This window comes from Sinohyriopsis cumingii, chromosome 13 (assembly GCF_028554795.1).
Source record: "Sinohyriopsis cumingii isolate HCF-2022 chromosome 13, ASM2855479v2, whole genome shotgun sequence".
NCBI classification, from domain to species: Eukaryota; Metazoa; Mollusca; class Bivalvia; order Unionida; family Unionidae; genus Sinohyriopsis; species Sinohyriopsis cumingii.
The window spans coordinates 54,179,804-54,240,751 of NC_142973.1; the positions used below are offsets into that span (position 1 = coordinate 54,179,804).

General features: G+C 35.5%; 1 protein-coding gene across 1 annotated transcript; it reads right to left on the reverse strand.

The window, feature by feature from the left end:
- Window positions 1–16,458: 16,458 nt before the first annotated feature.
- On the reverse strand, window positions 16,459–55,263 carry LOC149785583 (uncharacterized). Its single transcript, XM_089979377.1, has 4 exons — window positions 54,947–55,263; window positions 27,500–27,638; window positions 22,639–22,776; window positions 16,459–18,637 (listed from the first exon to the last, which is right to left on the reverse strand). The coding sequence occupies exons 1-4, from the start codon at window positions 55,062–55,064 to the stop codon at window positions 18,505–18,507; spliced, it is 528 nt and encodes a 175-aa protein (XP_089835503.1). The 5' UTR covers window positions 55,065–55,263; the 3' UTR covers window positions 16,459–18,504.
- Between the last annotated feature and the right edge of the window lie 5,685 nt (window positions 55,264–60,948).

A 60,948-nucleotide genomic window follows, 5' to 3' on the forward strand; every position in this document is an offset into this window, starting at 1 on the left:
GTAGGCACGATTGGTGACAATGAGAATTTAACACGGCGAATACAGGACCTGCACATCTGGGACAATGGGACTTTAACATGGGAATATTGGGCCTGTATAGGGACAAAAATATTGGGTTTGTATAGGAACAATAGGAATGGAACAGGTGAGGTGACGTCACGGTGCTGAGTATTGGTAACAATGTAGCTAGGGGATGACCTGAATCGGACAAAACAGCGGGAAAAAATATAGAACACTTGGCGGCAACGGGACTGACGGGACATATACATATATAACACATACAACACATATACATAGATTGATGTACATGAAACACATATATGGCAAAGAGAATAAATACCTTTTCGAGGCATATGAGTGGCCCAGAAAAGAGCCTTTGGTTTTATGTTAACATCATTCCGTTAACACAGAGTGCATCGCATAGGTCTTCTTCTTTTCCTCACACTTCTTCTGACTTCTGGACCGTAGATGAGGATTCTCTTTAGACAGCCTTGACTCTCCACATAGATTTTTCTTTTTTAACGCTCATATCGGTGATCCTGATAATTGTCCATGATGATTTCACATACATGGATAAGTCCGTATTGAACAACATAGACGATACGAGAGTAGATGATTCAACGTTTGTGCACATCTAGTGATGAGAACAGGTGAGGGGAATGCAGTGAATCGCTGTTATTTATAGTGGAAGAGCGGATCGAAACGGATTGAGTTTTTCTTTTAACCAATCCTAACGTGTTACAAAATTCAGTCACAGTGCGGAGTCTGTCTTCCAATCCGAAGAGAGCTGTTACATTCCCTACATAGATGAGCTAGCCTCTGTGCACAGTGAATCGATGCGACAGAATTTTTAAATATGACGGAAACTTAGAAGACGATGACTTGAGTGGATCGGCTGTGGAAACGAGAAGCGAAGGCATAGTAGCGGATACCAAAGTCAACACAGTTATAATTCCAGAAGATACTGATTTTAATTGGGATTTAGTAAATTCTCTTTCTTATTCGCAAGACTTAGTTCCGGTACCTTCGCTACCTTCTCCTTCCTTACCACACGTTGATGATTTTAAACAGAGAAACGAAGATAAATTGGAGAAATATTTTCAGCAGCAGAAAGAAGCAGAACAATATTTTCTCCTTCAACTGCAACAACACGAAGAAGAGACAAGAAGGAAAGGACAGGAAGAAGAAGAAGCAGTGAAGAAACATGGTCAAAGAGATAAGAAGGAATTTGAAAGTCAAACGGTGATGGTACTCTTAGATGTTTTAACAGAGTAAAGGAGTCTGAAACAAATGTATCCGACTTGTTTTATTACGACCCAAGAGAAAAAGACCTTCCCGAGCCAAACAACTCAACCATGTTACTATGCCTGAAATACCACCCATAGTGATTTCTACCAAATTATCAACAGGAGCCAGTCCAGAAGTAGATATTGGCCGTGGTAAAGCCTTAAGGCAATTAAAGCGGGTTACTTCCGGTTCCTGAGTTCATTTTTTAATAAAAATAAAACAAAAACCACTTAAAAGAACTTTCCAGGGTTACCCGTCTCTCTCGAAAAGAGAGATCAGCCAGTTTGCCAAAATCAATTATAACTCAAAATCCCTTTTTTTTGCCTATGATGTCGTTGTGTGAGTGATTGCGAGAGTGTAGGTTCTTATTCTAAAACGTCAAAACCAAGAAACACATTTTCTGTCTGGTCTTATCTGGTACAAATTGTACAATCCAAATCACAAAACAACACTTAATAACGTTCATATACTTCTTCTGTTTCTTTGTTAACTCTCGCTCATTTTCATATCGTCTTCTTTTTTATTCTTCTTTGTTTCTCTTTCTGGACGTGTTTGGGATCTTCCTTTTTGGACGGAACCTCTTCTTTTTCCTGTTCTGATTCCCTCTCTTCCTCATGTTCATGTTGTTGTTTGGAGCATTATGAAGACCAATGTCCTTTCTCTTGACAATGATAACAGGTATCTTGGCTTTTGTCTCTTCTGACACATATCTTGTTTTTCTGACAGTCTGGACACTCCGTAGCCCAATGTCCTTTCTTCTTACAGATATAGCAAGCATCTTGACTTTATCTCGAAAGGAGGAGGATTAGTCCGTACGCTTGTCTGAATAAAACTTTCGAATGACACCTCGCAAAGCTCTAATCAGAAGTTCAATCTGTGTGGGCTCTTCCATCGTTCTGGTCGGGTTGAAAGTGAAATAAATAATGGAAGGGAAGACACTGAACCTTTATATATGGCAGACAATGGTCTTACATGGATAAAGGTACTCAATGCGTTTAAAATGTAGTCATTTAACTTTTTGCAGTCATTATGAAACGATCGCATCATGTCGTGGAGAAAAGAGAAGAATGTAAGAGACAAAAACGTGATTTATCAAATCCACAGTAGCTGAAGTCTTAGCTCAAATTCATGCCAGCAATTTTGAAGCTGACACGAGTGAGGCAGAATCCAGACCAAGAGAGCCTACACCTAACCAAAGTTCACCACTATTAACCACTGAAAAGTACTACTACATTCGAGAGACGGAAAAGCGCTCCTCAAATTGTTTTTAGAACCACGGCCTACACGTCCACGATGAAGTTTAAAGATTTCAAGTCCGACGTTACCGCTGACGAAAGCAGAAGAGTTCATCACCGATGTATGGGATTCTTCGTTAACCACACTGAAACGACAATATGAAGCCAAAGATGACGATCACCTGAGACTTTCCATTCATCATGACAATTTAAATTTAGTTTGATCGAGTTTAACATCCCAGCAGAATCGACACCGTTCAAAGTCATCGACAAGATTGAACACGTTCAACAATCCAAGGACAAGTTTCACATCACCGACGTAAAAGCGACACTGTTCATGATCTACGTGTCTCTTCCCGAAGGGACGGGACGCAAAAGGTGTTATTGGTGGACGACCTTGTCTTGTCGGAATTAACAACCCTCAAGAAATGATGTGTTTAGCCCGTGCCATCGTGGTGGTACGAACGTATGCCGACAAGAACGACACGTTAGAATGTGTGTGTTGATTGTGACTTACACCCTCATTGGACAGATGTACGTGACTGCAAAAATTGGGGTTTAGAGGCTTGGACCAAAGAAGTGCCCAATTATGCCCAAGAGTTGTGATCCTCAATTCAAACGTCCAGTGAAAAAAGTAACTTTTAAATCTATGTTAGTCACAATATCAGAAGAACAGAACCAGATACCGAGGACAACCACTCCCTTTAGGACAGGACTGTCATGGATATTTCCGAAAGACCTTTCTGGGAGGACTCCTTTGTGACTGTACAAAATGAGGAGACTCCAAGAACATTATACACTGTCCCTAGGACACCTTTGTTACCCAAAAACATGTTGTACAGAGACTTATTTGTATTCCACTTTGATCGATTTTGATATGTATTTTACCGCTATACTGAACCCTTTGGATTTTATGTATTTTTGTCTTTCGTGTTGTTCCATTTTAAAATATCAATAAACTTGCCTGATAAAAGTATAAAGATCCTGTCTTGTCTCTCTTTGTGTCAAAAGTGACATTTCCTGCACTATGGCTACCGATGCTGTCTCTTCTCCCTCTTCTTCCTCTTTTAACGTCATCGACGAACACTTAGATCGTGCTAGATGGGAGGCCTTGTATCTTCGCCATCCCGATAGCATTCTAATTGCTGGACACACCAGTTCAGGCAAAACCGAAGTTGTGAAACGTGTGATAGAACATAAATATCATTTCATCGATTTTCCACCTCAACGGATCGTGTGGTGTTACGGAGTGTGGCAATCGGCGTACAGTCTCTTACGGTAATCAAGGTCATTCCATCATGTTTGTTAAAGGCATCCCTGGCGAAGACGACGGGGTCGTGTCTTACCTAGTGAAACTCATCGGGTCATTTTCGACGATATGTTAGGAGAAGACAAAAAAGAAATTAAACTTTGGTTTACGCGCAAAGGGCATGATTGTAATGTCAGTGTCATTTACATCACTCAAAATTTGTTTTAACAAAGAAGAGCACATATCACCATTAGTCTCAATGCTCATTACGTGGTCTTCTGTTAAAACCCCTGAGATAAATCTCAAGTGCAAGCCTTAGCCAAAGAGTTACGAACACCTTCGCTTACTCATGTGTACGGCGATGCCACTCAAACCCCACATGCCTATTTACTCGTCGATTTTAACCCCTCTCCGATTATTTGCGATTTCGTACCCATCTGTTTCACGAATGGTGTCAATACGGAGGGCCTGTCGTGTACACGTCCAAGTTGTCGACTTAACAAGAAAATCTGTAAAACCCCTCGGTCACTTTAAGTCTGTCTCACAAAGCGTCACCATGACGTCCCTTCAGTCTCATCGTCCCGTCCAACTGATTCGGGCCTTGTAAGGCATCAGTCGGGAAAAAAATCCACAAATACGTTCTCGTGTCTTAGAAGCCAGTCTCAAAGAAGTATTATTATAGTTTACGGCGAGAGCACGTCAATTACGGCAAGGCATCATTCACATTCCACATCAAAACAAACGCTTTTCTGACGGAAACAAAGTAGCCTTTACGCAACTGGATGATCTCTGTCCGCATCGATATTCACGCCAAAAAGCAAATTATGTTGAAACCTGGAGGTAGCTTCCACCCGTAAGAGAGACACTTCAGCCAGGAGGCAACCTTACATTCGCAAAGTACGACCTGCAGTACGACGGTGACTGCGTCTCCAGTATCCTCAGGTTCTTAAACTTCTCCGTTGTTGGTGATGCCTGCCAAACCCAATTTGGCACCCGTTCTTCCTCATTGGATGAAACAATAGAAACCCACGTCTCCAAGAATTTATTCAGCGGTGACACCCTCCTCCTCTTTAACTGCAGTGGCAGCTGCTCACAATGTACCTGCCCCAAAAGTAAAAAACCGGGCATGTTACAGAGTTTACTGAATTAGTCCAAGCAAGAACTCTCCCGATTTAGTCCGTTGCCTACCCTTTCGCGACGTGTGATCCCTGTCATCAAGTTGATACGACGTAAAGACAATCAGTGGCGAACCATTCCGGTATTAAACAGACCTGAGATAAAGGATGGGGATTAGTGTTTTTGCGCTCCTAAACCCTCCAAAGATATCCTTACACCCCACATAGCTCCCGTCAACAATTTCATGCATTCCTTGTTCAGCTAAGTGGATTTGTACTTTAATAACAAACTGGTCAGCAGCTGCATGGATACTTACCCTTAATGAGCGTATCTGGAAAATATATTGACCTAGGGAATGAAGCCAAAAACACCCATCTGGATGTTTGCATGGTATGGAAACCTGACACAGCGGGCAAGTTTGATGATGTGGCCGATAAATACAGCACCGATAAGGGATTTGACGCACGTCAAAAGAAAATTTCTGGAAGCCGACGTTTAGAACTGATGGACCGCTTGCGTTCGGACATGTGGTTACAAGAGAAATATTTGCAAAACGGCGTGGATGTTTGCCTGAGACTAAGTATAAGCAGTACCACTTTCCATTCAATGTCTGGTGCTCCCGTTTCTAAAACCTAGATCGAGGAAGCCAGACTCTACGTACGACGCGTGGAAGTCTTACCTAAAGTGGGAAACGACAAAAGTCTCACTTTGAGCAGAACGACCGCCAAGTATCCGATACGACGCGTAGATCTGAAAACCTTCACCATTGCCACTGGACTCCGATCCAAGATCGAAGTTCATCTATTCTAAAGACAGTTACCCAAGCAATTAATCATTGGTATCGTGAGCAATGAAGCCTTCAACCGTGGTCCCAATCTAAATCCTTTCGAGTTTCCGTTCTACGAAATGTCCAAGATGGAAGGCAGTCACGATGGCAAGACCACGTGTACCAGACCCTTTGAACCTGACTTTAGTGTCAGGATGAATTACTTGAGGTCGTACTTATCCTTTTAACGAAGCCACCGGACAGTTATGAGGGAATGTGAAGACTTGTTCCCTTCTCCTATGCCACACTCGTGGATGCTTTGGGCTCCTTATTTCATTTTCAGTTTTCCGTCTGGGTGATAACGGCTCTTGGTACTGGTGGAAGTGGATGATGTGGCTGTTGTGGCTGTGGCTGTAGCTGACGTGGTTGTGGTTGTGTGGGGGTGTTGCTATGTCATGTGGAGGTGTACGGACCATCTGCTTCACCTTGACCCCATATATATAACTCGGTGAATCCGCCGGCTAGACTAATATACACTCATATTTAATTTTTAAATATCTTCAGATAAAGAACCTTCAGACCTGTAAACCCTTTTATGAAATACTTTTAGACTGCTGACATTCGAACCAATGAACACCTTTTTGTCAAAAACTTTCAGACGAACAAACAATCTCTCAGAGAAATGAACCTTGGGAATGTTGAGTAGTTACAAAATATTTTTTTTTTAACTGGTAAAGAATTATCATAAATTCAGCCCACGATATCCTTGTCACAAGCCATTAGTTGTGATATTCGTTTGTTTAAAAATGTGATTTCCTTGGAACTCAACTACTATAACTTCAATGAGTATATCCGAATCTGTAACATCTACGTGGCTTTTAGTTTTGGAATAACGTGGCATTGGGTAGGCTTTTCTCTGACATTAATGACACTGCTTAAGTTTAGCATTTCATTTATGACTAGACCCCAGCAAACTGAATGATTAAAGTCTTTACTTAAAGGAAATCAGGATGTGGAAGATGTTATAATTATCGATATTAACATTTATTCAGGCACGGATAATAATCAGTGACATTAAAAGTTTTTTTTTTTAAAACACAAATATAATTTTACATACACATGAAACTTTTATAAGCAGGAAAAATAGTAATGTAGCTGAGTGCTAAGGTAAGCTGTGTGACAACATAAAGGTGTATTAACACGAAATTGTATGTTTACACCCCATAACTATCCCATCTTTGCTTTTCTTTAAGGAAATTGTAGGGCATATAAGACACATATTGAAAATGCACATGACAAATGCATACACTTTGATTACACACATACATAGCATTAATATAAAACCCTAAAAGTTTATAAAAGTATTTAAGGATTTTTGTTTTCATGTAGTTGGTAGCATAGTGACGGGTTGAGTTCACTAATGTATTAGTGCGAGTGCCTTCCCTTAAAAACACCAACAGCATGTAACTGTTTTCATATAATTTGAAAACCTGAAATGTTTTAATCACTAAAGAAGAAAAGTTAATATAATAGTTACAACTGACACTGTATGTCAATTTTTTTAGCATACATTTGTTCTAACAATCTATTTTGAGCTTCGTCTACTTCAAACTAAGGCTGATTATAGGTAATCGTTTATACCAAAGAAATGAGTAAAAATAGGATGACTAAAAAGCTATTTTAAAACAAGTTATATTTACCACATGGCAAGTTTCTGAAGACCCCTTCGCAGCTGCCATATAAAAAGGAACATTTTATTACTGTTTTCTTGCCATATGTGGAATAAATATTCTGGTCCTGTAAATTATGCAATATGATGACCAAATTTAGTGTCAACAATTACAGGGATTGCTAATTTATATTCTAGAGTACGTCTCATTTAAAGTGGCGAAAATTTACGTGGCCTTAATATTCATTAAATGATTTTACTAAAGTCCAAGATGGATACTGCCAGTCCAAGGCGAACATTGTGAAAACGGAAACATAAAGTACTAAAACAAGTCACGTGTCAATATGCCATGTTATGGTCTCAATCTGCAGAGCGCAAGCGCAACGTGTTAATTATGAGGTGTGTCTTAATAACCGACAGGTAAGTAAAGTGTGTGTGTCTGTGTGTGTCTGCAGTGTGGCAGTTTATAGTGATGTCTAGCACTGGGGCATCATGCCGCAGAGAAGTAGCATGATGTCCCACCCAGTCACATTATCCTGACGGCAGGCCGACCAGTCGTAACACTAACCTCTTAACGCTGAGCCCCAAATGAGGCAGCTGTTAATACCATTTTTATAAGTCTTTGATATGACCTCCCGCATCCGAGGCGGACACTCTAACCACTAGGCCATCGGAGCGGTCCGCCAAGTGAAGAGAAAGCCTATGACCGATACATTAGAGAAATAAATATAAAATTCTGCTGTGCAAAAGATGACTTGCCAATGAATGTTGTTGATAGATAGATACATAGATAGATAGATAGATAGATAGATAGATAGATAGATAGATAGATAGATAGATAGATAGATAGATAGATAGACAGATAGGTAGATTATTATGTATATTTGATTTGATTATATCTGATTAAATATATTTTTTATTTCAATTTAATCGTTTGTCAGTTTCATCTTTTTTTCATTACATGCTATTGTAATATAAATTTATTCGCTGGAGATGATACTTTTTCCAGAAAATATTTTGACCTTGACTGTTCGTTTTATAAACACCAGGTGTTGATCTAAATCCTGACCTTGATGCAAAATTCGTAGCAACGACTTAAATAAGTTCTATTTTTATTTTAAAATGATTGGTTGTTGTCGAGGTCATGATGGGACTACCTGTTTAAGATGTAAACACTGTTTTTTATTTCTTAGAATAAAAGGATTGGTTTTCGTGAGGGCCACACTGGGTGTACGTGATCTTTAACAAGTATCTAATTTCTACGAGCTTCTAGAACAAGATAAAGTGACCCACATTTTGCATTTTAGAAGACGATATAACCTTTGTTGTGGAGAGATTTTCTCAGAAGTTGGGCTGGTACACTGGACGCTGTATGTTGTGCTGTTTGGAGTTATTTCAAATTACTTGGATTGGAGTTATTTCAAACTATTTGGATTCAAAAGCATTAATTCTTTTTTTCCTGAAAATACGTGTGCTCATGTGAAACTGTTGAATAAGGACAGTTTTTATAAATATTTATTCAAATTTCCAAAACCGGAGTGATAATTCTTATTTCTACAAGGAACTGTAGACTTCAACACTACAGGGTATAGCATACGTCATCGTCTTCCATCTTGGATTCTTCGTTATGACTCTTCGTCTTCCATCTTGGATTCTTCGTTATGACTCTAACTTGAAATCAGTAGAACATTTTGTTATTAGGACTACTCACATTTCATTCTTGCATTATTCTTGCATTATTCTTGGATTATGTTTGGATTTTATTCTTAAAACCGTATGTTCATATTGTTTTCTCATTTTTACAGAATTTTCCCAGGAAAATAGATTATTATATTTTTTAAAGCGTGTTGTTTTCAATCTTTCTTGTATTAGCATTTATTCGAGCCTAAACACGTAACATGAAAAGATAGATAGATAGATAGACGCACTCTTTGATGACATGCCAACTGCATGACAGGAAATGTCAAGTCTTGGGTGTGTATTAAAACATGTTATCATGTGTCATTTCGTGAGAAGTGTCTGAACTATGGAGCAGACATTTGAAAGATATTACCAGACGACTAATTTGAAATTAAAATTAACTTTAAAATGAGATGTTTAGCGGTATGAGAAACATTTATTTTAGTAATATGCAAATGGTTGAAAGATAAAGCGTTCTAATATTATTGTTTTAGTTTGATTAAACTTCTAATTTGTATTTCAGTAGGCAGTCCGCTGGAGTTTCTACGTCTTCAGTCTATGAGCAATTGCACTAACTTCAGCATGCACTTATGCTGAGTATATAGTCTCTAGTCTATTAGCAATTACACTAATTTCAGTACTGCACTAAGGTTGTGTATATAGTCTCTAGTCTAAGAGCAATTACACTAACTTGCTCTTAGGTTGAGTATGTAGTCTCTAATCTAAGAGCAATTACACTAACTTCAGTATTGCACTTAGGTTGAGTATATAGTCTCTAGTCTAAGAGCAATTACACTAATTTCAGTATGCACTTAGGTTGAGTATATAGACTTTAGTTTAAGAGTACATTTTACTGTAAAGACCTCCAGTCCACTGCATTTCCCTTTCTAGGATTGTAGGATACAATCACTTCAGTCAGCCATATTCTCTCATTTCTTTTTTACTAGCAGTTCTTTCATGCCAATATGTGTTCTTATTGCCAACAATGAAACAGTCAGACACGTAAAATGTTCCTTTTTTCTTCTTCTGTAAGTAATATGAAACATTTGAATTCGTTCATTTCATTTATAATGCCAAGTTACCAGAACAGTCATCTTTGTTATGACTATCACTATTATGAAGTCAAACATTATTTAATGAAGTCAGCGAGTTGATAACAAGCAACTATTCTCTCGATAGGCACATAAAATGCTTCCCCTTTTCAGCCTTAAGAGTTTCCCATATTAAGCTGTCACCTAGCCAGTTTTCATTACAGTCTTCAGAAAAAGGATATACTGCTACTTTACTAATAAGACCATTAATAATAATAATCATATTATTATTATTATTATTATTATTATTATTATTATTGTATAACATGATAAATCCTTTTAAATAAAGAAATTTTTACAAATATGGCATTGAAGTGTGGCATTCTGTAGTGAATTTGTTAGAAATTGAAATGTTACCTCTAATAGTTTTAAATATTTATTCAAATCATTTTGACTATTCTTAAAAAGCTATATAGTCATCCTAAGATGTATGTTTCTGGTAATGTAGGTTCTATATCATGGCAGATTATCAATATCTGCAATGTAGAAAACAGTCAAATCCATGAGTATCATTTTGTTGGGGGCGGCGTAAACAAATTAGCAACGTGTCTGTTAGATTGAACTCCTGGTGGGGTACTAGAAAGTCAAGCTCTCGAAAACGATTAACCGTAAGGACATTTTACTTTCGGAAACATTCTAGCTGTCGAGCGCTCGTTTTTATGGCAGGAGAGCAGAGGGATGGGGCAATGAAAATTATCATACAACTTCCCTCGAACTGCCAATATGGCCACCACAGTACAAATCTTAAAAGTTTTCTTATCTCTACTCCTAAATGGATGGTCGCACTGAAATGGAGTTTTGAATAAACCCACTTCTTATGATACGTACATGTATAAGGTTCCTGTTAAAAATGGTTCCCATTTAACTTCTAGCAAGAACCATTTTGGCCATTTCAGTAATGTAATGGCATTTTCAATGAAAGACGCCAAAGACATGTGGAGGGACCTAATGAAACAATACAAATCTGACCGATTAATTTTAAAGTCTCGTTAGAACAAATGGTCTTATTGACAAGGGTTGTCACAAAAATATTTATGAGATATAGTTAGTCATATATGAACATTACGCCAATTTGACCGCCAAAATGACCGCCATCTTAAAATATTATTATTGCTACTCCCGCTGAACAGATGATACAATAAAAAAAAATTTTCACTAAAAGACTTTCTGAGACTTTCTTAGACATCCTGTTGGTACGAAAGAAAATGATGCCAGTCTGAAGATCAACACAACATTCATTACAGAATTAAAGATGTTTTCATCGGTTTTACTGGCATCTAGACTGTCATGTTACCATGGAGCCTTTATAACAATGCAGGACGATATTTTCTTTCTCTACGTTGATACCGGATTTATCGCATCATGTGGTATCAAACGCTTGACATTTTACCACTTTCAAAGCCAGGAGTTAAATTATATATTTTGTGTACCACAAGACTAAACATAACCTGTATTTATGCAATAAAAGCACATTAATTTCTATTATATATCGAAGTTGGTCCTGAATGGAATGTTAGTACATTAAACTAATTTTTCATCTCACCACCCTTTTCGCAGCTTCATCTCCCTTTCGGCTGTATGTACTATAGTCTAATCAAAACACTATCAGGGATTTAAGAGATCGTTAGATTTGGGGTGATCTATCTGCTTTTTATACTCCACTGGCTAGCAGTTCGATCCAGAATCAAATGCAAAATATGTCCAATATGCTACATTTCGTTGACTGGCTCTGGCTGATCATGTATAGCCCATTTGAATACTCACGCTCCTCTTACGACACTCGTATTCTTATTGATCTCAGTGTTAAAACGAAGTCATACGAAGTCATACGGACAACGTTCTTTCTTTGCTCCTGATCCAGGCTACATGGAACAAATTGCACATTGATCTTCTACACAAGGACTAATGTGATTTCATGTAAGAGTGCTGTTAAAACTCGCCTGTTTCGACCACAAGAACAGACTTAAAGACTTTATAATATTTGCTTCCTTAGTTATTGTCATTGTGGTTTTGTTTTGTAATTTCAAGGTGTTTAATTTTATAATAATGTCGTTGTATTTGTTTTATGTGTTCTCTAATACTGTTTGGAACTTAAAGCTTCTAAGGAATAGGCGCTGTACTAAATCCGCACTGTAATTATTATTTTTTCTGTTACATTTTTGGATTGCATTAATTTACCTGAAAATTGATCGGTATAGATCAAAAGTATCACTATCACGGTAACTTGATCTTGATTGCTAACCCAGGTCTTGTTGTCATCATCAGTTCGAATCATGACTCAAGGCCGGGCGTCTTATGATGATCAGGATTGGTTCTCATGCTGACAATTCGACCTGATTTAACAATCACGGTAACTTGATCTTGATTGCTAACCCAGGTCTTGTTGTCATCATCAGTTCGAATCATGACTCAAGGCCGGGCGTCTTATGATGATCAGGATTGGTTCTCATGCTGACAATTCGACCTGATTTGACAATCACGGTAACTTGATCTTGATTGCTAACCCAGGTCTTGTTGTCATCATCAGTTCGAATCATGACTCAAGGCCGGGCGTCTTATGACGATCAGGATTGGTTCTCATGCTGACAATTCGACCTGATTTAACAATCACGGTAACTTGATCTTGATTGCTAACCCAGGTCTTGTTGTCATCATCAGTTCGATGACAATTCGACCTGATTTAACAATCGCGACTGCATTACTGTTATAATAACCAATATTTATTACTCTGACAAGATTATTTTAAAGTCCCAAATCAAGGTCCAGTGGAAAATCATCTCGTGGATATTAAAATCAATTTTATGTTGTGAAATGTCTGCTAAAAATATCCTTCCATGCGTGTTAGGATTGTTTTCTTGGATTTACAAAACAGGAAATTAATGATAAGATTTAAGACTGAGAGCAAGGATCAAATATCCTATTTTTCTTTACATATTCACTAAATACATTTAATAAATGATATATGCATCAATTTGTCTTCCTTGTGTGGTTTTCTGGAGCCAGTGTAAATTATTGTGCGTCAACGTCAATACGAATGAAAATCTTATAAAACTCTAAAAGCAAGAAAGAAAATAATATTTCTTGTACTTTTTATTGCAAATGAATGAAAAGTGTAAGCAGAAACATGATAGTTATTCAAATTTATTATACATACATACGTCAGAATTGTATAAATTCCTTTGTTATTTATGAAACACATGTACACGGGTTCTGGTTTTTATGTACAACTATGCCCGATGATGATTTATTTATATTGTACAATATTTCGAAAAGGTGAGTTCGGTTCATCCTATGCTGCACGTGCGAAGTGCTTTCGATTGGAAAAACCGATATCCATGAAGCGCACAGATGATGATGGGCTACATCATCTGTGTATAAATACTTCACCGTAGACGAAAACGTTACACTGGAAAGTCTTGTCTGTGAGCAGTCTACTTAAGGACTTGCAAATATTCAGCTTTAGAGGTATGGGAATCATTTATAAATTTGTTATGTATATGATAGTTCATAACTATTGCACTACAACGTTTATTTTTGTATATTTTCTATGTTGCTCCGGCTTGCGTAGTATAATGCAAATATGTTATATTCTTGTATGTGACTTAACAGGAGATCTATATTAACAATAACGTTGCACTTATTAAGAAAAGTTTAGTACCTTAGGATTATTATCAGACACAGGTAGGTTCACTTCTGAACCTATTTATTGCTTTGTGATGTTGTGCCGATAATGTAATTTGTATAGCTTACCGTACATAACGTCATTATGTGTTATCGTATATGCCCGTGTCATTCCTAGTAAACGGTGTTAGATTAATGTTTCAGCTGATAAGAGTTGACGGGGTAGCAGCTGCAAAGTTGACCAAAGAGTTGACGATAGCAGCTGTAAAGCTAACGATAGCAGCCATAGAGTTGCCGATGTAGCGGACGACAGAACTAGTTGAACAGCAGGCGTCTAGATGATTGAACAGTGTTTTTCTGGCTGAGTAGCAGGTGATCGTAAGTTCATTACCGATTGTTGGGCGCTGATTGCCTTATTGATCAAGTGCTTGAATGGTGGTCGGTGATCACCTATAATGCTGACTGCTTGATTAATCAGTGTGACTGATAACCAAGTATTTTAATGACGGATTGTTTTGTGTAACTTCATACATACTGAGTTTGTTATACCCAGTGTTTTGGGACTGTAAAGATATAATGTCCCATTTTTACAGCATTTTACTATTTGATTTAAGTACATCATTTTTCACTATTTAACTAAAACACATCATTCTCTTCGTCGTGTCAAATTACTGTGAATCAGTAACCTTTGTCCTTGTACTATGTAAGATCGCTTACTTGCATTCACATTTGTTGCATTATTAGGCTATTACAGATTGTTTTAATTTGTCCTATGATCGTATCATATACACGCACGTATCAATCATAATTCTTTTTTTTTCTTCATTTGAGTCATTCATCAATAAACAATATATTTGTATCAACCATCATTAGTGTTTCGTTACAAATCCGACCGAAACCTGGTTATCTTGTTACACTGTTGTTGTACTATGTATGCAATTCCAGTTTTGATAATAATGAAATATGAATCAATGACTTACTTTTATATCTATGTATGAGGTTCTGTATATGCTTCAGTAAATTTGTAATTATAAACACCTCAATAAGTAATCTTTTTTATTTGGTGGAGATCTGTAGTTAGAGACGCTAATGCTGACAGCTATTTACCAATCTTTTAATTTCGTTCATATTTATGCTCTTCGGAATAGTCATGTGACGTACTTTTGGCCAATCATTGCTTGTCAGGAACGCCAGTGACCAGTGACACAAAGTGAGGGTTAATATGCAATTCAATTATCATTACTTGTTCATTTACCCTCAATCAGTAGCAATTATATAATCATTTTGTGAAACATTAAAGCCTTTTAAATCATAACCAAGACTGCCAGACATGGATAAAAAGTAACAAGTACCAATGAACGCTAACAACACTGAAAATACATTGACTAGCATAAAAATGAAGAATACAGTTTTAGATGTTCAGAGCATACTCATGCTAGTAGAAATGTGAACTTGACAAATTTATTGTGCGGAACCGGTAATGTGATCTTTCATTGGCCATCTTGTCTGCAGATCTATTTGGTAATGTCAGCCGTTGAAGTCACCGATATTAGTGCCGTTAAAATGATTTGGACGGGAATTTAAGTTTGATGAACATATTTCTGGGTGTGACAAGTTCATAAAAGCAAGATCGAACTTGATGACAGTGCAGTTGTTACCACATGACCGGTGATCGCACTTGAAACATAACATGAACGATTTCAAACAAAAGTTCAAGGTAAGTCGCTATCTAATCGTACTGAAATGTTCAAACACACTATTTCAACAGTATGTATACATTCATCGACATAATATGTCTAATTTATGACATGAGACAAATCACTCTACCCACATTTGACAAGCTTTAGACAACCAGATCTATTACAACATATTATTACATCATTATTACATCAAGGTAAGTCGCTATCTAATCGTACTGAAATGTTCAAACACACTATTTCAACAGTATGTATACATTCATCGACATAATATGTCTAATTTATGACATGAGACAAATCACTCTACCCACATTTGACAAGCTTTAGACAACCAGATCTATTACAACATATTATTACATCATTATTTATCTAATATTTTTTCACCTCTTCGGCATTTAATAGTTCCTTTTAATCAAATGTAAGTGTCAACATTGGTGTCCAGATACCAGAAGTGAAAAGTTGTTGAGAAATATGTGCTATGTAAAGAATAGCCATCATTTCATTCAGGTAAAACATTAAGCTTAAATTCACACAGAACTGAACGCGTTTTGTTATTTGGTACATCCTCTTTTGTTTTTGGCACATCATGTATTGACGCCATTTATCTACTACTTTGTTTGTGTTATGCGGTCCATAATTTGTCAAAAATCTGTAGTGAACTTTGAGACTGAATAAATAGGAATCCTCTCTTATCAAAGACGTGTTGCGCTTATAATTAAGTAAATTTAACTCTTCAAGATGTTGTTGACTGATGCAACACCGAGAAAGGAAAGAAAAGATAATTGTTCCAAAAGCAGAAACCAATGATGAAGCAAACATCTATCATTGTATTCCTACCAGGGTTAATTACCTCGATATATCCCTACGCGTGCATGAAGACAGAAAGACAATTAGTCCTCGAGTAACATCCACATGGGATTTAAACCTATTTGTCTTAGGCTCTGGTTGCATGTAATCATAATAGCTAAATTTAAGGTTTGTCCTTCTTTTCACTTCATGACAAAGAGCAAGAAAATAACTAAAGCTAGGAATAATGTAGCTTGAAAATTAAATTGTATTATTTTATTGAAGCAGTTGCTACATCTGAGCATTTAATATCGATTAAGTCTTGAAAAAATAGTTTGGAGATATCCATGACGGTTTTGTGAACAAGCTAGAAGCTGTATTGGTTTATGTAAACAAGCTAGAAGATGTATAGTTTGGTCATATCCGTGACGGTTTGTGTAAGCAGATGTATAATTAGGCATATCCATAAGGTTGTATGTATACCAACTACAAGCTGTGTAATTTGGCCATATCCAAGACGGTTTATGAAAGCAGGCTACAAGATATATAATTAGACCATATCCATCACGGTTGACGTAAACAGACTACAATATGTATAATTAAGTCATATAAATGATTTCAGGTAAAGACATTAATCACTTGAGTGAGAATCATGCTTATTTAGCTGAAAAAAAAAGGCCCGTTATTTTACCAAAAGGAAAGGTATTTCAATCTTTTTGTAGCATAGAAAGAAATCCTGCTCAACCTTCACAAAACGTAATTATGCACCCCTCTCAATAAAAAGGGTTTTACATGGGAATTCGGCACTGCCTTAAAGATGCAATAAACTGACAACGAACAGTGCAAAACTAGTTTCTAACAAGCATGAGCACTATCGACTCTAAATTTGTCGTATTCAAAGACAAATACAAAACAAGGACAAGACAAACAGAAAAAACACAAAAGCGCTTAGGTTACAAATTTTACATGACTAGTTCTATAACAATAAGAGCTTGAAAGATTTTTGGTTTCAATGTTCTAAAACGGCGAATTCAGTAAGATTCGTTTTCTTTCCTGGTTTCGGAACTCCAATTCGGATTGTAAGCAATTGCAATAAATGTTACATCACTGAACGTGTAGCCACGGGAAGAGAAGTGTTCTGCAACTGGACTTAAGTACAGCTTCTTTGTGATCCAATCAGATCTGTGAAGATTGTTCCTATTGTGTAACTTTTATTTTTTTCCTACATACTGAAGGCGATAGATCTTTACATGTGAACGTTCCATGTTTTGCTAGTCTCTGTGCTAGAAAATGTTTTGATACTTATCATATGTTGACAAATTTTGCATCTTTTATCGCCACAGGGGCCAGATTCACTTACTGAATTCACCGCCGTACAAGATCGAAACCAAGCGGTCTAAACCAAGCCGACTAAAAAAAGAAGTCGTGTACCGATACAATCATCATCTTTTTGCAGCTGGTACATTTTCATTTAAATAATTCTTTCAGTTTACTTACTAGTATCCAATAGCCTACAATTACAACTAAAACAATGAAATATCCGGGAGATATTCCGCACATTTACATTATAAAACAGATGGCGTTATGGCTCATCGATTTCTAGGTCAGTGTAAAATATGTTTCAGCATCAGCATCAAGTTGAAGCCAAACAGTTGAAATATCAAAACTTTCAAGAGCGTGTATTCCTGTAGAAATAGTCAGGTAAGATTTTTGTAACCTTAATATTTTTTGTGTTTTATGTTTGTTTTGTCTGTATTTTGTATTTTTTGTTTGAAAAAGACAAATTTAGAGTCGAAAGCTCTTAGGCTAGTTTTGCACTGTTCATTGTCAGTTTATAGCATTATCTTAATCAATTTCTGACATTCGTGAACCCTTGCTAGATACAGTGGTCTTGAAGGACTGTTATTCGCCATATTATTATTATTATTATTATTATTATTATTATTATATTACTCAGATTTGAAAGAGTGTTGACGTTTTAAAAACAAGGACAACGTTTATATATGCGAATTTTACAAATAGTTGTTCCTGTTGCTTTTGTCCCGAGTTTAGTAATTCACTTAATTTGCCATACATGTGTTTGTGTCGTTGTAGTCTTGGCGCACCCATTCGTTGTCGCTTTACTGAAGAACGTCTCCTTGAGAATGAAAAGTAACATTTATTTGTTCACATCGGCATTACTTCTGACTCTATGCTTAGACATAGCGGTATGAAGAATACAAGAAGTTCTACGGAATTTAAAGTTGCATGAATCAAATGAGTAAAGCATATTCCAATTCACCACTTTCATTTCTCCCATGCCGTACTCTAGTATTTGGGTGGCGGAAACTGGTGGTAGGGTGAGGATCGATAAAGGGAAGCAGACCAAGGAATGTCTTCATGCGGCATGACGTCATGCTTCTCAGTAAGAGATGTCAGGTCATTCTCGTATTGTATCCTTCTGTTTGAAATCAAAGAAAGAGATTTAAAAAACAAAAATCAAAATATTGTAGTAATCAATCGGTTTGTCATCGAAACTTACAGAGAACAAAACGCAAAAAGGGTAAATGAAAAATTAAATAGACAGACACACCGATAAAGGACTGAAACAATTATTAAATAAATCAGTACGTTAAAACAGGCGACCATAAGACGTTATGACAGTAACATAAGACATACGGAATCGGGGACATATTTGCCCAAAACTGAAGGAAAGAACACTCTCATGGGGAATCGGTCTCGTCTACAGAAAGACCATTATCTGCTTCTTCTCTCGTACTTTCCTATTATCCTCAACAGCTTTCTAATGCCATACTAGTAATTTCCTACTATCCCTTACATCCTTCTAATCCCGTATTAGTAAATAAAATAATTTCGAAACATTTAGTCCTAATTTATGGTAATCACACTGCCATCTTGTCACGCACCGTAGGCTTACGCAGTTCTGTTGGATTGTCTTGGGTCTTGCCTTTAATTGCAGAATGCCTGACCCTTTAATTTCTTTGAAAAGTAAATCGATTCAGTATTCCCTAACTCTTTCTCTCTCTCTCAGCCGAATTGGCAGCATTTAATACAAATTAAAGCCACTTTTAGCTGTCTTTCACTTTGGGACTAGGTTCCCAACACTACCGCACAGACCGCCACTGAACTGTGCTATGGTGGTAAAATCTAACAGTCGCGAAGAATGTTCTCCGCGAATAACACAGGCACATTTTGTTTCACGCGCAGAGCTTGCCACTTCAGACATGAGACCGTAGATATACAACTCATTACGGTAGAATTGATACGCACTACCTTTTATGACCTTCTAACTTGACGATATTGGCAAAATACAGAGAATTTCGAAAGACAAAGCAATGTTTAGTTTTTATGTTTGATGAGCAAGAGTTAAAAAAAAAAATCAGAAGCAACCAGGGCGACCCCACGATTTCCCACATGTTAGGCGTTGTCGTTCGTGTATGTGTGTGCGTGCAATTTTCGGTTCGGCTTACTGTTGACTTTTAAAAGAGTGTGTGTTTGCAGGAATGTACGGTCTTTTAACCAATCTTGCATACAATATACGGATGCCCGAGTAAAAATGGTTAGACTCGTGTGAGCTGTGGTTCTCTCTTGTACGGGTGACAGCTTGCATCTACGTCGGTGAGTGTGGTAATTTTGTTTTACAAAAACTAATAGTTAAATATAGTGATATGAAACATTAAATATGGAGAAAGTGAAATACTCTGAGACAAAATATTGTAACGGGCAAATCAAATATCCCATGGCTAAGATGCTAACAAATACTTCTAGTGAGTTATATTCCCAACGATGATTTGACAAAAAAATTGTTATTAAGACAATATTAAGACAATATTCATGAGCTTTAGAGTGCTAAATGTAACTCAATAAACATAGACATTGTGTAATGAAACATATTCACCAACCCGAGCATTATGTCCATGATCATGATAATACAAAAATACTGCATATTGCTGTAATAAATAAGCAAGACCAGTTAAAATATAACTATGTACCTGATAAAATCTGCGACAGAGAAGAGTATTCGGATCCCCTGGAAATAATGACTCATTAGTTGGGACGTGTTGAATAACACACAGCTCAGTTTAACGAAAATATCTTTTCGCGCGCCTCTCTTAATCTCAAAGAGGGAATAACATTTGTTAAACTGGGGTGTGTCCAACTGTGGTCAAACTTAAAACCATCAGCATAAAAAAATCTATATTTTTTACTGATGAACGCGCTGCTCGAAACTATAGTTTATGTTTGTGTTGGCACGGCGATGGTGTATTGCATGTTCTGGAGTTAGCCCGGTTAACTTCATATATAAGTTCCTTTTAATTGTATAATTATTTCCGTGGCCTGATTGGTTAGAGTACTAAGACGTGATATTGATGCAGATAGTTTTGGTTCTGTCATTCTCTCAGCTAAATTGTTTATCCTTATTAATTAAGGAGACTGTTAAGCTCAAGTTGGCTATACACGATATGAAAGTAAAATTAGACGTTAACCGTCAATCTTAATAACATGTTGGCAAGCATAATTCTTTGAGAGGTAGTAAAGTCTGAAATATCGAGTGAGCCTTCTCAGATGTTATCTGGCACCCTAGAGGTTCATTTGGAGTTGCAAGTTCTCACCGCCGTAATTGACATTAACTAGAACACACGTCAGTTGACCCAACGAAAATACGTGCAACACTTTGAAACAGCAGCGTGCCTAACATAAAAGAAATATCCTCTCAGGATAATTTGAACTAGACGATTGTCTTATTAGTGATAATTATTAATTCATAAACTATATAAAACATGAATGTGAACAGTATCTCGAGATTTGCAAATCAGTAGGCATAAACTTCACCGAGAACTGGACGCCAGAAACTAGCGCGAAACATTTGATGAAATTCAACAGTGGCATGATGATGGTCGTTACTCATTGCCGTCTGAATACGAATTTGTCAAGGAACTGCAGCAATGCATGACTGAGTCCCACGTGCACATGAAAGATTTATTGAAACTCACTCGCGTGGTTGAACCTTTCAGATGTGCAGCAGCGAAATGACGAGCTCAGCAACTGAACAAGTTAGTCAAGGTTGAATTGGTCAAAACTGCATTCAAAATGGAACGCTATCATCAAAAAGCACCACTTATGCTTGGGTTAAATAATTTACTTATCTCGTCGACCTTAAACGGAATGAGACGATGACGATGATTCTTTGGCAAACAATGCTATCTTTGAGAACAAAAAATGCGTAACTGATTTTATTTTGACACATGCGTGTCACAGACACGTGTTTTTTGTCAATTTTATAGCGACGTTACCTTTTTTTACTGCGATAATGTATCGGTTATCTTGGTCTGATTTTGGATCTCGTTAAAGTTGTCGAAGACCGAATACAGTTTTGTGATCACTGACAAACTGCTTTCGTATCCTTGTGTGCATCCTAGTAGACAATATCTTACCAGTGGCATTAATATCACCCACACAGGTGCAGACAGTACTGATAGCAACTCCGACAGGGAACACGCATTCGTCATCGATTGGCAATCCCAGTGACATCAAGTCCAACCGCAGCGGTGGGGCTATCCTACATTCAACATCGATACTACCATTGGCGCGTTTGTATCCATGCATCAGACAATTCTGGGACTGGCACGATACAACGATAATTGATCTCGCCTTGTGGGTCCGTTAATCATGTTCGCCACAGAAAACCTTCTTAATTCCGGTCACCTTTCGAAAAACCCATTTTGTCCAATTTTTCGGTCGGAATATAGGCTGCTTTTCTTGTAAAATATGTTGGCACTATTCACTTTGACCACTTAATACGATGATCTATGATCCAAACGTGGATACGATATTGTTAATCTTTGTGAAATGTGAACTGATACTGCATATTAGAGACAACAGTTGCCAGATTTCAGCGCTGACTCAACTGCACTCGCACTGACGTTCACGATGACGTTTAATACGAGAATGTGGGTCACTGGTGACCCAGTCTTGTCAGTGCCTGGTATTTTCTCATTTCTTGGTAAATCTGTGCGTTGGTACGATTAAATCCTGGTTGTGAACCAACATAACTGCAAGTTCGGTTTTACCAAATCTATCCACCGCCATTTAAATAACAAAGTCTATATCGCGCAAGTAGATTGTGGCCCGATGGCACTTATGACATTACCGCGAGACAGATCTTTTTTTTCCTCCACTTTCCAACAAAGATATAAAAATAATAGGATATACATGTGAAAATAAAGGAATTAAAATAATACGAAGAATCTTTCATCAATAAGTTTCTACAGTTCACTCTATTTATGTAGCATGTAGGAAACTATGAAATAGAGAAGAGAGAAATTTGTGTCTCTAGTGAGAGAAAAAAATGTTCTATTTCTTTGTCGACATTAAGTAAAGTATGCAATACTTGGGAATCGAATAGACGTCTCATTTGTCATTCTCATTCTTAACTCTCACCTGCAGCGTTGGCAACATCGCTCAGAGAGGGGTCTGTCATCTGAGCAGCAGTTAATATCCTTGAAGAAGTAGACCATGATACAGGCGATAATAATGATAGCGACTGCCACACACCCCCAAAGGGTCAACTGTTCCGTGCTGAAATGGGGAATATCCATATAGCTTCAAATTTTTTAAATTTTAAAGAATTCATGGAAATTCTGAAGAAATATTTTCATGTTTGTACAAGGCATACCGCTTCAGAATTAATCTTCCCTCATCTCGGCTTGAATATTCAAGTCTACGTTATACGAAAAACGTAGGGATACGCATGGGTTAAAATTGTAGACATGAAAATATTAGTTGAGTTTAAAAATATTTTTTTCATAAATTTGTAATTGAAAATTACAAGAGGTACAATATAGAAGGTACAGGATTATAATACACCTCTCCTTTTATGATAAATGTTTTTACAATAAATATGAATATGAATATATGGCGGAAGATAAAAGGTTTTAATAAAAAAGCTAAATTTAAATTGTTAAGTGAAACGATATGAAAATATTGGTTCATGGCATATGAAATAATACAAATAATCAAATTACCTATTGTTTCATTACGTGTATGATTCTTTAATTATCTACTTTGCATTATATACGTACGTAATGATATAACTAGCTATTGTTTCATTATATGTAATAAAATATTTAGATAGTCTTTTATCATATATGTAACTAACTATTCTGTCATTATATTTATAATAATTTAATGACATAGTTTGTCATATATATATATATATATATATATATATATATATATATATATATATATATATATATATATATATATATATATAATGACAAACTATGTCATTAAATTAGTATAAATATAATGACAGAATAATTAGTTATATATATATATATATATATATATATATATATATATATATATATATATATATATATATATATATATATATGATTAGCTAGTATTTAATTATATATGCAATAATATCACTAGCTATTGTTTCATTATACCTATAATAATATAATTAGACAGTGTTTGATTATATACGTAATAAAATAATTAGTCTCATTATATGTAAGAATATAAATAGCTATTGTCTCATTATATATAAGAATGTAAGTGTGTCTGTGGTTTGGATTTTTAACGTAGCTTTAACAACTGTTCAGTCATATCGCTATGATGTCTGCAGTGTGACAGTTTATAGTGATGTCTAGCACTGGGGCATCATGAGGCAGACATGTAGCATGGTGTCCCACCCAGTCACATTATCCTGACACCAGGCCGACCAATCCTAACACTAACCTCATAATGCTGAGCGCCTAACGAGGCAGCTGTTAGTACCATTTTTATAAGTCTTTGGTATGACTCAGTCGGGGATCGAACATATGACCCCCCGCATCCGAGGCCGACGCTCTAACCACTAGGCCACCGAAGCGCTCAAGAATGTAAGTAGTTGTTGTTTAATTTTGTATGTAATACATCTAATTAGCAATTGTTTCATTATCTATGTAATATAAACATGTTTCTCTTGAACAATTGCGAACTGTTAATGTAATGACTGCAACTATTATCAGCTGTTAATGTAATGCCTGCAAGTAGTGTCATTTGTTAATGTAATGCCTCCAAATACGTTACTGATACCTAAACTGCGTTTGACAATTTAAAAATGCAGTAGAAATATAAATCGAGAAGGAATATTGGAATGTAGAAAAACATCTCCTATCGAAGTGATATAACGCTTTCATTGTGCAAAACAACACAAATTTTATAAAGCTGCGGAACATTTGTAACGCGCCTAAACGGAGGGCACAACGGTTGTTCACTTTGAAATCGTATTTAGAGCAGACAGTGATTCTTCACTCCCAAAATCTCCATTCAGGAATTGTATCATCAACCGGTTTGTTCTTTTGTGATCACATGATCACACCCCATGGAGATTTTGTGATCACATGATCACACCCGGTGGAGATTTTGCATAAGTCTTAATACAACCAAAATTACAAACTCATGCCTTTTTCTTCGCTTGTATTTTTTTCCACCAAATATCTGAGCTTTCATGAATATAAATTCCAATAAAGAAATTGACTGTTAATCAATAACACGGTTTCACGATCTGGTATTAATTACAGCCAATCAATTCAAATTCTTCTTTGCAATATGTAGGTCTGTCAAGTCAGACATTTTTTTCATACTATATTTCGGGATTTTTACAGAGATATTTTATTGTGTCTTTATAGACATGATCTGCATTGTATAGAAATCTATAATCACTTTGTATTTAATCTTCAATTTTTGTTTTTCTTATTGTTTTTAATACACATGCATACTTTCAGTTTTGATCAGGGATTTGCTAATTTTAACGTCATGTAAACATACTATTTATGAACGGCAATGTTTTTGTCATCAGAAAAGGAGAGGAAATCGGACTCGTTCAAATATATATGATGCCTTTCTAGCATTACAGACGCTAATTAATAATAATCGCTCTTTCTGCATTTATTTATGTAGTTGTATGTAATTTTCAGTTTAAATTGGTCTAATTCGACCTTTATCGTAATGTCGTCTTGCAGATTGTGCTCATAAGTGTTCGCTCAACATTCAAAATAAGTGTTTGTTCTGTTTCAAAATAAGACTGCTTTTAATTTCCTTCAAGCATTGTAACTAGTATTTTACCGAGCTGAGTGGGTAGCTTACTGATTCCTCTTTTGGAATATCTTTCTGGAAATACAGTTTAATCCTCAACCTACTTGTAGCATACTACTGTCAGAGCGCGTAGGTTGATTTTGTTCTTCCTGCCCTTGTACTTCAGTTTGACTACACTATAATGGTGGTGGACATGTTACCATCAGTGTCAACTGACCTACATGTTTTAACCATTTCTTCGAAAAATGTGCCGATAAGTATTCCCGTTTAATTCGTGTTTCTGTATAATCAAGATTTCGTATTCATAAGATATTTACAAATAGAAATGATGGAAGTAAGTTAGGCCCATCTGGCTACAATTAGAATTAGACACAGACATTTTCAGCCACAGTTAATGTGATAAACAAACACGTGCAAAGAAGAAATATTAATTGCTTTAGTGTAAGGACGCAAGGTACAATTAGCGTATTTTGTTGGCATCTTTTCAAAATTGCTATAAGTAAGCCAATCAATTTGCATTAAATTTCAAGATATGTGAACCAAACAACTTACACCCAGTCTTACTTGATGTGAATCATTCAACTTACGCCCAATCTCCGAATCATCCGATTTTCTAACGAATATATTACCCCTTGGTGAGCAAATATTAGACCGGTAATTCGGTCATGGCCCACATTTATCAAAGGGATGTAATTGCCTCATTTTGGCTGTGGACACTCTTTATATCAGTTCGATGGCTTATATTTTGATTCTATAAGACGTTTTCTTGTTAGAGTAATTCTGGGTCAGTCAACAGCGATTTCAATAATTTCAGCAGATACATTTTTTCATTTGCTTCCCGCACATTCACTAAACACATCTCGATAAAGTCAATGTTCGATCATAACGGTCAGTGTGAAAGAATTAAATTAAATAGTTATAAATTAATTATTTTCAAAGCGTACTAATTGCATTTTCTCCTTAACGGATAGTTCTTGTTTCTTAAACATCTCTAACAGCTAGTAACTTACACCTTTTCTACTCAAGAAAGGATACTACCCCGACTCGCAATACAACATAATTAACAATTAAATTGCATTAAAAATATTAATATTCCGGTGAGATTAAAGGTAGAGCATTCTCAATGCAGCGTGTGTGATACATCAAGTTGGTATTTTCTTAGGCCAGATACACTGGTATGACCTTTGTAGACAACAAAAACAACATCATTCCATGCAGTGTAGAAGCCAGTATCTTACACCTTCAGGCAGTTCCATCTTTTCTATCCAGCGGATTAAGAACTCGATAAGATCTCCAATCGTATGTCAATTATTATATATCGCAATTCTAGGATGGGGCTAACTTTTACATGCACGTACAAATCAATTGCACACTGTTGAAAATAGCGGTTACGAGGAGACTAAAATTGGAGTCTTCTTCCTTCCCAATCTTGTTTCCTTCAGAATACTAAAGCAAAAGATGCGGCGTACGATGTCTTACATTTTTTGTAAATAATCAGGTAACATTAATTTTCTAGCTAGAATATACAGATTATGGGGGAGAAAATTAAAAGAACTTACTCTCATCGTAATGTTGCCAAAAGGAAGAGCGAGATTATGGAATAAAGATATGCTGTTTCGTAAAACAACGCAGATCACAGTTATATATCAGTTTGGTGTCATACGATAGACGATCATATATAATGGCACTGACCAACCTGTCGTTTTACCATTTTTCAGTGCAGCACAATAACAAAATGATAACCAATTTAATATACTAAAACGTTTAATGAAATGGTGTGAAAATATTCATATTAGAATTATTATTATTTGATTCATACAGAATTTCTTTGACGCGGCTTTTTGGATGTCAACAGCACAATATCTTTTGCAGGCGGTCGGAAATATCAGTTACAGAGAGACAAACATCATAAGACAACTTTCACTGCAGAGTTACAGACCCACTCGACAATAATTGTATTGTTTGCTCAATTACCACTGACCTTTAGGATTAGTTCAGCAGGGTCCATACAAATCTCGTGAGATTCACAATATCTTTCGAACAATTATACAGATATACTGCAAATTCTATATAAAGATCATGAGATAAATAATATCAGTTTTGAACACTGATCATAGAAAGCTTCGCTCTGTACTGGAAGCTGAGTATTATATACAAAGGATATTCATAATATTTACAGTAAAAGTTTTAAAGAGTAACGATATATACTCACAGAGTTCGTGTGCCTTTATCTTCACAACAAGTAAACATGGAGTTTTCCTCACAGCAGCTGGGCTTGCTGGGATCGTCGCAGTAGTAAGTGTTCCCACCCCTGTCCCCGAACTCTTTGTTCTTGAAACATCTCGTAGCCTCTTGAACAAAAGATATTCAACTTTAGAACACTTGACTGGGAGGCAATCTTAAATCGTATGATATTTGAATAATCGGGCTTTATATAAAATAGGTGGAAACATTAATTGTAACTAATTAATTTTACCAAACGATTATTGCATGCCTACAGCATGTTATGTATATTTTAATTAATTTATATTTGAATTACTTTAAGATTTTTGTTTGTTAGTTTTAATTGTTTTATTCCATTACACGCTATTGTACTGTAATTTTATTTACTGGAATTTGACATCTTCCGGAAACTAGTTTGACCTGACAGTTTTTTTTCGTAAACACATCATTTTAGAACTTGTTATATTAATGCTGATCTAGTTCTTGACCTTGATTCAGAATCAGTAAACAACTTTTTTATTTTCTTTTTATTCACTCTTAGTGTGGAGTTTATTAGTGATATCGAGGCTCTACTGGGAGTACGTGACTTTAGACATGTGAATAGCTTTTATCTTGTTCGGGAAAGTGATTATGTGACCCACATACGGGAATCTGTTTTGCGTATTAAATTAGTGTATAACCTTTTTCTATAGAGAATTTAGTCAGTCTGGCTTTTAGTCGGTTAGACGTCAAGGTATTAATTCTTTTGCGACCAGTATGAGTTAAATTGTAATTTTTCTTCAAATTATTTGGATTCTCAGAAATTAATTTTTTCCATTGGAGTATTTAAGTGTTCATACAGAATTCTTGAACCAAGACATTTATTGAAATTTTATTCGGGCGTGAAACACTGGAATATTATTTTCTGTGGTTCAACAAAAAACTGTCGACACTTTAAGTGCTATACCGACTACAGCATACGTTATCGCCTTCCTTCAGTTTGGATTTTCGTCCGGACTCGAACTCAAATTCATTAGAAAATGTTATTACTAGGAATTCTAATTTTTAATTCCTGGATTGTTCTTGGATTATTTTCGGATTTGATTCTTAAAACAGTAAGTTCTTTTCCTCATTCTTAACTTGTTTTTCTAGGGGAAATAAATTATTTGTAAAATTTTACAAAGCTTGATGTCTTCACTTTTTCTTGTTACTGTTTATGAGATCATAAACACGTAACAAGCACAATTTATGAGAGATTATGCAATGTATCATTTCTTCTCAAAGTTATTGTTTAATTAAAAGAACACTCCAAATACATTCATCGTGAATGACTCATGGAAACCACAATTATCCTGAAGGAGTAAAGGTAGAGACATTTTTAAAAGTCCCAAAGAATTATGGCATCTGGCTCTCCGAAGCAATACTAGTGAGACCCGGCTCATTATAGGAGAGACTCAGCCGTTTAGGTGTGAGTGTGGCCCTTTATAGTAAGACTAGGCACTTTAGCGATCTTTCATCATAATTTCTAGAAAAGTAAATTGTCCGACTATGGATAAACATAAAGTAGTACAAAATGCAAAATTTATTAAGTATCATTTATATCCCCTACCGTCTCTACACTCTTATTTAGACGTTTTATGAACAATTTGTGGGTGATACTGTTATAAATATCGTGTTTTAATAACTTTCTGACACAGCTAAAAACAGTTAATATATGAGGGTTTTTTGCCCCATAGAAAAAAGATATTCATCAGTTTGCACATTTATTGGTCAACAGGAATCGCGGAGAGAAAGATAATTAAATGACGAAAAATAAAATAGAGGCATTAAAGTTATTTCATTGGTCATTCTTGACACCTTTCCGAAAATGACGAACAATGTTATATAACAGGAGCAACATTCTTTTCGTAACAATAAAGTCACGTGCATTGTTGTACAAGAGAAATATAATAGTAGAATGGGTATCTGACGGGAAGAGTCCGTCTGCCAGAAACTAGAGTACTGTATAAAATTAAATCAAATTTTTCTATCGTGCACTCGACTCATTCAAGTTTTCATTGGTATTCAACACCTAGTTTATCTCCACAAACCTCGACTAATGCGGCTCGTACGTTTTTCAGATACACGCGGCGTTGATTCAGCCTGGGTCCTTGATTCATTTGTGTCACAATAATGATTACCATAGAGGAGGAACAAATCATTTAAGCATGAAGATGTTTCACTGTCTCTCCAAAAATATGAAGGGTAACCTCAGCTTAAAGGCAAAAAAATAGGTTTCTTACATTTGCAGGTATAAAAGCACAACTACAAAAACCTTTTAAGTGCCCAAAGATAGCGTAACTTCTTACAGCCGATGAAATATCTCTATGAATAAAAAATATGTCACGTGATTATTTTATACTTAGATACTCTTTAACTGGGATTGGGTTTTCATAAATAAATAACTTGAATATATGCAGATTTTTGATAGGTCATAATATTTTCCAATATGTTCTGTAGTCGAGAAAAGTTTTTAGAAGGAGGCGGTCTTACCTAAGTCTACATTTTTCGCACATGGGTGCGAGTTATATAAGAAAATTACGGTAATACAAAAATATCAGGCCTACGTTCAACAAACAGCTTTTGATAGTGTGGAGCTGATGAAAAACATGCAACAAATATGTACATTTTCCAGTTATGAACAAGACCAACAAACCGTAATAATAAATTATGACTTGATTTTCATGATTTCAAGAAGGACCTAGTTGTAGCATTTTATTTAGCTGCAAAGATAACATTTAGAAAAAAAACAGATGATATGGGAGTAAATAATAACAATAATGAGAACTTTGTATAGCATCTAATCTTTAGAAGCTCTAAGCGCTTTACAACATTAGAAAACACCTATAACATAAAAAAATATATAATGATATTATTATTATTATTAAAAAACACCATGAAATTAAAAAAACGTAAAAAACATGATGAAATATTTAAGGTCTTTAAGTTTGTTCTTGCAGTCGAAATAAGTGACTTTTAAGAGAACTCTTCAATGGGATCACTGTGTCTTTGAGTCTAAGTTCAGTGGGCAATTCGTTCCACGTTGCTCAGCCCTGGTATGCAAAAGAACGTTCTCCATACGACTTCGTTTTCGTAGTGGGAATAATGAGTATACATAGGTGAGGTCGAATAGGTATGTTGGACTGGAGTCCGTCAGTGAAATGTAGCACCGAGAACAAAATTTGTGTTTGATTCTGGATCGAATGGATAGCCAGTGTAGGATACAGACCAGCGGGGAGGTGTGCTCTAATCGTAGTGATCTGAGCAGCTGTGTTTTGAACGTTTTGAAGTTTCTGAAGCAGACATTGAAATAAACCAGACATAATTGAGTTACAATAGTCCAGTCTTGAAAGTACTAATGAACACACAAGTGTTTTAGTGGCCTCAACTGAAAGATATTTGCGAATGGAGCTGATGCGTATCAGCTCAAGATATGCAGCCTTGCATATGTTCATGACATGTTGGTGCAACATGAGAGTACTGTCCAGAGTAACACCTAGGTTTCGTAATGACTGTGTGAATTTAATGTTGGTTTTACAGATATTTATTGTTTGAGGTAAAGGATGTGACTGAGACCTCTACCAATTTTTGTAATCGTATATGCAGTGCTTGCGCGAGGACAGGGTTAGGAGGGGTCCAGTGCAATGGGACGCCAGGTAAGTAGTATTTCACATTCACCGTAGTGTAAAGAGGGGATGGGCAACAATTCTTCTCATCACATATACTTAGAACAGAAAGGGGAAAGGCGGCACGTTGGTAATTGACATGCAATCTGTTTTCTTTATCAAAGTAGTAACGTCACTAACGAACACTGCCCCCGGGCTCATCCTATCCTGTTTAAAACTCGGTGCCAATTGACTAAAAGGACATAACATAGTCATATACATGTGTCGACAGCTTTAGCACCGTGCTTAAGCAAACAACAACATTTGATGTTAGACGTTTACGATAATTTTGTTGCCTAATGCTAGAATATTTTCAGAAATTAGATTTTGTGTGTATATAAGAGATGGCCGCTATCGCTTAACCGGCTTGAAGCAGCTGTTCTTTTTTTGTGCCGTTTTTCATGATATATGTGCTTGTTACCTGTCTTCGTCTACGTAATTGTGTTCATCATGCATTGGCTGTTCAGTTTGTATGTGTTTCTTCATCTCCTTGTTTTGGAAACGAGAACAATTAGACTTTTTTCTCAGCTGTCTTGCTCCACTGCTATAACTTCCTTTGTTGTTGATCAAACCGCCATCTCGCGATACTCACCAGTCAACCCGTTTACGCTATGATGGACCCTCGTTAATTGCTGTAAATGATCATTCCGTGGCTCTCCACACTACATTGTGGTCTAGAATAAAAGAACTGAGACTACATTCATCATTACTTAAATGTAAACAGAAGCGAAAAAAGAAACGTTGTTTCAAAGCTGGCCGGCGAAGAACAGGACGAAGAATTCCAGTTATCTCCCTTATGCACTTTCCGGCTCAACAGTTTAAAATTCGACCGTTAATTTAGATAACCTAATTCAAATCCCTATTAACTCGTCAACGTTTGTGTCAACTATCCTAGAGATACATCTGCGTATTGCATTATGCAATGCCCAATCAGTTGGACCACCGGAAAAGCGCGCAGAAATAGTTAATTGTATCAACATTCAGAATATCGACGTCTTTTTCCTGACAGAAACATGGCTAAAAACATCAGGCGATGAGCCCAAGTGCGCAGATCTAACACCCACCGGTTATTCCATCAAGTCGTTCCCCCGCCACTCTCGTCGGGCAGGTGGAATTGCTGTCATCACAAAGAACTCCATGACTAAACGTCTTAACCACGCCACAACTTTCAATCTTTACCACACATCGTTTAATTAGTCCAAACCACACTTACACTGGAACAAAGGTCAGTCCATTATTTCTGCCTATACCGCCCTCATCCTAGTAAAATAAACCAAGCTGATTGAATCCCTCTTTTTTGAGCAGTTTCCGAATCTCCTGGACTATGGAAATTCGATAGGTGGCAACCTGATTATTGTTGGAGATTTCAACTTTCACTTCGACTGTCCCGGGAACCCAAACACATTAAAACTCATAGATTCCATTAACGTTTTCAACCTCAAACAGTCAGTTAACTAACCCACCCATGAACATGGTCACATTTTAGACTGGATTCTTCATAAACCTGATGATAATAGTCTACGTTCCCCCCCGGTATCCCACGAACTTCAGATCCCCTCTGCATTATATGCCATCTTGACATATCAGCCCCTAACCCTCCACCTTTATTTGCTACTAAGAGAAACCTCCGTATGATAAATAGAACCAAACGAATGCATAACATCCAAGTAAACCTAACAACTTGCCTACCTCCTACAGCAGAACAACTCGATAACTTCCTGCGTTCATTGCTTGACAAACATGCCCCAGCTACCAAGTGGAGAATTTCAATTCAAAAGTGTTCTCCATGGTATAGCAGTGTTAGAGACCAGCTTCGCACTGCTAAAAGAGACCGCCGTAAAGCTGAGCGGCTTTGGCTTTCCACCAGACTCACTATTCATTAGCAAATCTATGAAGCCACTAAGAAGAACGTCACAAACATAGTCCATGCAGCGAAATCAGTCCACTACAGTACAAAGATCATGGAAAGTTACAGCTGCAAAGTGCTCTTCGAGATTACTAACAACGTAATGTCAAATAACAAATGTACACCACTTCCAACTACCTTCTGTCTAGTAGATCTTCCTGACCTGTTTGCAGATTTCTTCCTTGACAAAGTACAAAACATTATAGATAAGCTTTACAACACAATTTCAATCGATTCGTTGTCACTATACAGTTGGAATACGGAATTTCAGTGGCAACCATTAGCAGCATTTGAACCTGTCTCTATGGATTTAGAACGTACAATCGTTATGGAGAGTGCACCAAAATCATGTGAACTTGATCCAATTCCAATATCCCTGCTGTTTGAGTGCTTAGATCCAGTATTACCTTCACTACCTGATGTTATTAATACCTCTCTCTCATCCGGGGAATTCCCATCATTTTTCAAAACTGCCATTGCAAAACCTCTGCTGAAGAAACCAACACTCGACCATAACGATTTAACGAACTACCGCCCAGTTTCTAATCTCCCATTCATATCAAAAATCGTAGAAAAGGTTGTTCTATCCCAGCTTGTATCTCATCTGAATTCAAACAGTCGTTCTAGCCATGTACAATCTGCATATCGCCCTTGCCACAGTACTGAAACTACACTGACTATCCATTCGATCCAGAATCAAACACAAAATTTGTTCTCTGTGCTACGTTTCACTGACGGACTTCAGTCCAGCATACCTATCCGACCTAACCCATGTGTACACACCAGCAAGATACTTACGCTTCTCTTCTGATTATTCCCACTACGAAAACGAAGTCATATGGACAACGTTCTTTTGCATACCAGGGATCAGCAACGTGGAATGAATTGCCCACTGAACTTAAGACACGGTGATCCCATTCAAGAGTGCTCTTAAAAATCTCTTATTTTGACTGCAAGAACAATCTTAAAGACCTAATAATAGCCCCTACCTTAAATATTTACAGCATGTTTTTATGTATTCTAATTTCATGGTGTTTGTTTTCTGTAGTAATATCATTATATATGTTTTTATGTTATAGGTGTTGTCTAATGTTGTAAAGCGCTTAGAGCTTCTAAAGATTAGGCGCTATACAAAGTCCTCATTATTATTTTTTTTTTATTATACGTTCATTTTGTTTAACTTTCTAAGGCTTAATAAAAAAAAACATTACAAAAGCAATGTGGTTGAATTTATGTTTTATTCCAAAATAAATTTACAACCGTAGATTCATCAATACACAATAACAGTATTCATGCGCACAAAGCTCCGCCCAGCGACCTTTTAAGTTTGTCGCGCGTTCTACGTCAGTTTGAAAAAGAACTGTCGTTTTGGACTTCTTAAAATTGAAATTTACAGTCATATTGTGAACGAACGCGCGTGGATTTCGTTTCTAAGTTGATCCAACTCAATTATTTCTTATTATGAGGGACGGGATTATTGGGTCAATTTAATGGGAGAATGAATTTCAGCTCTGGAAATGTAGGCTACTGGAAATTCAAGTACACCTTCTGTTTGTATCAGGTTTTGCAGGACATGTCAGTCGGATTTGAAGGACTAACTAAAAAAGTAGAATTTGAGGAAATTCAAGATGCATAAATGTAAGTATATTTATTACCATTCTTATTACCAGCTAAAGAAAACATGTGTATGCCCTCTCACTTGCGTCTCACTGTTGGAGGGACCTCACCTATGACATTTATAATGCAGTGTGTCTTCCATCGCTAGCCTAACATTGCATCCAAATAGTTACACAGGGTAAATTGAAAAGCAGATGTTGTATTACACTCCATTTACCCATCTGAAATAATGCATTTTTCGTCCTCTTGGATTATTGGCTCTGGTGCTCTTATTTTCTTATCAAAATCTTCAGTTGCATTTTTATCTCGAATCTAGTATTTTGACAGACTTGTAAAATAGTACATCTCCAATACCCTTTTCCTCAATATGCTTTTTTACGATATATCGTAGACCCTAGAGAGCACTCGTCATAGTGTTAGCCATTCTATTTGCGAAAAGATATGCATACTCTCCTAAATAACTGTTGCAATGATTAGAACGGTATTTTTCAAGTACTGCGTGTCCCACATTTGTTGTTGACATTGTGAATACATGTTCATTCGTTTGCTTCTTTGCAAGTTTCGTTTTTGACTCAGTGAACTCGTCCACATAGTCAACTTTATCGTTTTTGCTTTCAAATGGACGAAACAGCTGCTTTAGTTCATTCAAAAAACAAATTCAATCAACCACAACCTAAAGCGTCTACTACTTGTGTGTACATGGTTTGATTCCACAGTTCCTAATATTTTATAATATCTTTAGGCACACATATCGTGCACGTGAGTGAAATATGATGGTGTTCAGTATCGTAAAATACTGCACCATTCTTACAATGTACAGTTAATGGAGACAAAAATGAATATATAATAATACTAAATATAGTAGTAGGAGTTACGTTCATTTTCTCCCACGTTATATCTTAATGTACATTGGACGTCCCATTAAACAATTAATTAAAAAAATATCTGGAATAGCATGTGACCAAAATTGTGAATTTAAAATAAAACGAGTTCTGACATTTCATTAGAAGCATATTTCAGATCAAGTGCATTAACTTTTGATATTCTAGTAACCAATTTGGTGACCGTCATTAGTTGGAAAAATCTCCTAAATATACTATGTGTTTGTCAACAGTGTTGTTTACTTATAAACAACGTCGAAGAAAGATCTACATCACTTTGTTACCAAGACAGTAAATATTCCGTGCTGAAATCTTTTTGTATATACAAGTCTAAGGAGTTCCTCCAATCCACTTTCTGTTCCACACGGCTTGTCTCTTCTTTGATGTTTCTTATATCCTACGTAGGAAACAGGTTTGGTAATTTACAGGATCTTTACATGGTAGCTTTAAACTTCCTAATATTTGAGATTTATTCAAGTACATATCTAAATCAGTTAACATCAAAACACTTTAGGAAGTTAATATTTAAACAAACTAAATAAAGGCAAAGTATAATTAGGAAATTTATATTTAAAAAAAACCAACTAAATAAAGACAAAGTATAATCGCTGGTAGGTAGAGTAGTTGAAAATAAGAAAACTTTCATGGAATCTGAAGTAGAACACAGTAGGTTCTGAAATGTTTATGAGTAGCGATTAAAATGACAGCTGTTAGCAAGGAGATACAAATGTTGCCAACACAATTTGTTGGATAATAGAACAATGTTGCAGCATTGTGAAATATATGTATTTCCAAAGCTAGATATTTGAGAACGTTCTATTAATTTTATCTTTTAACATGACTGATCTTTTCAAAGTTTATGAAATCAGTTTGTGTAATTAGCAAATATGTATCCATTCTGCTTGCTTTGAAATATGTCAGTTAAACTAGATTACAATATTAACAACATCATCACCTATGTCTGAAATAATTCGCTCGCAGATGAATTTACAATTTAAGACATTGAAGGTAACGGTATCCTTTCATTCGTCTATCTAATTACAATAATTGAGGCTTCATTGCCAAATGTTTTGCATTGCACAAATAATCGTGAACCAAGATACCTTTGCCTTTCCCGAAAGCGATAGTAGAATTTTATCACTGGTTATTGTTGAATATTCAAAACTTGTAATTTTGGCATTGCATACACGGAATAGAAGAATATATTCTTATCCTACAGTATCGCAGGGCACTGACTGGTTGTGAAAATTATATGTTGACAGTAACACATGGAAGTTGACAATAAGACACACAAAATTCATTACCATTTGTATCACTTATTCTTTAATGCGTTGCGAGTAAAGTCAGGAAGAGCTAACAAGTTGTATTCCGTTCAGGATATAAATGATGGACAAATGCATTAGTCATGGTCTTTCATTGGTCTATTTTGGTATTATCTTAGAAAGAGACAGAGCAATCTATTCCATCATTAACGTTCTTAGAGCGATAATTATGACCAGAGAAACGTAACAATCAATAATGGCTAGTCTGTGTATTATTATTCCGCAGACAAGACTGGTTTAGTTTTGCCTGGTTCTTCCATTTTTCGGGCACATTGTGATATTACAGGCAAAATATAACAAAGACAAAAACTAGATTTCATCTTTTATCAGGAAAAATCTCGCTACGTTCAAATAGGAATTGCAATCTTTTGCCAGTAATGTTCCAGTGTCATGCAATTAGTTTATCTTCGCTTCTAATGTGAAACTGCGTGTTTTCTTCTCTGATATTGCTGTTCTGACATTGCTATTCCGTGTCCATCTTTGTCTCCATATACCACAGTAGCGTAGCAAAAAAATCTGCTCCCCCATCCCTCCACCTAATTCTTGAACCCCTTCCAATAAAAAGTGGTTGGGCAGGAATTATGTTTTTAATACAACATGCCAAACATATTCGTTTCTTTCTTTCGGAAGAAATAATAGATGCCAAAGACGACAATGAAGACTAATTCGATAACATCGATGACAATGACCATGATGACGATGCTGTAACTGAAAACATTATAGCACTTACTTCCTACCTGTGATTTTTTATTTGGATCCATGTTATCGACACGGAAAAATCAAAGATTGTAATCCTTTAAATGATAATGATGATAGCTGCTTATGACTCTAATGCTGTTGGCTATAGAAATTTATTTCTATTATAGTCTCGTGATTAATTAGGAACGACGTTAAATCATAATTACTGACTGAATCATAAAAGAAACAAACTTTGATGTAAAACTGCCCGAAGTCTCTAAAGAGGGTTACCATCATAGGTTGTGACGTTGGAGATTTATTTTCTTCGCCCGAAAACACGGGTATCTATTTCCTGGAGAAGAATATGCACATAAATGGAAAATCATTATGCTGGAACTTCAGACTTTCTTCCTTTCAACTGTATACCTATAGCATTTCTAATGATGGTAACATGTTACACTGTAGTGCGCACATATTATTTTCATATCATGTTAACGTGGCATAATAAAAATATTAATTTTATTTATTGTGATCGTAACATGCTATACTGTAATATGTACATACTATTTTAAATGAGACTATTATGTTAGACAGTAATAGGCAGATATTTTTCGACTAATAATAATAATGATAATAATAATAATAATGGGGACTTAGTACAGCTCTTAAGCTATAGAAGCTCTAAGCGCTTAAAAATAAATTCTAGTTAGCACATCAGGATATATATATATATATATATATATATATATATATATATATATATATATATATATATATATATATATATATATATATATATATATATATGTGTGTGTGTGTGTGTGTGTGTGTGTGTGTGTGTGTGTGTGTGACTTAAACTGACAACGAACATTGTTAACACATAAGGATAGATATGCGCGCGCGTGTGTGTGGGTGTGGGTGTGTGGGTGTTTGTGTGTTGTGACTTAAACTGCTAACGAACAGTGCAAAATCTAGTTTCTCATTATTCTGAGCACTTTCGGCTCTAACTGATCAATCTTCACAGATCTGATTGGATGACAACAAATCTAGACAGAAGTCCAGTTACGTAACACTTCTCTTCCCCTGGCCACACTTTCAGTAATGTAACGATAATTTCATCTGCTCACAACCACAAATTGAGTTTCGGCACCAGGAAAGAAAAGGGATCTTAATGAGACTATCTATTGAAACTAAGTATTCTAAATGAAGAAGTCCAGGAATCTTTTTCACAGCGAGCACATTTACCTTGATTTTTTCTTTCTTCATTTGCTTATTAGTCAATTACTCACCTATAATTACTATTAAAATAACGAAATAGCCGGGATATAATTTACGGTTACACCAATTTACATAAAAAGAGATGGTAATGTGGCTCATTCATTAGTACTCGATATAAAGCCGAAATGAACTAGAACATTTTCAAGCTTTGATTCCAGTAGAAATAGTTGTATAAGTTTTCTTCATTTCTACTCTCTTTGTGTTTATTGATTGTCTTGTCTCTGTTTTTTCCTTTGACAAAGACTCAGAGTCAAAAGCGCTCAGGGTAGTGAGAAACTAGTTTTGCACTGTTCATTGTCAGTGTATCGCATTTATCTTAATCCCATAAACACGCAATCGATACGCTGGATCCAATATACCTGAAAGGACGGGGATTTGCTATATGATTTCTATATATTGAGACAGAGAGAAGATTATAAAAACAGACGACGTGAAATTACAAACCGTATTATGTTGTATCGTAATAAGCACAGATTACTACATGCAACGGAAGCAAGTTATGCTGTAGTATGCGCATGTTTTTTGATACGATGATAAACACGTTATGCCTTGGTACATGCCGACAATACTAAAATCAGTTTAAATGTCAGGATGAACGATCAAACTTGAATCCTCTGAATATCCGAGACGAAATAGAAGTTTTAAGCACTTTCTTATCACATTCATGTTTTTTCTTTAGGGAAATCTTTTTAGAAGGCACTGCTATTTGCGCTATTCAAGTACCATTGGTGGTTATGATCCAGTAATAAAGACAAACTTATAAAAGAAAAAAGGCATACAAATAGAATGAATGAACAAGTTCAGTGATGAAAAGGATAGGTATCTTAAAGTGAATAACTATGGATGTGGCGGCTTAACCGCCGTTGTCACCAGCGGAAAACAAATCGTATCGACGTTTCCTTTGATTTGAGATTTTATAATATTATGATATATATATATATATATATATATATATATATATATATATATATATATATATATATATATATATATATATATATATATATATATATATATATATATATATGTATATATATATATGTTCGCAAAGGTAACTAAATATTAAAATCTGATGAATTTGAAAAAAAAAAAACTGATTCTTCTTCGCATCCCTATACCCTAACAGTAAATAGGTATCGCAACAATATGTTAGGTCTACTAGTATATCAAGGAAAATATTAGATCGATTCCGAATTTTTTTTGATCAATGAAAATAAAATGTTTCATGTAATCCAGTTTATATCCTTTCTAGACTAAAGGTGCCCCTTTTAGAACATGTTATTGAATTATATTGGCCAGTTTATAATTTTTATATTTTATCATGTATTATTGAATTATATTGGCCAGTTTATAATTTTTATATTTTATCACGTATTATTGAATTGTATTGGCCAGTTTATAATTCTTATATACTATCATGTATTATTGAATTATATTGGCCAGTTTATAATTGTTATATGCTATCACGTATTATTGAATTATATTGGCCAGTTTATAATTGTTATATACTATCACGTATTATTGAATTATATTGGCCAGGTTATAATTCTTTTATACTATAACGTATTATTGAATTATGTTGGCCAGTGACTAATTGTTTTATACTATCACGTATTACTGAAATATATTGGCCAGTTGATAATTGTTATATAATATCACGTATTATTATATGCTCATTTTTTTCCCCGTTAACTTTATATTGTCAGAATCGTCCAATATTACCCGATGCTGAACTCGCGCGGCAATACACATATAGCATTCACGTGCATAAAGGAACTACTTTCTATTGTAAATAAACAATGGACGCAGACGCCAGAACTTTTGATTTGTACACAAATCATGTACACTCGCGTAAGAGGCTCTTTACGTTGTGGTTGTTTAAATTTGTTTCTGAATGAACTAAAACATGTTTCGTGGACTGCAAAAAAAAAACAAAAAAACAAACACCAAGCTGTTTTGGCACATTCCGCATTGATACAATGTTACGGATTTAGGCTAGCTAAGTGACAAGTCGTATACTCTCTTCTTTAGCTGGTAATAAGAATGGCAAAATACAATATACTTACAGTTTTACATCCTGAATGTCCTCAAAATGTATTTTCTTAATTCTGCAAATCCGAATTACATGAGCCATGTCATAGGTTTTTAATCTAGATTACACAATTCTAAATTCTGCTGTAATTTCGATGATAAGAGCAATTGCATCCTCCTTACTGCACTCAAAATAAAATAAGCATTAAATTCCATAGCGTCTTTTTGATAATTGCAATTGAAAGACTTCATATTTTTCCCACATTATGATTTCAAACATTCAGTGACAGAAACAGACACACATTTGCAGATGTAAACACGCTTCTCCCGCGCCACTTCAATCCGATGTATTTCATGTATAATTTGCACAGATGAATCCAGTCCAAAATCACAAACTTTCGTCGAATCGAAACAAAATACCAAAATATATACATTCCAGATCAAATGGAAAAGTTGTTGCAATGCGCATTCATTCACAATATGACTGCAAATTTCAATTTTAACTAGACACGCCATTTTCTTTCGAAAGTTATGTCGAGCGCGCGACTAAGTTCAAATTTATCTGGGAGGAGTTATGTGCGCATAAATAATGATGTCATTGCGTAATGACAAATCTGCGCTTGTGTATTTAGTTTGGAATACGGCATTCATTCATTTACATTGTTTCTTGTAGTGTATTTTGTTTATATAATTAAACCCTAGGTAGAAAAAAATGAGCAAATAATAAAAAGGTTACTGCATTTGTATGGAAAAATTTGAACTCGTTTTGTCGAAAGGATATACTTCACTCTCAAGGTCGTGCAGTATTCCATCCCAAAACTCGTTCATATTTTCCCATACAAATGCAGTAACCTATAATTACTGAATTATATTGGCTAATTTAAAATTGTTATATACTATCGCGTATTATTGAATTATATTGGCCAGTTTATAATTCTTATATACTATCACGTATTATTGAATCATATTGGCCAGTTTATAATTCTTTTATACTATAACGTATTATTAAATCATATTGGCCAGTTAATAATTGTTTTATACTATCACGTATTATTGAATTATATTGGTCAGTTTATAATTGTAACATTCTATCACTTATTATTGAATTATATTGGCCAGTTTATAATTCTTATGTTCTTATATACTATCATGTATTATTGGATTATGTTGGCCAGTTTATAATTGTTTTTTTTATACTATCACGTATTATTGAATTATATTGGCCAGTTTATAATTCTTATATAATATCACGTATTATTGAATTATATTGGCCAGTTTATAATTGTTGTATAATATCTCATATTATTGAATTATATTGGCCAGTTTATATTTGTTATATACTATCACGTATTATGAAATTATATTGGCCAGTTTATAATTGTTATATACTATGATGTGGAACCATTAGCAGGCGTGTGAATGTACTATTACAGCAAATAATAAAAAATGACAATAGTTATAATTTTCTGTTAGGTCATCGAATTCGACAATTACATAACTAAATGTCTCCTGACTTTTGGTATCTAACATAACACAATATCATCAATAAATACGTCATTTTCCATTTCTGAAAGAGACTCTCTCTCTCTCTCTCTCTCTCTCTCTCTCTCTCTCTCTCTCAATATTCTCTCTCTCTCAATACTCTCTCTCTCTTTCTTTCAATATTGTTGGTATTGGATATGCAAAAAGGTACAAAGCATTCGCATCATACAGTATTGCGGTGTAAAGATGTAAATAATTAGTTATGTAATTAGATTTATACTGAAGTACTTGTAATGAAAGCTGTTAATTATAGCAAAGGCCACCATTCATCATTAAACTCATCAACATATGTATTATTATTGTATATAGCCGGTACATTATATGTGAAGAGAAGAAGCAGAGAAGCCAAACAAGATATGCAGGTCAGTTAAAAATGCTGATCAGACAATTTTTTCATTAGCTTACTTAATAATGCAATTAGCATCACGTTACAGTTTATGATAACTTAAGGCTACTCCGAGAGAAGCACGATACCGCAAATGTTTACTTGCCGTTCTTAAGACCAGCATATGTTTACCTTTCAGTCCTAAGACCAGCATATGTTTACCTTCCAGTCCTAAGACCAGCATATGTTTACCTGCCGTTCTTAAGACCAGTAAATATTCTTAGCCTATCTAATGTTTACCTTCCAGACTTAAGATCAGCACATGTTTACCTTCTATTCGTAAGACCAGCATAAATTTTCCTTCTAGTCTTAAGACCAGCACATGTTTACCTTCCAGGCTTATAATCAGCAAATATTTACCTTCCAGTCTTATGACCAGCAAATAATTACCTTCCATTATTAAGATCAGCAAATGTTTACCTTTGGTTCTTAAGACCAGTAAATATTTTCTTTCCAGTCTAAAATCCAGCAAATGATTACCTTCCAGTCTTAAAACAAGCCAGCGTTTAGCTTCCAGACTTAAAACCAGCAAACCGTAACCACCCAAACAAGTTTCTTTGCCTATTATCAAATCGCAAGCTACACTGGTCTAACTACGTCTGGTTTATTCAGGTGTTCGGTAAATTAGTAATCTCAACGACGATGATGGCTTCTTTGACTCCGTCTTACGGTTATGGTCGTCATATCTGTTGCAATGCGCGATTTCGCAACAGCTTTACTGAGTATTTATTTTTACCATCAGCTAGTTAAAAAATAATAACGAGAGTTGACGAAATCATTCCTTTTGATGTACTATAATGCGAAAATGGCCGTCATTTCTGATATCTGAATAGTTCTATCAAAAATATGTACGTACGTTGCCAGGAATAATGATAGTGGATGTCAAGCATAGATCGTCACAGTTTTAAAGTTTGGCACTTTTCTGAATTAGTCACTTCTGATGGTGAAATGTTAGCTTTGGTAACAGGATACTAAGCGATCACGTTTACTCGGGTGGTGTTTGCACACAAGGCGAAAACTATTGTTCAAAACTATTGCTGTTTAACACGATTCCCCAGTATGTACAAATTTTCAATATAGAATATAACAAATTCATGTGATCCATGCAGTAGCGTTGTGCGTAATGACAGCAATATCGATTGGCACTTTCAACATTTGAAACGATTGACTGCACAATGGATGACATGCCGTATGAATATCTGATATAGAATGAAATCAAACACTTCCAGTTTCTGCGAAGAAAATGAGTTATTGGATTTCACCAAATTTTATATTACACGTCAAGTGCGTTCGAGTTTTATATTGCATTTATCATATTTGATGTCTTTGAAATGTTCATTGAGAATGAACTTCATCTGGGATTTTCCTTTAAATATAGCAAACCTCAATGCCATTTTTAATCGCATATAACAACTGTTTGACTGATACCGTAGAAAAATCAATGAACCGAGATTTGTAATTATTAGTTTTATTAATTGACCAAATATCGAATTCTATCCAACAGAATTTTGATTAAACAATTATTGCTCTGGAGTTCATAAACATTCTTTAAGTAATCATATTCTAATCATATTCACGTTTCTCATGGTATTTGCTGGCAAAAATAATATTTATTATTTTCGTAAAGTGCTGTTCAAAACATTTGTATGACATTATGCGTGCTGAAGAAAAGAAAACAAAAACCCGAGCATTACCAATAAAAGGCAGAAAATATTGATTAAAGCCAGAATTTGTTTTCAAATTATGTCAAACCTTATTTTGTATTAAAGGTGATCCCATCCACAAAACACTTCGATCCCGCATTTTGTATTAAAGTTATGGCTCTTTTTGTCTCACAACTGGTCCTTTCCATAAAGCCCAATGATCCCGCATTTTATATTAAAGCTGGTCCTATCCAGAAAACACTTCGATCCCGCTTTTCGTATTAAAGCTATGGCTCTTTTTGTCTTACGACTGAATGCAGTGTATGACATAATTTTGAAAATACAACTTGTGTTAAAGGCTTTGATGGGTCGCTGCGAAATTTGGTATATACAAGTGTTATCTTCAACGAACACTTAAAGGTTCTTCCGTATTTAAAATAAGTGATTGCTTGGGAAAGTAAGCACACGCTGTTTAGGATAAAGAAATTAATTGGCTGTGTAAATGGGAGAGGTAGGTCACGTAATCTTTTAGGGCAGGAATATTATACCGATTGTTGAGCAATTGTAGGAATTTACTTCATTAAAACAACGTGTTGATGTCCAGCGGAGGAGCATGCCATTTATTTTTCCTGCCCTACTGATCTTACATACTTTTTTTTCTGGTTGCCTGTCGGCGACAACTTTGATCTGATGCAATGTTTCAGCCCAAAATGAGTGTTCGAGCATGTAGCTGTATTTCAAGGTCATGCAGTTCAGCACTGAATCTATTCCAGCACTTCATCTAATAGACAGACCACTTTGTTTACCCCTATATTTTTAGTAGACTGCTTTGAAAGCTGAGACCTAGGTTCATATTCGTTACGTATGTGCCTGTTTGTCACCGAAGGTAACAGACTTCAAGCTAAATCTAAAATTCCTAAAACTGAAATAGTATGTTTTAAAAAAGTGAATCAACAAAATGCATGCCTTGTCTAAAAGTAGGTCATGTTTTCATTATGGTGTAAGTTTTTGTGGTGTAAATGCTTTGAAAAAATTTATGTTGCTTTCCAAAGACATTTATATTTTCGAATGCATTTCCCGTCCTTATTGGTAAATGATAATGGCGAAGGAATTTGTTATCATCTAAAGATTCGCATATCCACGAATCGATGTGCACCTGCAGTTGTTTTAGTTAGTGTCCCTATTTACCTATAACAGGATGTAGAGTATGACATAATCTTGTTAATGCAGTCCCTTTTGGCTTGTATCAAGATGTAGAAGAGTATGACATAATCGTGTTAATGCAGACCCTTTTGGCTTGTATCAAGATGAAGAAGAGTATGACATAATCGTGTTAATGCAGTCCCTTTTGACCTGTATCAAGATGAAGAAGAGTATGACATAATCTTGTTAATGCAGTCCCTTTTGGCCTGTATCAAGATGTAGAAGAGTATGACATAATCTTGTTAATGCAGTCCCTTTTGACTTGTATCAAGATGTAGAAGAGTATGACATAATCTTGTTAATGCAGTCCCTTTTGACTTGTATCAAGATGTAGAAGAGTATGACATAATCTTGTTAATGCAGTCCCTTTTGGCCTGTATCAAGATGTAGAAGAGTATGACATAATTGTGTTAATGCAGTCCCTTTGGGCCTGTATCAAGATGTAGAAGAGTATGATATAATCTTGTTAATGCAGTCCCTTTTGGCCTGTATCATGATGTAGAAGAGTATGACATAATCTTGTTAATGCAGTCCCTATTGGCCTGTATCAAGATGTAGAAGAGTATGACATAATTGTGTTAATGCAGTCCCTTTTGGCCTGTATCAAGATGTAGAAGAGTATGATATAATCTTGTTAATGCAGTCCCTTTTGGCCTGTATCAAGATGTAGAAGAGTATGATATAATCTTGTTAATGCAGTCCCTTTTGGCCTGTATCAAGATGTAGAAGAGTATGATATAATCTTGTTAATGCAGTCCCTTTTGGCCTGTATCAAGATGTAGAAGAGTATGACATAACTGTGTTAATGCAGTCCCTTTTGGTCTGTATCAAGATGTAGAAGAGTATGACATAATTGTGTTAATGCAGTCCCTTTTGGCCTGTATCAAGATGTAGAAGAGTATGACATAATCTTGTTAATGCAGTCCCTTTTGGCCTGTATCAAGATGTAGAAGAGTATGATATAATCTTGTTAATGCAGTCCATTTTGGCCTGTATCAAGATGTAGAAGAGTATGACATAATCTTGTTAATGCAGTCCCTTTTGACTTGTATCAAGATGAAGAAGAGTATGATATAATCTTGTTAATGCAGTCCCTTTTGACTTGTATCAAGATGAAGAAGAGTATGACATAATGGTGTTAATGCAGTCCCTTTTGACTTGTATCAAGATGAAGAAGAGTATGATATAATCTTGTTAATGCAGTCCCTTTTGACTTGTATCAAGATGAAGAAGAGTATGACATAATCGTGTTAATGCAGCTGGTTTTGCAGACAGATTTCAGTGGATTGCATGAACTTAGGAATGATTGTGGCCATCATCAGAAAATGCACATATCGACAAAGATGTGTGTACATGTGAATTGCATTTGAGTGGTTGTCCTATTTTTTGCATGGAGCTTGATTCAGCGTATGCAAGAATGTTATAAACGCAGTCTCACATTTTTCAGTCGATTGCCAGGACAATTTTGTACATATTATGGTAATTCATTAAAGATACGTGTGTCGGCACATCACTGTCTTCCAGCAATTTGTGTTAAACTTATTGCCATTTTTAAGTAACGACAAATATTCTGCGGTTGTTATCAATCTCTATGAAACTCAATGCATGCTATGACATGATCTTGATATATACATTTTAGCAAGTCACTGTTCTCTCGGCACTTTCGCTTGAGTTATTGAGTTATTTACTCCATTTGTCCTGTAGATAAATACAATGCAAGATAAAACGTTGAGCCGGCAACGTGCTTTGCATTTGTTATGGAGCGTTGTGAGCGTTCTTATTGAGGTCATCGCGTGTTTACAAGTCAGTTTACTATCATGATTGTGTAAGACAGTCCGTGTTGGCATACACACGGAATTTTTGCTGTCGTCAGTGGACTGTTATAAACCATGGTATATATTACGGTCATTATTAGAACATATGCCTGTTGACCAATCATTGCATACACAATATCTTACAAAGAGTTATAGAAGCTTGTTTTCCACTACAGACTCAACTATGTCAGGGAAGCGGAAGGGGGGCATGCAATAGAGCTGTGGGTATATTTACATGAGCAAACTGGTTAGTATTTCTCAGGTTTCTACGTATGACGCTTTTCCTGCATACCAGCCAGAACATAAAGTAGAACAATCAATAAAGTCTGTGCTGAAGCTAATAATATTAATGCACTTTCTGACGTTTTCTATGGGTTGTTTTTTCATGCATTCCGCTTCTCGTATATGAACACGTATTGTACGTGGCATTCAACAGACGAATTCGCTATTTAATTCTTCAAGATCAATTTCAATGAATTGTCTGAACAAGAAATTAATGAGGAAGAAGACGATACTAATACTGATTGTAACCAGCGTATGATTCCGATCTCGTGGTATCTATTCTACACAAGTTGTTATTCATCGTGGTGCAGAAAAGGTCTTTCTTATCACTGACCAACCAACGTGACAATTAACACAAACAAAATAAAAGATTTTAGCAAATAGATATATATCAAAACAGATTTGCCAGCCGATAGGGTGTAACAAAATGTGTAGGAACATGCCAGTTATTTATATACGAATGATAATGCAGATGATATTTAGACTTAAGAAATAATGTTCATGTTCCCTCACTCATGCATGCAAAAAGTGCCGAGAGTGTGGAAAACGTTTTACCTCTATTTCTCTAGCCGTGGATGTGACAACGATTACAGTAATTATGGCTCAAATTCACTTTGAGTAGTCACAATACATATGAGTCGACTTTAAGGAAGCAATCTTCACCTCTAGAGATGTGTGAAAATAAAAGTCGTATTATTTTTGCTATCCGTTATAGGTGACAAAATTGTCGAATACATTTAATGTTTTGAAATTTATTTTACAGTTTTCCAGAAAGTCAGAGTGATATCAAATAACTTGATACTAAACGATGGAGTAGATCTGTTCAAATTTAAACTTTTTTATGTCTGAACAGGCTTGTTGAATTTAGTTTTAAGTTGTATTGAATAAGCGATGAGAATTATTCCAGTTTTGTAATCCGGTGCGATTATTCTTTTCGAAGAAAGAATCGTTTGTGCGAACACGGTTATTATAGTTGCACTCTCGTACAGTCCTTTATAAGAAAACATTTAATGCGAAGCGAAGTGCGTGTGTGCAACGCATATTGCTGTATTCGCAATAAATGTGTCTGGTGTGTTGTACGGTTCAGACATTGTATTTTTAACTGTTACGATGAGTCAATCGAATTATATGGAGTTGTGTATGATGGATACTGCAGTCAGTGATGACATTGGTTCGAATGACGATATTTTTTGACTCCGTATGATAGGTCAAAGGCCCTGTACCAATGGTGCCGAGTAATGGGGTGGGGGGTGGGGGTCCTCATGGATCCTTCGGCAGGCTGAGAGGAGCGGACCAATCATAGATCTGATTGGATGACAAAGAAGCTGTACAAAAGTCCGGTCGCAGAACACTTCTCCCCTGGCCACACTTTCAGTGATATAACATGTATTGCAATTGCTCACAACCCCAAATGGAGTTCCCAAACCAAGAAAGAACAGGAATCTTACTTGATATGCCGCGTTAGTACATTGAAACCAAGCGGTTTAAACCAAGAAAACTAGAAAAAGACAGCCATGCACAAAGAAAATTATCTTTTGCAGCCGACACATTTTCTTTCAAATAATTCTCTAAAATTGTTTAATAGCCTATAATGACTACTAAAACAATATCCGGAATAGAATTTGCGCTTACATAAATTTACATAAAATAACAGATGTCGTTATGGCTCATCGATTTCTAGGTCAATACAAATATTTTCCAGTATCCGCAACAAGCTGAAATAAACCAGTTAAAACATAATACATTTAAAGGTTTAATTCCTGTAGAAACAGCATATAAAGTTTTTCAAACATAACCGTTTTTCTGTTTTATTTCTTTGTCTTGTCTGTTTTGTATTTGCCTTTGAAAAAGACTCATTAAAAAGTCAAAATCGCTCAGGTTAATTAGATTCTAGTTTCTCACTGTTCGTTGTCAGTTTACTGCATTTATCTTAATCAATCCCTGACACATGTCAACCCTTGCAGTGCAGTTGAAAGGACTGTTATTTGCCATATGATTTGTATTCTTTACACACACACACACACACACACATATATATATATATATATATATATATATATATATATATATATATATATATATATATATATATATATATATATATATATATATATATATATATATATATATATATATATATATATATATATATATGTGTGTGTGTGTGTGTGTGTGTGTGTGTGTGTGTGAGGGAGAGATAGAGATAGGGAGGGTGAGATGCATAATAAAACAGTTTTATTGTGGGCCAATAAAGACCGTACACAACGCACATATCAAGAATCCCACTTCGTTAGCTATGATCATTATATATTTATTTCGCTATAGATTTCATGTCTATACGTGTTTATTTGTCTTTCAGACCTCCCAGCCTTGTTTGAATCTTCTCCGCCTTTTTTGTTTCTTCTTTTGCTGTTCAAGATATATCCAAAGTCCCTCTATTGTATAGTATGATATCTGAGCAAAATGAAAGTGGAAGCCTAACCCTATCTTGACAACTATTTACACTATGAAAATAATACCATCGCTTTAGGTTTAATAATTCTCTGACACCTCATTTAAGTGGAATATCGTCAATGTCGCTCGGAAAGAGATGGAACTCAGTTGTACAACTTTATCCAACACACTCCTCCATAGCCCGGAGTTCAAAATATACCCACCAGCACAAAGAAATGGGCCCTCTTCTAATCGGTAACATAAATTATGAAAAAATAAATATAATCAGAACACCATGCACAATACAAAAATCAGTTAAATATTTTGATATGAGCACACTGACTAAAATTCTAAAGACACAAAATGAATCTTTATGCATCACGAGAAAATATTTTTTCTTCAGATTCCCCTAATCAGAATAGACACCTTTAAAACACGTGAGTTCCTCACTAAAAATCAAGCATAGTCCGCTTCTTTGCAAGCCTCTACCTCTAGAAGCTTTCTTGTCGGCTGAAGAAGCCAGTAGACAACTGTCGTATTGAAGGTTCTATAGAAAACTAAACGATGCTCCTACAGAAAACTATTGTGTGATCGCAAGTCAAACACTTAAAGGTAAATATGATACATATGATACATAAATATACAGGGAATAAAGATGATAAGGATGATGATAAGTATCACGCAGGGAATACAGATGATAAGTATGACGATAAGGAAGATGATAAGTATCTTGCAGGGAATACAGATGATAAGGATGATGATACGTATCATGCAGGGAATACAGATGATAATTATGATGATAAGGATGATGATAAGTCTCATGCAGGGAATACAGATGATAAGTATGATGATAAGGATGATGAAGGGAATACAGATGATAAGTATGATGATAAGGATGATGCAGGGAATACAGATGATAAGTATGATGATAAGGATGATGCAGGGAATACAGATGATAAGTATGATGATAAGGATGATGATAAGTATCATGCAGGGAATACAGACGATAAGTATGATGATAAGGATGATGCAGGGAATACAGATGATAAGTATGATGATAAGGATGATGCATGGAATACAGATGATAAGACCTTTGCTCACCCACTGACCGACAACTCGGCAGTTTCTACCTGCTCCAAAAATTCATGAAAACAGGTATTCCTTGTAGAACTATCATCACACGACATAAACAATATCAAAATGTATCGATTACCATCTTCGCCGTTTGGTAGTAAACATTGTTTGTATGTACCAAACACTGCATACTGCCTCTACAAAACCCTAAATCAAATCGGATCAATAAAGTAGCCCTTTAAAACAATGGATGTTTGCTCATTCACTAGAAACATACCACATGACAATGTGTCAGGTAACAGCCGTGCGAACACTTGTCCCCACCCCACCCCAACAGAATATTCTGTCAAGCTTTTGGACCAGGTTTTGGAAAAGAAAATCTTCTAATTGTAGATAAACGGGCGTATGCCAGTATTGTACTCTCATTCTCGTATGCCAATAGTGTACTTTCATCCTCGTATGCCAATATTGTACTCTAATCCTCGTATGCCAATATTGTACTCTTGTCATCGTATGCCAATATTGTACTCTCGTCCTCGTATGCCAATATTTTACTCTCGTCTTCTTTCTCGTCCTCGAATGTCAATATTGTACTCTCGTCCTCGTATGCCAATATTGTTCTCTCTTCCTCGTATGCCAATATTGTACTATCTTCCTCGTATGCCAATATTGTACTCTCGTCCTCGTATGCCATCATGTCAATGGGGAGACTTGAGCAAAAAATCTCTAAATCATGCACATCAAAAATTATGGACGCAAATTTATGGATGACGTGAATAGCGAATGGGTGCGAACAGAAGTTCAACTCCAACAATTCTTAAGATTCGCTTGCAATGTCCATGCCGCCGTTAGTACAATGTTTGAGTGATCGGACAAGTCTAATATATTAATAGACACATAATCCGTTCTTCAAGGGGCAAAGAACAGACAGTGACTTGTATTGTAAACCGTCATACGTCCATTGCTATATCTTACCTAACAGCTGGCATGTTAACTCATTACCCTCTGGCCCCACGTTTATGAATCAGGAGGTAGTACCATACTTCCGAGTTCCGTAATGTCGAGGTTATTTAAGATGCAGCAAAATGAGTGGTACTACAGACAGGTAGACAGATCTAACTCTATAATGATACCAAATAATCTTAAAGTTCTACTCGCATTACAAAACGCAGAGAGAAAAATGTATTTTTTAGACCCGATTTTTTACACACAAAATTCGCTCGTTGTCGGAATCGGATTTTGTGTCCTGATTTTAGATCTTTTGGTCTCGGATCTATGACAGACCGATCTAAACTGCACACCGACAGGCGAACCTTTGCGACAAGTAGGATAATTTGGGATCTGGAGTAAAAGGTAGCCAGGACATGAAAGTGATGGGTCAAATATGCCCCCCCCCCCCAAGAAAAACCCCACCTCCAAATTGTACCCTTCTGCACATAAGCCAGCGAAATAGCCGATGAAAAACGAAGTTTCTAACGCAACTAAGCATCACACTAAACGAAAGTCTCTTGGAAACATATATCTGGATGTATTCAAAATAGGCCCTCAAAATGTGTTTCCTACTCGCATTTCAGGCGAAAATGACCAAAATCTCCAGGAAGTTAAGGAGTTAAAGGGTGAAGTTTGATGACGTCACCAATTCTGAATATTCCTTGCGTATTTAATCGTTTATGCATCAACATTGCACATAAATTACAAAATTAGCCATTCCTTGGCATTTTGTAAGAAATTTCCAAAACCCTAGTTAAAAATGTAATAAAAACCTTCCTTTGGACCTATATATTTTATATTAAGTGTATCTGGTGCAATAGAAAGGCACCCAACAAAAGACTCAAGGAAATAAAAGGACAGATACAAGATAGCGATACAAAAACACGATTGGTTAAAAAGCTAATAGGAAAAGCATAACATTAACTGAGACAGACGTCAGACACAAAGCTAACAACCCTTTGTAAAAACATTCCACCAAGATGCCCCAAGCAAAATGAAAACTGTCCGGAGAAACTAGTATATTTTTGACTCACCGTCACGTCTAAAAAAGAAGTCTCTAAAAGGCATCTATCTTTCGAACGACTCCAAATCTTTCCAGATCACTTAGGACGTGCCGTAATGAATTCAAACCTTAGAACGGACGCAAGAAAATAGACGTAACGACATAAACATGTAATCTGGAAATTACTACTTTCAAAGGTTTATGAACAGAAGATACATAAAGCAAACATTCGGATATATCAGCAAAAATGCCATTTAAATCTACACCTGCCAAATTTGTGTCAGCCAATATGGTGGCGAAGCAGTGGACATAACGACAAGAAAAGCCGTATAAATATCAGCACAAAACTAGCCAAACCACTAAACTCCAGTGGATACTATGTCCTCTCCTTCGAAATGATGCCCGCTGAGTCAGATGAGAGAGGCTGATGATGAACGTCGCCAAAACGTATTCAATAATACTGCGGATACGAACAAGTGTCGAGTCAACTTAAAAAGAAGTCTAATTCACAAATGGTTTGCTTAGCAAGCCGTTGGACGGATTATTTCGTACAGTTGATTCAGCCTCCCTCATCAACAATGGCAACAAATTATCCTCCTTCTTCATCATCATCTTCTTCTTCTTTTTATTATTATTATTATTATTATTATTATTATTATTATTATAAATACATTCAGATGTTTGATTCACGTTGTCGAAATTAATGACCAAAAGCGAAAATGAATATATCACTGTAGATGACGCCAATAAGTGACTGGAATTTTTTGTAATGACCTCGGTAATTAGTTCACGCAGTACATTACTGTCGTTTTTCAAGCTTACATTTGAAGCAGTTTTCACTGTATTCCTTGTGGAAGTTCCCTTTTAAAAAATATATCTAATTCTCCTTGTATTTTGAAATTTGTCTCTAGTTTTGATCTCTTGTTATATTGGATAGGTTTGCAACTGTGTGCCAAATGTAAACATGTATAGTTCTAGGCGCATCGTTATGTGTGTGTGTGTGTGTGTGTGTGTGTGTGTGTGTGTGTGTGTGTTGCTTAGGTCAAAACGTAGATACCTTCCCCATCCATGTGATGTCTTACAACTTTTGCATCAATGTCTACTTTTCGTGCTATTGCTTTAAATTCACATTTGATTCTTTCGTACTGTACCACTACATATTGGCACACACACACACACACACACATACACACACACACACACACACACACACACACACACACATATATATATATATATATATATATATATATATATATATATATATATATATATATATATATATATATATATATATATATATATATATAATGTATGTGTGTGTGTGTGTGTGCACGCGAGTGCGGATAGAGAAATCTGTTTGACTCAATGTGCTGAAGATTCGTTAGTAAGACGGTTGGTGAGAGAGGGATGAGGAAGCGGGACAACAGATTTGTATTCCATAAAGCCTTCTGTGTACGGATCGGTTATTTTACCGTAAATTGGGGTAACTCAAGATACAATATTTCTGTCTGTCTGTGCAAATCGTTGTGTAAAAGTCGTACAATTTCAGAGACTTCCATATCAGAGACAGTCTGGAAAAGGAAAGCACATTACGGCTTGTGGAGGAAGTGTACTTTATGATTAATAAAGTATTAGTAAAAGACATTACTGTGGAGAATATGACCTTACCTGTACAATCAGTTGCAAAGATAAGGTAGAATGTCATCAACGTGATACTAGAAAACATCATCTGGATATTTCTGAAAAAATTCTGGAATATTCCGCCATACATCACTTTCCTCACCATTATGCTATACCTATTGCAGAGTGAAATTACTTGTTTGCTTGTTGGACACCGACAGCAATTTTGACGTTAATTTGGTTCACACGTTTCATTTTACTTCGACACAACGCAGTATGGGATGTTTACCAGACGATAATGTCTTTTCCGTCAATATTAAATGACAGATGCCAACACTGGACAAAGTAACATTGGATGTATTCTTATCGACTGAATCATAAAGCCACTCCGTAATTATTGTCGATTCCAGCAGGTTTACTATAATTGGCATCCAATCAATGAAGTCAATAGAAACCAGTTTGAAATCTGTAATGCGAGCAAACAACGGGTTGCCAATAGCTCTCTGAAATCTTGAGGTCGTCTTTTGTTAGAGCAATCTGCGTTATAAATATATGTGTAAGCTTAACTTCAGCGATTAATTTCATTCGTAAACCAACTAAAGCGTGCCCACTCTTTTTCAAATGAATGGGATTAATAACATTATAATATAAATAAACATAACAGAGAAAAGGAATGAATAGAAATTATGTTTCATGTAGGAATATAATTAAATACATGAATAAATCAAATTGAAATGCAAGTGTATGCATTCCTTTTATCTATTGAATGATTGTGTGCCAACGTGATGTTGCAGTGACAAAAACAGTCACAGTAAGCTGTTATGTATATTTGATTTACTTAAATTGTTTGTTTGTTAATTCAAATTTTTTATTTTATTCCATTACATGCTTTTGTAATGTAATATTGTTTATTGGACTTTAATTTTTTTAGAATTAAGTTCAGTTCTGTTTTACCTGACTTTTGTAATTTTCATCGGTTAAACACCTAATACTTGAAATACTTGATATAGTTTCTGACATTGATTCAGAACCATGTGACAGTTTTCGTAAACAATTTTTTTATTTGTTAATTCTTTCTCGGAGCAAGAATTATTAATATAAGGCAAGGTCATACCTGGACTCATGATATTTATCATACAACAAACTTCCATTTCTAGAAGGTTGACCCCCATCCGGGCATCTGTTTTTGCGTCTTATTTAGACTTATTACTAATGTTTTGAGAAAGAATAGTCAGTCGGGCCTTAACACTTGAGAAGTCAAGGTGTTTATGTTGCCACCAGTTTTAGGCTAATTATTTTATTTTCTTCAAATTATTGAATTTCAATTGATTATTTTCCCTGGAAATACTAGTGCTCTAAATTAATTCTTGGACAAGGACATTTATCAAAATTTATACAGAACTCAAAAACTGGAATAATATTTTCGGTGATTCAACAAGAGACTATTGACACTGCAGCACTTCGCAGGTTACAAAGACGTCATTGTCTTCCATTTCGGATTTTATCGGGATCCGAGCTCAGTTCCATTCAGGACTCTTTATTACTAGGATTTCTATTTTTTAATTCTAGGATTATTTGGTTTGTAAAACCGTAATTTCTTCTTTCTCATTTTTCAATTGATATTATAGAAAATTAACTTATTTGTTAAATTTTACAAAGCTTGTTGTCTTCGCTCTTTTCTGTTACTTTTCGCAAGAGCTTAGACTCGTAACAAAGCTTTGAACGTTGGCATGTAAGAATATTACATGAAAGATCTTTTAGCAATAGACAATGCGGTGGCTAAGAAACCTGAAGTTAGCCATATTGTTCTTTATACTATTATGATAATAAATCTTAGGAACACTCGTGTACAAAGGTGTGTAATTCCTTCCTACTAGACTGATATCCGCATTCAGGGATATTTCCCTGGATGGATAAAGTTAGAGTTTAAAGTTAAAGATAAAGGTAGATCCAATGAGCAAGTGTTTGTTGTCGTCACTGCACATATGCAAAGTTATCCCCTTTGTTATTTACATCATGCTCAGTTAACACAAATGTTAAACATTTTAGTGTTTACCATATCAATAATCAATCATTTTCTTATAAGACACTTATTTATCTAGACAATTTGATATGCAGTATCTACCAATACTCCACTTCTTGCAACTCTTGTCATCCTGAAAATGCTTTTACATAATAATCAGTCAACTATTCTTGAACCCAAATACTGGGCACTCATTGGTATTGGTTTTTCAGGTCTTGACAACTTCAACTGACTAGATCCTATTCTCCAATATGCCCAATTTCCTTCCAACTAATGAGATCATATTGTCTACTTTGCCAAACGTCCTTCCAACTGAAAGGACCCTATTGTTTAATATGCCCAATGTCCAGACAACTAACGAGAACCTGTTGTCTGATATACCTTTATATGTTCACAGTGCGTCAGGTTGCAATAAAAGTGTGAGAGAAAACCGTGAACTAGACGGTGAGTATACGAAATTGTAATGCTGTAAATACAAGATCCGTTAACTTCTTTTCTAATAGTAAATATACATATCCTGGATTTGACATACAGGTGAATTTAAAACTCTCCTCTGCTCCTTTCCCTGTTTTTAAGCAAACGAGTGTCTCCGTTCAATGTATGATCATACGGTAGATTTGTTTGAGTGGCATACATTTTGAAAACCAATGGTCATATACCATTATTAGCTAGAGAAAATGGATATAATCTTCCTTGCAATGTAAGTGAGAGTGCATTGGTGTGATTTACTTGGACATCAAAGCAAAATGTTTGTAAACAAAGATCCGGTAAAATAATAATTTAAAATTCGCTTGAAAAAAATAACCCTATGTCTGTTTGTAAACCACTTTACAACGTTTTATTCACAATACATAAACAAGCATTATTTATATCATCACAGTTCATTCACTAATGGATTTGAACTATATTAACTCGTGTATTTCATTTATTATTTTCAATACTGTAAATTGTAAAATCGAGATTAACGTAAGAATAGAAAAACAAGTCTTCTCACTGACACTATCTTCGTCCCTATCATAAAATTGCAATACTGCTATCAGAATGGATGAGGCGAAAGCTTATGTTTGTAGGCACTGCTATTAGCCACCTATGACGTCTTAATAGAAAACAGAATGGTAGAACTTTGATTTGCTATCCAAGAAAAATATATTTCAGTTACCCTCAAACTGTGATTTGCTACCCAAAAGGAACATGCTATAGTTATTACAATTATCACCAAACTGTTACTTGCTATTCAAGAAAAATATGTTACAGTTATCATCAAACTGTGTTTTGCTATCCAAGAGAAGCATGTTACAGTTACCTTCAAACTGTGATTTGCTATCCAAATGAAATATGTTACAGTTATCATCAAACTGTGATTTGCTATCCAAGAGAAACATGCTACTGTTATTACAGTTATCATCAAACTGTGATTTGCTATTCAAGAGAAACATGCTACTGTTATTACAGTTATCATCAAACTGTGATTTGCTATCCAAGAGAAACATGCTACTGTTATTACAGTTATCATCAAACTGTGATTTGCTATCCAAGAGAAGCATGTTACAGTTACCTTCAAACTGTAATTTGCTATCCAAATGAAATATGTTACAGTTATCATCAAACTGTGATTTGCTATTCAAGGGAAACATGCTACTGTTATTACAGTTATCATCAAACTGTGATTTGCTATCCAAGAGAAACATGCTACAGTTATTACAGTTATCATCAAACTGTGATTTGCTATTCAAGAGAAACATGTGACAGTTATCTTCAAACTGGGATTTGCTATCCAAGAGAAACATGTTACCGTTATTACAATTATCATCAAACTGTTATTTGCTGTCCAAGAGAAACATGTTAAAATTATCTCAAACTGTCACCTAAATAGGCATAACGAGGTTTTTAACCTGATCGTAAATTCGTTCATGATTTGCCTTTCATCTGATTTTTACCACTCAGACGACACTGGGAACCTAATTCGCATATCACCAACTACTGGTTAACATCCGCAGCCGTCTGGAGTTTCCTTTTCCTGTTTTTATACTGTCATTTCTACAAATGCTTCCAATAAAACAACTCAATCAGCTTAATTCCGACTATATGGCAATCGTTGATTCAGCAAGTATATCATGATACAAAACGTATGTCTAGGCGTTTCGAAGAAATAACAGGAAATGTCTATCTAGCAGATCCTGGTCACAATGTCACGAAATAAGTGCAGACACTTTGTTATACATTATAGTGTCATTAAGTACTCACACTGCCATCGACATAAAAGTGCCCTAAATTAAGTGCCGAAACCTTGTTGTGCATTACAGTCTCATAAGCTTAGTGACGACACTTTGTTGTGCATCAGTGTCAAACTAAGTGATATCATTTTCTTATGCATCACAGAGTCGTAGACTAAGTGATGACATTTTTATTGTGCATCACAGAGTCTTAGACTAAGTGATGACATTTGTATTGTGCATCACAGAGTCTTAGACTAAGTGATAACACTTTGCTGTGCATCACAGAGTCGTAGACTAAGTGATGACACTTTGTTGTGCATAGAAGTGTCATTATCTAAGGGATTTTCATAGAAAGTGAAGAGACAATTACTACGATTTCATCGCTCACTGACTTCTGTTGCGATGAAAATTATTTTAAAAGCAACCCTTTTGGTAATGTATGAATAGATGCATTCGTCGTAGAAAGTTTGACGCATTCAAATGTCCAAGATTAATACAAATATCTGTAAATTCATCAGGTTTGTCCTTTAAAACAAAGTATCTAAATATTAAATCTAATCAAAGAAATTTATAACAACGCTTTTGCCAAAGTTACTGGTATTTCAAAAATCATAGACTAGTGAAAAATGTATGTAGTACAAGTGACCTGTCATAATCCCCTTGTTCAGTACGAGCAGGTCAAAGACACATTCGTCAAACTCTGCTACTACAAAACAGATAGGTCAAGCCTTTATTAATATCAACTGTCATAAAAAGTCAACACGTTATTAATATCAACTATCGTGAGAAGGTCAAGGCTTTATTAATATCAATTATCGTGCGAAAGTCAGGGCTTTATTAATATAAATTATTGTGAGAAGGTCAAGGCTTTATTGATATAAATTATTGTGAGAAGGTCAAGGCTTTATTGATAACAACAATCGTGAGAAGGTCAAGGCTTTATTGATATGAACTATCGTGCGAAAGTCAGGGCTTTATTAATATAAATTATTGTGAGAAGGTCAAGGCTTTATTGATATAAATTATTGTGAGAAGGTCAAGGCTTTATTGATAACAACAATCGTGAGAAGGTCAAGGCTTTATTGATATGAACTATCGTGAGAAGGTCAAGGCTTTATTGATATGAACTATCGTGAGAAGGTCAAGGCTTTATTAATATCAATTATTGTGAGAAGGTCAAGGCTTTATTGATAACAACAATCGTGAGAAGGTCAAGGCTTTATTGATATGAACTATCGTGCGAAAGTCAGGGCTTTATTAATATAAATTATTGTGAGAAGGTCAAGGCTTTATTGATATAAATTATTGTGAGAAGGTCAAGGCTTTATTGATAACAACAATCGTGAGAAGGTCAAGGCTTTATTGATATGAACTATCGTGAGAAGGTCAAGGCTTTATTGATATGAACTATCGTGAGAAGGTCAAGGCTTTATTAATATCAATTATTGTGAGAAGGTCAAGGCTTTATTGATGACAACAATCGTGAGAAGGTCAAGGCTTTATTGATATGAACTATCGTGAGAAGGTCAAGGCTTTATCTGTTGATTGAGATGATAAAAGAAGAAAAAGAGGAGAAGTAGGATGAAGAGGACAAAAATAGGATGAGAGAATGGAATAATCAAATAGAAAAGGAAGACAAAAATGAAAGGAAGAAAGAGGAAGAGAAGCAGGAAAAACAGGAGATAGAAAAATGAAAAAGAAGACTACTGCGATAACTAAACTAAGACGATGGTGGAGGAAAAGAAGACATTAGAAGAATAAGAAGAAGAAGAAACCCAAAGGCCCTTTTCAGGGTCACTCCATTGCCAGAC

Coding starts and splice junctions, on each gene's coding strand:
- LOC149785583 (XM_089979377.1), bottom strand. CDS start 55,064: ATGGTGAGGAAAGTGATGTATGGCGGAATATTCCAGAATTTTTTCAGA. Junction 22,777..27,499: donor GATAAAGGCACACGAACTCT/GTGAGTATATAT, acceptor TCCCCATTTCAG/CACGGAACAGTTGACCCTTT. Junction 18,638..22,638: donor CGATGTTGCCAACGCTGCAG/GTGAGAGTTAAG, acceptor GATTTCAAACAG/AAGGATACAATACGAGAATG.